At 38.2% G+C, this 62,867-nt stretch overlaps 6 protein-coding genes, 2 long non-coding RNA genes, 5 other non-coding genes and 3 pseudogenes across 14 annotated transcripts in view; 5 read left to right on the forward strand and 11 right to left on the reverse strand.

Annotated features, from left to right (window-relative positions):
• LOC106385352 (inositol hexakisphosphate and diphosphoinositol-pentakisphosphate kinase VIP2-like) overlaps positions 1-2,222 on the reverse strand; it is a 7,910-nt gene extending 5,688 nt beyond the window's left edge. The window contains exons 1-10 of one of the 2 annotated variants that reach the window (XM_022712494.2): positions 1,913-2,222; positions 1,713-1,772; positions 1,556-1,602; positions 1,264-1,347; positions 1,106-1,169; positions 849-1,002; positions 599-669; positions 340-444; positions 124-216; positions 1-2 (exon numbers count right to left, since the gene is read on the reverse strand). The exon at positions 1-2 is cut by the window's left edge and continues 73 nt beyond it. In XM_022712494.2, coding sequence (XP_022568215.1) covers positions 1-2; positions 124-216; positions 340-444; positions 599-669; positions 849-1,002; positions 1,106-1,169; positions 1,264-1,347; positions 1,556-1,602; positions 1,713-1,772; positions 1,913-2,008 — 776 coding nt within the window. In that variant the 5' untranslated portion in view covers positions 2,009-2,222. The remainder of the gene's footprint in view (positions 3-123; positions 217-339; positions 445-598; positions 670-848; positions 1,003-1,105; positions 1,170-1,263; positions 1,348-1,555; positions 1,603-1,712; positions 1,773-1,912) is intronic. The other variant, XM_013825284.3, reaches the window with a different exon arrangement.
• A 1,509-nt stretch (positions 2,223-3,731) lies between these two features.
• On the reverse strand, positions 3,732-4,124 carry LOC111211424. Its single transcript, XM_022712498.2, has one exon. It carries the CDS (start codon positions 4,122-4,124, stop codon positions 3,732-3,734), a length of 393 nt encoding a protein of 130 aa, XP_022568219.2.
• Positions 4,125-8,117: 3,993 nt separating this feature from the next.
• LOC106449674 lies at positions 8,118-18,410 on the reverse strand (annotated as a pseudogene).
• On the reverse strand, positions 17,566-17,646 carry LOC125593723. The gene has a single exon (XR_007329621.1). It is a non-coding gene; the product is annotated as a small nucleolar RNA Z199 (small nucleolar RNA).
• LOC125593733 lies at positions 17,763-17,860 on the reverse strand. The gene has a single exon (XR_007329627.1). It is a non-coding gene; the product is annotated as a small nucleolar RNA R64/Z200 family (small nucleolar RNA).
• On the reverse strand, positions 17,928-18,011 carry LOC125593729. Its single transcript, XR_007329624.1, has one exon. It is a non-coding gene; the product is annotated as a small nucleolar RNA U54 (small nucleolar RNA).
• LOC125593724 lies at positions 18,199-18,269 on the reverse strand (annotated as a pseudogene).
• A 3,435-nt stretch (positions 18,411-21,845) lies between the features above and the next one.
• On the forward strand, positions 21,846-24,934 carry LOC106386078 (protein NRT1/ PTR FAMILY 5.8-like). The gene is made up of 3 exons (XM_013825972.3): positions 21,846-22,231; positions 23,123-23,655; positions 24,051-24,934. The coding sequence occupies exons 1-3, from the start codon at positions 21,959-21,961 to the stop codon at positions 24,928-24,930; spliced, it is 1,686 nt and encodes a 561-aa protein (XP_013681426.2). The 5' UTR covers positions 21,846-21,958; the 3' UTR covers positions 24,931-24,934.
• Positions 24,935-33,645: 8,711 nt separating this feature from the next.
• On the forward strand, positions 33,646-36,215 carry LOC106383428. The gene is made up of 6 exons (XM_048768164.1): positions 33,646-33,906; positions 33,952-34,146; positions 34,245-34,690; positions 34,778-35,735; positions 35,792-36,040; positions 36,111-36,215. The coding sequence occupies exons 1-6, from the start codon at positions 33,646-33,648 to the stop codon at positions 36,213-36,215; spliced, it is 2,214 nt and encodes a 737-aa protein (XP_048624121.1).
• Positions 36,216-36,386: 171 nt separating this feature from the next.
• On the reverse strand, positions 36,387-39,335 carry LOC125593114. The gene is made up of 2 exons (XR_007329040.1): positions 36,792-39,335; positions 36,387-36,714 (listed from the first exon to the last, which is right to left on the reverse strand). It is a non-coding gene; the product is annotated as an uncharacterized LOC125593114 (long non-coding RNA).
• Positions 37,549-37,647, reverse strand: LOC125593734. The gene has a single exon (XR_007329628.1). It is a non-coding gene; the product is annotated as a small nucleolar RNA R64/Z200 family (small nucleolar RNA).
• Positions 37,715-37,798, reverse strand: LOC125593730. The gene has a single exon (XR_007329625.1). It is a non-coding gene; the product is annotated as a small nucleolar RNA U54 (small nucleolar RNA).
• Positions 37,987-38,057, reverse strand: LOC125593725 (annotated as a pseudogene).
• Positions 39,336-39,872: 537 nt separating the features above from the next.
• On the forward strand, positions 39,873-49,783 carry LOC106386081 (retrovirus-related Pol polyprotein from transposon TNT 1-94). The gene is made up of 6 exons (XM_048769164.1): positions 39,873-40,485; positions 40,569-40,605; positions 41,026-48,604; positions 48,680-48,834; positions 48,908-49,038; positions 49,126-49,783. Exon 3 carries the CDS (start codon positions 45,490-45,492, stop codon positions 48,040-48,042), a length of 2,553 nt encoding a protein of 850 aa, XP_048625121.1. The 5' UTR covers positions 39,873-40,485; positions 40,569-40,605; positions 41,026-45,489; the 3' UTR covers positions 48,043-48,604; positions 48,680-48,834; positions 48,908-49,038; positions 49,126-49,783.
• A 7,391-nt stretch (positions 49,784-57,174) lies between these two features.
• Positions 57,175-58,251, forward strand: LOC125592768 (uncharacterized mitochondrial protein AtMg00810-like). Its single transcript, XM_048768165.1, has one exon. The coding sequence runs from the start codon at positions 57,175-57,177 to the stop codon at positions 58,249-58,251; it is 1,077 nt and encodes a 358-aa protein (XP_048624122.1).
• Positions 58,252-58,292: 41 nt separating this feature from the next.
• LOC125593115 lies at positions 58,293-59,515 on the forward strand. Its single transcript, XR_007329041.1, has 3 exons — positions 58,293-58,812; positions 58,888-59,246; positions 59,334-59,515. It is a non-coding gene; the product is annotated as an uncharacterized LOC125593115 (long non-coding RNA).
• Positions 59,516-62,867: the final 3,352 nt, after the last annotated feature.

Raw genomic sequence — 62,867 nt, forward strand, 5'->3', positions numbered from 1 at the left:
ACCTGTTCATTAAATAACAGTAACTCATCAAAGTCTGAACATCGGCATTATATACCTTCATGAAACATAAGCTCCACTAAGGTTTCATATGTGGAACGGTTTGGTAACGACTGGAAAACTTACTTCCTTCCCATCCGGATTTCTCATAACTACACCATCAACAACAGGTGACTTTCTTGCTTCAGCGTGTGCGTATTCAGGACCCACAGTGTAGACCTGCATATAGAGTCGAAAACTTGTTAAAGCCCAGACTGAACCATTGCAATGTACTAAAAATGTTGTTGCCTCAAACATGGACTAGAATATAATAAGCTTATCTAGAAGCATCAGAAACAGAACCTTGACATCAGTTCCCCCAGTAGGCATAAACTCCTCATATATATAAGAACCTTCTCTCCTTACTCTTCTGACGTCAGGATGAAATTCACTTGAACGATTCCCAACCTAAAAAAAAAAAACTAGGATCAGAAAGATAGCCAAGTTCTGCAGAAAGACAAGTAGTTGATGACCAAATTAAGGTTATAACAACAAACATATACAATACAAGGATCAAAGTCAGTCCACGGAGAGCCAAGTTATGCACAAAAATATGCAGTACCTTACGGAACAATTCTTTCATGCCTCCACCTGCTGAGCTAGGATAGTATATCATGATGCTATGGTCATCACCTTTTCAAGTACAAAAGTATGATTAGTAGACAATAAAAGAACTGCAATTCAGAAATAAAAAAAACGTTGGGATCAAGGCTGATAGATAAAAACTATTTAGTTTAACCTTATAGTACCCGCAAAACAAGCACTCAACCAATAGAGATTGAGATCAAAGATTCGAGAAGAGGAGAGCTCACCATTAACGGGCTTTTCCACAAATGGCTTCCAGAATACTTCACCATTAACCTCAATAAAGTCTTCTTCCTCGACGAAATAATCAAGGTCTTGGTTGGGTTCTGTTCTATTGACACAAGCATATCTAGGAACTGGGATACCATACATCTCTAGATGCTACAGGTGCGCACAAATGGAACAAATAAATTTATTAGTTAAGAAGAAAGCATGTAAGTATTCTTTTTTCATGAACAAAATAATGCAGTCTGAAAATGAATACCTCATACACTTTCCGGCGGTCATGGAGAAGATATTGAGGATCCAGTTCATTCACTAAAAAGGGCCTGAATCATACAAGTTTGAAAAGGCCATCTCAATGTACAAAGTAAGCAGTTTACTGAACTATACCAACAAAAGTTTAAAAGGCACTGAACTCACTTTCTTAAAGAAGAATATGCTTGAACTTTCTCAAGAGGATATCCAGAGGAATGGAAAGCAATCAAACAATCACAAATCGGCCAACTGAAACAGAAAATTCCCAGGTGAAGTAACTACTAGTGGTCCCAGAATATAGTTGTACTTAAAAATAATCTTTAACACCAGTTTCTCCCAATAAACTAATCAAGAAAATGTGTTACAAAATCACATGCATCACGTCAGTTAAAGATGATACAACATAAGCACAAAACCAAAAGAAAAAACGTTACTAATACATTTGGTCCACACATACCTTTCTACTGGATCATCGAGTATAACCTTGTCCCCAAAATGTATGATCTAGTTAAAAAAAAAAAAAGTGGTAACAAAAGTAACCATGAGATCCGCAAAGACATTAAAAACATTATCTGTAATCACAAATTAGGGTTAACTCTATAATCAATCATTACCTCAAATTCGCCAAACGCTTGCAGTCTATCCATAATCTGACCCATGGGAGCCGAGAAAACCTGCAAAAGTCCAAGCGAACAATCTCTGAAACGAGGAGACGGATTCAAAACAACGCAAAAACTCACCTGAATATCAGATTTGTTTTCAAAAGCGAAATCATCATCTCATCTAAAATACGAGAACGATAAGGAAAGAAAACCTCGGGGCTGCACTTCACCTTCTTTTCCATGACGCAGACTCCGATCGTTATCTTCCTATCAACCACACCTGCTCCTCCTTCTTCCACCATCCCCATTCTCTCACTCCACAACGACGTTTCTCTCTCTTTCTCGAGTTAATCGCGATGAAATGATCGTTGAAGAAAATGTACAAACATCGACTAAATCGCTTGGGTATCGTACAATCCCTGGTGACTAAGATAGGATCGATCGAGAGAGACCATAAGATGACCAGCGTAAACGATGATCGCAAGCAGAGCAATAGTGCGGAAAAGGAACGAGGAAATTGAGGCGTCAGGGACGTTGCATTGCATTGAATTCTTTTAACATTACTCAAGGTGATTTGGCTTTTAATTAAATACTATCAGGATAAGTAATCATTTAATTAAGTTTAACAAACCAAATCACATACAGTCAATGATAGAATTAAAAGAGCAAATGTGGCATAATGAGGCTAATAAGTACTCCTGTTCCTTAATATTACATATTCTAGGAAAAAAAATTGTTTTAAAAAGATCTATTTTTTACATTTTCAAGACATGTTTTATTAACTAATTGCAAATTTCAAAAAACTTAATTGCACTTACTGAATTGTTATTGGCTTAAAATTATGAAACAAAGATAAACACAAAAAAAAATATGCAAATTTAATGTGTTTTATTATAATGTGTGAAAAATCTAGAATATGTAACATTAAAAACAGAGGAAGTATTTAAATTGGCTTCTTAGAGCTAACACCATTGGAATCCTTAACAATAGATAATTAATTTTTTTTTTTTTTGGAATAGTTAAGGACTCTGATCACAAATGTTGCTCCAATGATGTTATCTGTTATGGAATCCTTAGAAAAAAAGATTAATAAATTTGTAAAACATTTAAATTTAAAATTTTTATTTATTGAATGACTAAATGTAAACATACAATAATTAAACATCTCCATCATTACCAAACTTGTTCCAAATATTTTGAATCAAATCATATTTCAATTGTTCATGTATATGCGGGTCACGAACTTGACATCGTATGTCAAGCATAGTACGGAGATTTGAAGGCTTGGGAGTATATGACATATCCACCTGTGAACTTCTACTCGAGTCTCCTTCTTCAAACTCTGATGTATCATACTGAGTGTATCCATTGCGTTCATTTTCTACTATCATATTGTGCAGTATGATACATGTTCGCATAATCATCCCTATTTGTCTCTTGTCTCACAAAATAGCCGGGTTTTTCACTATTGCAAACCGAGCTTGCAATACTCCAAAAGCACGCTCCACATCTTTTCGGGTTGATTCTTGAACTTTAGCAAATAACTCTGCTTCAGGACTTTGAGGGTTTGAGATAGATTGGATAAATGTTGACCATTTTGGATAAATGCCGTCTGTGAGGTAGTACGACAAATCATACTGGTGTTCGTTGACCACGTATTGTACCCTTGGAGCTCGACCTTGTAAAACGTCATCAAAAACAGGAGACCGATCGAGGACGTTAATATCGTTTAAGGTACCTGGAGGACCAAAAAAAGTGTGTCATATCCAAAGATCTTGTGAAGATACAGCCTCCAAGAAAATTGTTGGCTTTCCTGATCCACGTGTGTACTGTCCTTTCCAAGCGGTTGGGCAATTTTTCTACTCCCAATGCATACAGTCGATGCTTCCTATCATCCCAGGAAAGCTGCGTATCTCTCCAATATCGAGTAGTCGTTGAAGATCCTCTGGAGTGGGTCTTCGTAGATACTCATCTCCAAATAATTGTATTACGCCTTCTGTGAAATTGGTTAAACACGAAAGTGATGTGCTTTCACCAAGTCGGAGATACGTCAACGGCGTCAGCTGCACAGCCATAAGCAAGCATACGAAGAGCTGCCGTACACTTTTGTAGTGGAGATAGACCTAACCTTCCGACATCATCTCTCCTTTGTTGAAAGAATGGAACATTTTCTAAGAGGCGATCGACAATACGCATGAATACTGCCTTGTTCATGCGGAAACGCTGTCTGAATAAATGAGCCGAAAATATCGGATCTTCACTGAAGTAGTCATTCCATAGACGGGTATAGCCCTCTTCGCGGTTTCGTTCGACATATGCACGTTTGCTTTGTTTCTTTGTTCGGTTCTCCACGATGTTGTTGTATGTATCTTCAAAACATTCATCGAAAGCCGCTTCGAATCTTTGATCGAATGCATCTCCCATATTCGGCTATAATTCCTTCAAAATTGATTTATCAAGAAAAATGTTTTAGAACTATAACAAATACACCCTCCATCTTTTATGTTCTGATAAATACAAAGAACAAAGAATATTTTGATGCATGTCTTCTCTTGTATTTATTCCATAAGAAGAAAATACTTTGTGCTTATTATTGCTGAATGTATTATTACATACGAATTACGATAAATAAATGCTATCTGAGTTTATCATTTCATGGCGATATTCAGTACAAATGTTGTATGAGTGGTCTAGCTAGATGCAGCGGCTAGATATTTTGTGTAGCGGCCAAGCGTGATGACTATGAAAAGTGAAAACACGAGTTTGATTATAATGCTAGAAGAAACAAAAGCTGCTTCAAGTTCAAGTTCAAGCAAATCTCATACAAGTCCAAGATTACCAAAGTAAAGAAGAAACAGAAAGCTTACAGTAGTAGAGTTACACGTTCCAGAGGTACTAGAGATACAAGTTTTGAAGGTAGTAGAAGAAGAGCAGTAGAGTTACAAAGCCGAGACAACAAACATAGTTATAAAGCCAAGAAAGGGCAACAGAGAACCCGTGACTTGGTTCACATGAAAACAGTAGCAGAAACAAACAAAGCACAAAGAAACAAACCAAAATACAGCAGCTTTCGTCTTCAGTACCCACATGGTCTTGTACTTCACCTGAAACAGGGAAAATGAGATTCGTAAGCAAAGTAAAAAGATAAGTAAACATCACTAAAGTTAGCATTAACAAACCATCAATTATCACAACATCTCAGACATTAATTTCATTTTCAGAGCTATTTCCATCTCAGAGAGTGGCTCGGTCTATGCAACCTATCATTTCACTATCGAATTCACACCAGAAAGTTAACTAGTTCAAAGGACATAAGTTATTGTTCTCAAACTACAAACTTACGTTTAGAAAGTTTTAAAGTTCAAACAAGGAAGAGATTTAGTGATAAATGATGGTTTACTGTTATTGTTTTCAAACTACAAACTTAAGTTAACGGGTAAGTTTAGACACTAACCTCCTTTGGCCTGTCTCAAGTTCAGTCAGACGCATATGCAGCATCCTCACCTGCTCCTGAACATATATCAGACAAACCAATCATTATGTTACAAAGGTTGTACAAACAACTATCAATTTCATGTTACAATTTAGATTTGAACTCACCTTAAGCGCATGGCACTCTCTCAGAAGCTTCTCCTGCTCGTAGACTTTTATTTTGAGCCTCTCAACCTCTTGTTGCATACCCATAACCCATGGTTTCCTGAAATGCAGCCCGTCATTCTGCCAAAACATAATAACCATTGTCAAACTGCAAATTCATTTCGAAGTAGAAGAATGTTAATAACATAGAACACTATATACCTCGTAGTCTTTGCAGATGAAGTATCTTTTCCCAGGGAGGTAGTCATATGTGTCCTCTTCATCAACGACTTCCTTCGTGATTGATCCACAGGGGCAGAGCTTAGGAATACCTTGTTGCGCATCTGCAACGAATAAAGCATGTTGTAGTAATCTTTGTGTGCTTTCATATCTCTTAATTCTTCCTCCATTTCAACACCTGCAAGAACAAAAACTAATCGATTTAGAACCCTATACACGAACCCTAAATCGATTTAGAACTCAATCCCGAACCCTATAAGGATTTATAACTCAATCCCGAACCTTAATAACGACGAAAACAACAAAGAAGCGAATTGAGATGAAGAAAATAGCAAACCCATACGAAAACCCTAATTCGATAAAAATCTCCAACTCGATTTGAAACCCTAAATCCATTTAAACCCTCGATAGAATCCTAAAAACAGATGAAAACAACATGCAACAACTTCAAATGCAAAAATATTGACGTGAAAGCTCAGATTTACCTTCACCCTTCTCCTATCGCCGAATCGCCTTTGATATCGCGAGAGCTCTTTTTTTTCGTGATGGAGAAAGAAAATGATTCTTTTTTTTCCCACACGCGAAAGACACCCCCACCCCTCGCCTATCAGCTGTTGCCACGCACGTAAGGATTAAGTCCTTAAACACTTTGTTTAAGGACCCTTTCTTAGCTAAAGAAAAAATAAAACTATTATTATACTCGGATTTGCCTAGGATTCCGCGCTAAGTTCCACTTACGTTCCCGCGTTGCGGGTGGTCTTATAATTTACTCCATTAATTATATTTTAGTTCTTGTAACAGTATCAAATTAAAAAACAGTGGAAATTGAATGAAGACAAATAAACTGAGGAGATAACAAATATGAATATTCATTCAAAAAGAGAATTCTATATATCACAGCCTTACTTTTCTTATTTCAAAAGGCTGCTACATAAAGTATATCACCAACCTTATAGATTGTTCATACTTTGTGATAACAATAATAGCTTTGCAAGTTCTGATCTCAATCACATTCCCGCGTGTTCAGTCAACAACATACAAAGCATGAAACCAAAGTAAATGACTTAGTCTTTTTCATACACTATTCTCCCAACTTCAACGGCAGACATACAGTCTTATTCCCAAAGAAGATGGAGTCTTTATTTTCTTGTGAACCATGGATGCAGATTCACTTGATAAACCGATCGACATGAGCATAGCCAATGAAAAGAGTGTGAAGCAACTGTAGCAAACCCGTACATATATTTTTCTATAAATTTAGGCTCTTCCTTTCGTAACTCTTGTCGTCTTCTTACAGAGAAAAAAAATAAAAGAGCCTCGAAAAATTCACAGACTTGTCTCCCTCTCTTTTCTCTTTCTCACTCTTTCAGATTTGAGTAGCTTCTGAAAATTTCACAGCCCAAAACAAACAAAAATGAGCAAGTTCTGGACTTTCCTCATTGCTCTCCACTCAGGCGCTGGGTGTTTCATTTCTTCGTCATCTCAACATGTTCTTTTATGTTATGTGAGTCCTGTTGTTTTAAAACCTCTTTCTTAAAGACTATGTGTTTTGCTTGGGGACAAACAAAACGGTAAATCGGGGAGAGTAAATATACATTAGATTTTACCAATTTATATAAGTGTTTTAGAGTTTATATATTATGTATTGGAGTCTTCTTAGAATATTTACAGGTTCAGAAATATTTGGAGCAATGCGGTGATTTTGAAGCATTTTGGAGATAAAAATAAAAGAAACTCGTAGTTATTCATCGAACCAATTAGAAGTTGACATCAGAGCCAATCGTCGATCGACAAACACCTTCTATCGTTGATCGACAACGAAGCGCACAAGGCCGACTTGGTTCCCAGCCGACTTAAACCCAAGTCTCACATAATTACAAGATTACCCATAACCGAGTTTTAACCTAATATTTATGTATCCTGTCATTGTCTTAGGCAACACACACTTTCTTTACTTTTCATACTTTTCACACAAACAGTTTAGGGTTTTCAGTAGTTTGGAGAGAAGATCCAAGACTTATCCAGAGCTTGTATTGGAACTTAGTTTTTCTACCTTGCAGCTATTCAGATTATTGATATGCTTTGCTTTGCTATGCTTAAGTAATTCACTTATTAGATTTAGGGGTTGATTAGGGTTATGAAGGATTAACCAAAACTATATAATTGCTAACATATTAGAGATATCCATCAATTAAATTGCTCTTATTGCTTGTTTTCTAGAGTAGCTAACGAGAAAGAGAGAGAGAGAGATCGAACAACTAATTAAATTTGTATTATTCTGCCCTATACTAAAAACAGTACAGAATACTGTTGTTCACCATATATACGGCCATACCAGCCGTGTGTTTAGAACACTTTTTTTTTTGACATCAACTTAAAACAGATTCATACTGACTCTGAATACCAAATTGGGGGCTTTGCATCCATGTGGACGACGAAAGACGGCTGTTTACTGACACTGCGTGCTAGGGTATCCGCCTTTATATTTTGCGTCATTGATACATGAATAATTTCTGAGCTAAGGAAACTTTCTTTCAGGTTTAGAACACTTCTTAAATGCAAATTATATAATTAACTTAACCTAATAAATATATTTTCTAAAAACATAGTTTATTTTTACAAAAGATCAAATAATCTTATCAACATAGATGATTAAATCACATCTACAAAATTAATCAATATATAAAACTACTAGCTTACAATAAAAAGAAGTTCAGCAAGCGAAGAAATAACGAAACAATATTCCAAACGATCTAATATTCCAAACTATCGCACTGAGCTGAGTATTAAATAAGAGTAAGCTAATATATAAAGGGCAAAACACAAGAAACCAACACAAAGTTCTGTTGCCGGATCTCGAGGGGAACAAACACACCTATGGTTTCCACATGCTTAGCAGAACGAGAATCCACATCTATCCATCAAACATTAGATTAAAAATTAGTTGGACGATGAGATTACAAATAAATAAATAATAGGTAGAGATTGTGATTGTTTGACAAAAAAAAAAGGTAGAGATTGTGACTAGAGAATTATTATACCTGCAAGTTACACGGTAGCATCCTCCCGATGGTTCGATCAAATGTTTGCAGTTATTACACTGACGCCACTTTTTCTGATTTGCTACATTTTCTGTAAGATTTGGACACAATCTCTTTAATCCTCGCAGGACAAGTTTTTATGCCAAGGAACTTTGCAATCGATGCAGAAAGGTTCCCAGCATTTAAGCAGCATCTCATAGATCCATCTTCTTGTTTGGAGAGTCGGGTTTTTGACATTAAAGTCGAGCGCTTGGGCAATAAACTCTCTCTATTGCAGGAAGAGATTCTTCTTCGAGGCTTTGTTTCCATATTGCTCTTAGCTTAGGTGTCAAAAGGTGGACACAACTTTCAAAAGTCAGGTTCGAGTTGCAGTAATAATAACAAGGACATCTTATGTGTACGTCTCCCTCAAATACCCGCACTTTCTATGTGCCGTTTCACGCACTCCACACAGAATTCATGACCACAAGAAGCAACACAAAACATCTGCTCAGCTTTAAAATCAGTATCGAAACAGATACCACAAGTCTTCTCCTCAGCAGGCATATGAATCCGGATTTCAGAAACTAGTGTTCCCTCCATTGCAAGTTTATTTTAGTGGCAGAAACTAGCTTCTCTTCTCTAAGAGTGCCTAATTCAATGAGAAGAACGTGCAATCAAACAAGAGTATGCGAGTCTTTAAATAGAGAGAGAGAGAGAGATAGAACAACTAATAAAGGGAAAAAGAAAGTAATAACGACGGCCTTTGGCTTTTTATGGAAAACCATAACGTTTAGAAAACCTCTTTCCAATCTCTCGCTAATCACCTTCTTCTTTTACTTTTTAATTAAAAAAAAAACAAAGCAAAAAAAGTAAATTAAAATAAAGGAAAACTACTGGAAGAGAAACGATAGATAAATGGAAACTAGTCATAAAGGGAAATATAATCACTTCATACTTCTTTTTTTTTGGGTAAATATAATAACTTCATACTATAGTTAGAAAAACCATATGAATCGATTTTCGGATATACAGAAATTTAAGCACGGAAAGTAGAAATGTTGCACTCTAAGCTGAAAATAGCACTAGATTTAACCAGAGAACAGGAAAGAATAACTAACACTATTGATGGTGATTGGGTTGTCCCGTCCAGCCGCAGATTTGTTGTCAAGTGGATCTTGGCGGGACAGCGGGCCGCGGTCTCTAGAAAAGCTGACCAAACCTGCCCCGCAAAATGTATGGATTTTAGCGGGTCGGTCCGTGGGACGGGGTTCTTCCATTGCATGCACTAAACGATCATATTATTATATGACTCATGCCCGTGGGACGGGGTTTTTAATTAAATATCAGGATAAGTAATCATTTAATTAAGGTCAACAAACCAAATCAAATTAAGTATATTCTAATCCAGTCAATGATAGAATTAAAAGAGCAAATGTGGCATAACGAGTCTAATATTTAAATTGGCTTCTAATAATTTAGTCCACTAATTATATCTTAGTTCTTGTAACAGTATCAAATTAAAAAACAGTGGAAATTGAATGAAGACAAATAAACTGAGGAGATAACAAATATGAATATTCAATCAAAAAGAGAATTTTATATATCACAACCCTTGTAGCATCTCCGATCCTAGATAGGATCGTCGGGACGAGCCATGGTGCGAGGAGACGCACCAGTCAGGTCATTAGACTAAGGACAAGCGTATCATGGCTCAAGTGTAGCGTTAAGGGTATCAAAGGGTTGAGACTTAACCTGAAGGAAGTAAGGATAGGTTTTATGGAGCTGGACGAGTAATGTGGGAGCTGGGCGAAGCAATGGTCGAGCTCGGGGAAGTTCACTAGGAGCTCAGTCAGTGTGCATCAGCTCACGGAGCTGGAAGGACTAGCTCACTCAGCTGGGGCCAGCTAGCAATCAGCTCAACTCAGCTGGGCTGAGTGTTCATGTCCGGGACGGTTGAGCAGTTACACTACAAAAAAATTAACATATTGTGACAAAAAAATTGGTCACAATAAAAGTATTTTAATCACAATAATGATATTGTGACAAATTAGTGACCAAATGTTAATGGTTACAATACCGTCGTCACAAATTTTTTTAAGTAACAAAAATGTCACAAGTTTTGTGACAAATATATTCGGTAACCAATTTGTTACATTTAGTGACAGAACGACAGCGTCGTAATAGTGTCATGATTACTTACTAACCAAATTGTCTCAAACAGTCGTAATTTGTAACAAACACAGCATACCAATTTTGTATCTCACTGTTACAAAAAATATGTAACAAAACGCTACTTTGTGACCATACATTTTAATGCTTTTTATATGCCGTAATTTAATTATAAAATATACAATTAAAAAATAAAATCAAATGTACATATAAATTAAATTTAAAAATAATAACAAAATCTATTTATTTTTCGAATAATATTTTGTAATACAAATAAATAAAATTAATTAAATAATTAAAATTAAAGATAAAAAGAAAACAATAAATCAATACATCTAATTCTGTCGTCTCGGCCGTACCGGCCAACACCACCGCTGTTGCAGATCATTGATGCTGTGTTTTCCACCACCATCACATTCGAAGGTAGAACACTTGATCAGCTGTGGCAGACCAATATATCATCCCAAACAATCTGAACTTTCTTGCCGAGCAGGGCGGTCATCTTAGAATAGTAATAATGTGCAAATTGTGTCTCAGCAAAAGATCGTAGTTTTTATGGATCCTGATCAAACAGTGAGAGATGTGCTTCCAGCGTTCGTATTGTAGTCTCAGATCAATTCTCATCTTGGTATTTGACTGTTGAAAGGCTTACCAGAATTGCGTCTGCAACAATTTAAAAAATTATATTAAATTTTCTCAGTCTGCAATATTCAAACCTAATCATTCTCGCAGCATAACTACGTTATCACAATAGAACTACTTTTAAAGATAAATAAATCTTCTCACCAGGAAATTCAAGCGTGGTGAAACTGAGATAAAGTAACGACAATAGAACATGAACTTGTGTTTCCACTGGTTTAGATTCTTCATCTCGCTGAATTGACCTGGTATGAAAGGTCCATATATCTAAATAAACAAAACAATTTAAAGAGCAAAAATGTAGAAAATCAAAGTATCAAACTATGCTCGGCTGAGAAGAATCAAAAACTGGAATCGATTCACTTTTCTCATCTCAAAATTCAAAGTAAACTGAAATTGGCAGGAAAATCTCTAATATTACGTAAAACAAAAGGATCTAACTGCTATCAAAGTAAGCTGAGTCGACATGCAAATGTCTGCATCGAACACAACAAAACGAAGATTAACATTGGATGCGAAGATCTCTTACCACTGCTGGAGAGATTGAAGAAACACATCTCCTCTTCTAACCACTGCCGGAAATTCTTATATGCAACTGAACAAGACTGAAAAATTAAGAAACGAGATACGATCTAAGAACGAAACCGAAGGAAAAGAGAGAGAGATAATGGAGGCGAATTAAACAAGAAAAATAAGAAGTTATTGTAAGTGTAATTAGGGTTTTAGGATATATTTGTGGCGGCGGGTTACACACTTAAATCGGGGGAACAAAAAAAAAATCAGTCAAAATTTTATGGCCATACTTTTATTTTAGCAATTGTGATATATAATAAAAGTGACAAATTGTATTACCCATTCACTATTTGAATAAACTCTATCTTTGTTGTCAAAAAAGGGTGACAAATTGTGATTAGTTGTGAATTGTGATATTTAGACATATAACATGAATAAATTTTAAACCAAATAATATTTATTTATTTTTCCTTAAAATTTTCAAATTTCTATTATTTATATTTAAAAACTGGTGTAAATTTTAGATTTTGAAGTTTTTATATAATCAGGGTTACATTTTAGTATATTTAAAATTTATTGTTTATAACTTAGGGTTAGATTTGAGTTTAGATAGTTCAAGATCTATATATTGGTTTTATTTATGTACAAGTAATAGGCATATTTTATTTTATGGTTTATGATTTAAATCTAATGCCTAAGAATTTAAAGTTAAAGGTTTAGAATTTTTAATTTAGAAATTGGAATACAGAGTTTGGGTTTTGATTAAGGTTTGAAGATTAAAGTAAAATTTTGAAAATAACATATGAAAAATTAGAATTCTTTTGTAAACGTTGAATCTTAGCTTTGGATCAATGTATTAAAGTAATTACTTTTTCTGTTTATAGCTTAGGGTTTCAAAACTTTTATTTGGGGTTTAGAGTTTTGATTAAACAATTAGTTAGTAACGATAAGTCTTTCTATTGTCACAAATTGAAACTCGGGAGTCTGCCACAAATTCGTTACGGATGCAACAATAACTACAGTCACAAGTTTGTCACACTTATTACGTCTCCTATTTTTGTCACACTTTTGTAATTATTTGTGACCAAAATTGGTTACGCCATAATCCGTCAAAACATTGTGACAAACAAGCTACTAATTTGTGATATAAAAAAGTAGTCACAAAATTGTCTCTAATACATCACAAATTTGTTACGGATAGTTATAGTCTTAAAATTTCGTCACAATAAGCTAATTTTCTTGTAGTGATATACATGGGCGGTTATGGTGGTTCGGTTAGATGGTGAGGCCGTGGCATGGACGGTTAGGTTAGCCTTTGAACCAGGATTGAAACCGACAGGAACAGGAGCAGTTGGAGGCAGTTGGGGACCGGTTGAGGCAGTTTATGCCGAACGGTTACAAGGGAGAGAGAGAGACACCTTTTCGGTTACAACTCCCACCCCTTCGGCCCCAAGGCAGTTCCGACCCCCTCTCTCTATAAATACAGAGCCTTGGGAGCAGATTTTGACACACAATTCCCCTGGGGAACCCCTGCCAAAATCGTGAGAGAATTATCCAAAGAAAAAGAGAGAGATCCGACGATCTAAGGAGAGAACCGGCGTGAGTCTTGGCTGTTCCGGTGAAGGCTTGATCGTGGAAGGCAAGGTCTGAAGAGATGGATACCAGACAGAGAGAGAAGGAGAAATACAAGGAGAAGGAGATGGCGCCTGGGGAGAGAACGCCTAAGGTCAGTGGTGTAGACAGCAAGCAATCGACCTTAGCCGGCGGATGATCCGATCAGGCTCGTGGCCGGTTTGCTATGCGCCTACATCCTTTCTCCCTATCCCTTCTATTGCGCCTGTTTTATATGTTTATTGTGTTGGATTGACTTGATCGGACAGGGAACACTGAACCCAGGCCTTGGCCGGTTCAGCAACCACGCCCAAGGCCTTTGGCCGGGTTGTTCATGATCGGATTTGACATTTCTAGAGTGATTTGTTGGGTTCTGATTATGGGAATCTCTTAGTTGGGATTTATCAGGGATTATCATGAATTTAATTAGTTTTTGGGAATTTATTTGAGTATGTTGATTTTGGACAGCACCTAGATTCTAAGTATCCGAACCATGCTAATCTAGACTTGATGTTAGGATATCGGCCTTATGAGTATGTAATATGATTTGTGTGGTTTCAGGATCGGACATGGACCGTGGTAAAGGAAAAGCACCGTGAAGACTTTGGCCATGGGAAGATGTGTGGTGAATGGGTTATTGTAGATAGATGTGAAGTATTGATAGCCTATTGTACAACTTGTGAACTTAAGATAGACTAAGTGGGTAACTTATTAGTATGAACCTATGAATGATGTATGGATCTCATTTTATATATATATACAATCGATTTGCCCTTATATTCTTTTGTTTAGATTGATTGTCTTGAACCTCAATTGAATTGAATGGAACTTAGAAATTATAAGATTTAGAATCGGAATCAATTGGATTTAGAATGAGTATTAAGGCCGCGGATCAGTTTGGGCTTTAAGAGCCGGGATCGGGTCTTACAACCCTACTTTTCTTATTTCAAAAGGCTGCTACATAAAGTATATCACCAACCTTATAGATTGTTCATACTTTGTGATAACAATTAGGAATGGGCACAGATTGGATATTACCATATTTTTCAGTATTTGTGTTTTGCTTTGTACAATTATAGATATTTGCAAATATTCACGGATATTTACGGATATTTTATTTACTTTATACAATACAAGTAAATCTACAAATTTGTTTTTCTCTTAAAATAAACTTTACATAACATAAAAGATAAACTAAAAATTAATGAAACAATGTGTTTTATGAATTTTTAAAATTAATATTTTTTTTTATAAAACAAATATTTTTAGAAAAATTGTAGTTTACGTTAAAGATTTTTTTTAAAATTTTATATTTTATAATTAATTATATATATAAAATTATATGTTAAAATAATAATTGTATAAGATTATTCATTTAAAATTCTATTTTTAGTCATAGATATACACCTATCTATATATAAGGCGGAGTGGATCGGATATCCGCCTCTAAATCTTTTAATATTTGTGATTTGCTTCGCTTCTAACGGATATTGATTTTTAATATTTGCTTTGCTTCGGAGACTTATGGATATCTTTAATTAAAACGAATAACAAATCAAATCAAATTTAACGGATAAAATGTCCACCCCTAATAACAATGATAGCTTTGCAAGTTCTGATCTTAATCACATTCCCGCGTGTTTAGTCTTTTTCTTACACTATTCTCCCAACTTCAATGGCAAACATACAGTCTCATTCCCAAAGAAGATGGAGTCTTTATTTCCTTGTTCACCATGGATGCCACATTATGCAGATTCACTTGCTCTCTACTAACTTTTCTCATCCTCTTTTTCGTATGTCGATTAGCATTGGTGACGCTTACAGGATGATGATGTCTAGACCTTTTGTGATATTTTTCATATGGTGATGAACTATCTTCCTGGCATGTACTAATGTACTAGGCGATGGATTGAGATATTACATAGATGTAATGTAAATATACAGAGTTAATTAGTATACACCAGGTTAAACAAATAAGGGAGGATGCATATGGTCATAATGAGAAAATCGTATTGTATCCTTTAAAAAATCATCAATATCTCACACTGCTTGTCATAGAATGGTGGACACCAACGGTTCTTTAACCAAAAAAATTAAAAAAATTCTTTAACCAGAATGTGCGGTTATCGATAATCACTTCTGGTGGTTGGTGAATCGGAACCAGAGAAAACAGAGCGACCAGTGTGCATACATACAATGATGATTGTTTATTAAAGCTTGGTTCTGGAGCTTAACGGGTTGAAAAACCCGTAAGGTCTGAGAAGTTCTGATCACAACGATGCAGATGATAAAAAATGATATTTTCTTAACATGCAGTTTAGCTTAAAAAAGCTATAGTTAATGTGTTGATGCGACCAATGATTGTACAGCAAGTTTTGAATTTTTTCAGGAAAAAAGTTTTTCAGCTACATAAAGTATTGTGTATTATGGTGGTTAACATCTCAATTATCTAAATATGTCATTAACATCACCATCTCTATGTTAATTCATACTATATGTACGAAGTAAAAATTAATATGGTAAAAACTACACAATCAGGTTTAATTGATTTTAGTACAGATATGTGGGGTCAATCCATAATTTTTAAAACTTAAATCACATTTTATAAAATCAGATCTAATCTGAGACTTCTAACACGACCCGAGCTATATTACCTTGTCTTTCCCCATATTATTTCCCAGACATTGTTAGGGTTCTTAGAGGAAATAAATTTGGGATAAGAGACACACAAGAGAGAAGAGTATAAACGATTTTCATATATACAGAGCCACACTCTTCATTTGATGATCAATGACTCAAAATCAATTCACATTCGTTATAGCTTTACAAACATTAATCGATTTGTATCTATAATAACGGAACGGAATAAAAGTCAAAACAAAAAACAAAGAGAGTATAGAAAGAGTATAGAGAGTAATCACAGGAGAGAGCAAGCCCAATTCCAAAAAAAAATCACTTGATTTAATCTATTTAAACCTTAGAAAACTCTCCACTACAGAGAATCAAAACAAACAGTAAGACAAAACCAGAGCCGTAAGGTTGTATTTTTCTTAGAACATGTATTTTTCATAAGAAACTTTTATGTTATTGACTTATTTCTCTTGGTTATCTTACACTCATGAGCTGATTTAAATTAAATGTTGATTTGAGATTGAACGCATCTGTAGTCGTAATTTCATGTTATTTGCTTGTCTTTTGTTCACTTACTAGTAGCTTTACTCTGCCTTTTGAAGTTGTATCAACATGATTTTACTGTCCAATGAAAGTGAAGATGCACAAGGTAAAAACTCTCACTCTGTTTCTCTAAGCCTTAATCTTTCAACGTATCTGGCCAAGTTCTTATGAAAAATTGTTTCTAAGAGAGTATGTCTCTCTGTTGCCCCAAATTTATTTTCTCTACGAATCCTAACAGTGTCGGTAAATAATTTGGGGAAAGACGAGGCTTGGGTCGGGTTAGAAGTCTTGGGTTAGATCTGATTTTATAAAATATGGTTTTAAGTTTTAATAATTACGGGTTGACCCTAATTATTTGTACTAAAATCAATTGAACCTCACTATGTAGTTTTTAGCATATTAATTTTCACTTGATACATAAAGCATGTATTTAGATACTTGGAATGTTTACCACCATATTACTTAATAGTTGGTGTAGCTCACAAACTTTTTTACTTTTTTTTTTTATTTGATAGTTGGTAATTGCCGAAAAGCCGTTAATTTTTTTTCATTAAACTTGTTTGTTTATAAATTCCCGCTTTTATCATATCTAATAGGTTTGTCAAACATGGACACGTAAAAAGAGTTGGGGTTCCAATGATAAACTAATGGTTAATCTTGCTATGCAATAGTAGTCTAGCCAGTTCGTGCGAATAGGGCAAACACAATGTTATAAAACAATCTTACAGAGCTGGGACTTAACTAAAAAGTAAATTAAGATCAGAGTTTGGTGTAAAATTCTCAGTCATGGTTAATCTGAAACACGGACCAATTTGTTACTCATCATGTCTCTTATTTACAATCAAAATTTAGTAAAAACCCAAGGACAAACAAAAAATTAGTAATGAGTTATATTCTGTGAAAAATGAAAAAGCAAATTTGATCATCAGAGACTTAAATACTAAGAATCATGAGGATTTTAATCCATCATATTGTTGCAGTATTTGCTCATCATCTGATCCTATAACGATTCAGCATATGCAAACAAGAAATTATCATAAGGTAACGAACCAAAGAATCTAAACTAATCAATTGCCAAAATAATAAATATTAAAAAAAAAAAAAAAAAAAGAGATTGAAATTGCTCAGAGTTATGAATATTTATTCTCACTGATTCTTAACGAATCTCTGAAGTCTGACATGTGAATTTTATTCAAAAGATCATCACAGCAGAAGTTTTTGTTTTAAAAAAAATGAAAAACATAATATAGATTAGCAAAAAATACCATATAGTAGATAATAAGGCTCTCATATATTAAAATATGTATCTTTCATATTGTATTCAGAATAGCGTATACTGCCAATTTGGCAAAGTAATCACAGAGCCAAACACCAAAACTTGTTCATGTTTTCAGTAGGAGAAAACAAATAAATAACTGAAACATAGGCTACAGAGATCAGAGGTTGGTTAAAAAGTCTCGGTCACGGTTAATCTGAAACACGGACCAATTAAGTTACTCATCACATCTCTTGCTCCTAATCCAACAAACCGAAAAAGAGAAAAACAAAAAGTAGATCATCAGAGAAATAAAATACTAATAATCATATAGTTCATATTGTTGCAGTATTTGCTCATCAACTGATCTTAGAACGATTCAGAATCCAAAACACAAAAAAAAAAAAAACTAAAGATCCTGTGAAGAAGAAGATAACAGTAGATCTATCTCTGCGGTATCCGCCTCTCCTTTTAAATATCGTCTTCAACGAGTTATAAGAAGCAAACCCTAATGAGTAGTAATTTATAAAAGGATTTATACTTGGGCCCATTGGGCCAAAGAAGATTCGTTTATATTGTCATGGGCCTTGATTCAGCCCATCAAAAAAAAATACGAAAAATATTTGCTGCCGCTGAAACAGAGTCGAAGGAGGCAATTTTCCGACGTAGCAGCAGCTTCGCTTATTAGTTATTTCACTCTCTGGTCATCGCAATTCTTGTTCATGTGAATAGTGGTGTGTGGGTAAATCGAAGTGTTTCTACTCGGTTCGAGCAGCAATGAAGCGGATAAGGGATGATGATATTTACGCACCTGGCCCTCAACTGAAACGTCCTCTGGCCTCCTCTCGTGGCAAACCGTGAGTTTCTCCTTTTCGGAAATCTAAAAATCCCAAATCACTTATAACTAAGTGTATAGAGAGACTTTATGGGGACCATGGTGTTGACGTGAAAGAGACAATAGGTAAGGATCCAGCGGCTGCACTTCCTGTAATTCTAACTCGTTTGAAGCAGAAACAAGATGAATGGACAAAATGCCGTGAAGATCTTAATTTGGTTTGGGCAGATGTGTATGAGAAATACCATTACAAATCACTTGATCACCGCAGCTTCTCTTTCAAGCAGCAAGATTCTAAGTACTTGAGTGCCAAAAGGTAAAGCAAACACTATTACAACACGTTCAGATCTTTTGTTATATAAAAGGAACCCATGACAATTCTTCCTCACCCTTTATTGCATACATTTGTTTCATTTTTATATTTAATCCTTTTGCTTGAATACCAGCGCTGGTGTCTGAAATGAAGGACCTGAAAAAGAAGTCTCAGAAATAATCTAATATTCATGAAGATGTGTTCAAACTAGTCCAGTTCTCGTGTGAGGAGATATGGTCTAACAAAGAGAAGATGGGTAAAGTTCTGAGACTCTGGAACAGTTTCCTGGAGCTGATGCTTGGTGTTCCGGCTAGTAAAGATGTTACCACCACCTGCTGTGCTGTACAACCACCCCAGAAAGATGAAGAAATTGGAAATGGAGCTGCTGATAAAAGATCAGGAGATGTTGATGAAAGAGTATTCTACGGGAATGAGGACTTTTATGTTCTATTCAGGCTTCATCGAGTGGGTTCTCTCACTCATTTCTTATAATTTGCGTTTCTCAGATTACAAAGCCCTGAACACTCATAGTTGTAACGATTTTTAGTTTTGAAATTTCCAGATCCTTTACGAGAGAATTTCGTTAGCAAAAACATATTGCACAGGTGGTGGTGAAATGAATGGGCCGGGAGAAATACAAAAGATTCTGCTGGTTCACCACATCCTTATGCAAGGTAGGTAGGTACATTCCCTAAGCCTAATCGGTGTAATATATTACAATTTGGTCCATTGTTTTTCTTTATATATATAGACACCATCCAGATTCTTATACAACTCGTTTTTCTTGTGCAGGTTTATGAGTGCTGTGTTTAGTCTGCTAAATGGCTCAGTTGAAAATTACGAGTTTGAGGATGAATGTCGAGCTATTATTGGAAACCAGTCTTATGTTTTATTCACCTTGGACAAACTGTTATACAGATTGGTTAAACAGGTTAGCTAACTTCTCGTCACCAGCTTTCTTTTTGGTTTTAGATTTTTGATCAGACATTACATCATTTTATCTTTTGCAGCTTCAAGCTGTTGTAGCGGACGATGTGGACAATAAGCTTCTTCAGTTGTATGAGTCTGAGAAATCAAGGAACACAGTGTATTATGAAAACGCCAGGATCCTCCTTCACGATGAAAATATTTACCGGATGGAATGTGTAAGAACCCTAATCCAATCCCCACATTATGTCTCTCCATTGAGGAATTTACTATTGTTCATTGACCCTGAAAACTTGTTTCAGTCGTCCTCTCCTCCTCGTTTGTCAATCCAGCTTATGGATTAGTATAAACAAAAAGCCCGGAACTTATGCAGTTCCCATGGATCCCTTGTTTGCAAGTAGTTATCCTCCGGAAAAGAAGTTTCTTTCCATCTCATCACTAGTGCCACCACAGGCCATTATGTTACAAAGGTATGTGTATATCTGAGTCTCAGTACCTTTTACATGTCTCTAACTCTAATCACTTATATATAAAGTCCCATCTCTTGCTGTATAATTTGGTTATTGTTTTAAAACTTTTGTTATTGTTTTAAAAGATGAACAGTCTTGTCTGTGGTAAACTTGAATACTTGTATGAAACAAAAAGATATCTAATAATTATTACAATACTATTCATAACGATAATATGATAGTTGACCGTCTCGAGACCACGAATATTTATAGTTTTTTGCTAGAAAAGAAGATTAATGCATAACCACAAAAACCATAGTTAGAACTCGATACAACTTTTGTTTGGTTTTAAACTCTCTATGACTTTGATGCTCCAGAATTCTATATTTACATCAAAGTAACCAAGACACAGTACACACGCTCCCATGTCCTTAAGGACACCCAGCCACCAAACCTATTTGGCCTAAATTTTACAAAATACAAATCCAATATACTCCCTCTGTTTTCTTTTAATTATTACTCTTAAAACATATGCTCACTATTAATTATGACGGTAAAAGAGCCACAAATCCTAAATCAGCATTACAGAATGCATATATACAATTTAATTTATATACAGTTTATGATGTTTGTGACAAAAAAAAAAAAAAATACAGTTTATGATGAGTTGTACCGACGATGATGTAACCGAAAAACGTAAGCTACTCGATGTTTACGTTGGTGCAAGTCGACATATTGCCACTCACTACATCTTTCTCCAAAGCCAAGCCCTAAAGTGGACTTTATTTTATCTTCCTTTTTTTCTGCTTTAAAAATGACGCGAACTTGTTAGTGTCCCCCTACATGGACATAGGACTCTAATACATAATAGATTATTCATTTTATCACTATATACATATATATACATTTCTCATTTTCTAATAAATGAATAGATGGATAATCAAAATGGGTTACTATATAGGCCAATATTAGTTAGTGCCTATAATGTTCTGTTGTACGTACCTACACAAACTCCTCTTTTTGCAATTTGCTTGTCTCAATCTCTTTTCAAGTAAAAGGAGTAATTAAGAAACAAATTCCTAAAAAGAGAGAGAGAAAAAGTAGGTTGTTAGTTTCTACATGCAAGGTATTACTATAATGTCATATTCATAATATTGAATATATCCCATACAAAAATAAAGTCTAGATAAAAAGTAGTTGATGAGTTACATGATATTTTCCTCTTGAGTTGGAAGAAACGTATATGGAATGAATTCTACCAAGACAGGGCAAAAAAATAAAAATAAAAATATGTTCTTGAAAGATAGTTCCTTTTTAGATTAGACACAAAATAAATAAAAATGTCTTGTACTCTTATGCATTTAGGCGTGTGCACTGCACCCACCCAAATGTATGGCCTAAAGCTCTATAAATATATTTCTACACACAAAGCATAACCGTAGTTCTCTTTCACACACACAAAACATAACCTTACTTATTTTTCTCTCCCTTAAAAAAACGTTCACAAAATCACAAGCTTAAATATTCTCGCTTCATGGCTGGAGGAGGTAAAAGAAGAGGACTTAGCAAATCTTGTGCCCTTCTCATAGTGATTGCCGGGATAGAGAGATATGCATTTAAAGGAGTTGCATCAAACTTAGTGACTTATTTAACTGATGTGGTAAAGATGAGCAATTCAAGAGCAGCCACGACTGTTAACACTTGGAGTGGCTTCACCTTCATGTTGCCTCTCTTCTCTGCTCCTTTCGCCGATTCTTACGGGGACAGATTTTTCACCATCCTCGCTTCTTCTTCTCTATACTTTGTTGTAAGTATTACTAAACCAACCTTCAGAAAGAGTCGATTCAAATTTTTTCGCTTAACTATATCTTCCATATTGAAATATATATGTCTCATATGATCTCTTATCAAGTGGTCCCTTTCCTTTTTCATAACATCTTCTCCTTTTTACCTTTACGTTTATTTTTGTAAATCCATAAATTTTCTACGAATTAGTTTAAAGTTCTTTCTCAATTTTTTTTTGTTTATGATGTGTTATTGATCATGTGACCCTCTTCTTTGCGTATTTTTATTAGGTCTATTTGCTTGACAACTGGAACTTTTAGGAATTGTTACGAAACGTTTCTTAAGATCTTTGTACTTTGTTTATGTGGTTTGGTACTAAGCATGTGAACATTTCGATGGATTTTCTGAGAAAATTATTTTCTCTAACTATTTCCTAATCAATCTTTCTTTTTAGAGTATGGAACGTACGTTACCAATTAAGCACATACTGTTGGTAAAGTTTGGTTCCATAATGTGATTTTTCTGGATCTGATCCAAAAAAGTTAAGCCTAGTGTACAATCAACTAAGATAATGGAACTCGTATCATTCCTCACTAATCATGCATTATATTCCATTACTAGATCTTACACCACAGAATATTTAGTATTAGTAAAAAGGAAATAAACCCACTATGTAAGTTTTAAGTTTTACCCTAATTTTTCTTCATAGGAAAAATAGTGTTATAAAATCTGAACTTAGATAGGAAATTGGACAGCATTTTATTGGAAACTTAATTAAAATCATTTATCGTGTATATTACTAAGTTCTTATTAAAAGTTTAAATATTTCTGACTACTATTATTTTAATTCATTTTGGAGATTCTATTCTTTAATTTGCTAATGTTTGGCATTTTGTTGGGTATATGTAAATAGGGACTAGTGGGATTGACATTGACGGCATTTGCCGGGTCACGTTCCACTACTACAACCATATCTATTTTCTTCCTGTACACTTCACTTAGCCTCGTCGCTCTCGGCCTAGGCGTCTTAAACCCATCTCTTCAAGCATTTGGTGCTGACCAGCTTGACCACGACCTTGGCCATGACCATGAACAAGACCAAGAGCCATCCTCAGAGAACAAAGAAGTCAAATCGGACCGCAAGTCTCAGTTTTTCCAATGGTGGTACTTTGGTGTCTGCGCCGGTAGTCTTCTAGGAGTCACCGTCATGGCTTATATCCAAGACACATTTGGTTGGGTTCTCGGTTTTGCAATCCCAACCGGTTCCATGTTACTATTGATCTTCTTGTTCCTATGCGGCTGCGGAGTTTATGTCTATGCTGATCAGGGTTCACACCTAAAATCTAGACCATTTCAAAGGATCTTTGATACGATCAAAGGAGTAGTGACGAGAAGAAGTAAGATCACTCTTGAGAACAACCACGATTTAAATGCCATGGAGCTAGAGTGAGTACTCATCATTATTCAATCCATAATAGACACAAAATTTTGATGTGCTTTTAGTTGCCGGTTTGGTTTAGTTTTTCGGTTTATGAAATATTGAAGCTGAATGGAAACCAAATAATCGGTGAGTCTGATTTTTGGTTTCAGTTTAGAACCGATTTTCTAGTAAATTAAGTTTCAGTTTCAGCATTGTTGGCATAAGACAGTATGTAAATTTTAAATGTGATTTTTAAACTATTAAATTTTTTACTAGGTTGCTTTTATAGTACAATTGGATTCTTGTTACGGTTTGTTGGAATACATATATTATTCCGTTTTTTTGTTTCCGGTTTGGTTTAAAGATCGGTTGACTCGCACTGAACACCCCTTTAATCTTGCTCTTATATTATTGTATATAGGCTGCAAGGGAAGCCTCTATGTAACTGTAGCAACACTGAAGCTACTACCACTACTACTAATACTAGTACAAAGAGCTTAGCTGGTGATGAAAGCAGCAAAACTGGTTTCTCCAGCCTCAAAACCATCAAGCTATTGCTTCGCTTATTACCCATATGGACGATGCTTCTAATGTTCGCCGTTATATTCCAACAACCAGCGACATTTTTCACAAAGCAAGGTATGGCTTTGAAGAGAAACATCGGCCCAAACTTCAAAATCCCACCCGCAACGCTACAAAGCACAATCACCTTGTCTATAATCCTTCTCATGCCGTTATACGACAAAGTCTTGATCCCTATGGCCAAGAAAATATCGAAAAACGAAAAGGGTATTACCGTCATGACAAGAATGGGAATCGGCATGTTCATATCCATCATTGCCATCGTTATAGCCGCGTTAGTCGAAAGAAAAAGACTAAAGATAAGCAAAGAGATGAAGACTTCACCAAATACTACAGAACCGTTGAGCATATTCTGGCTCTTACCTCAATATATTCTACTAGGAATCTCGGATATTTTCACGGTTGTAGGGATGCAAGAGTTCTTCTACAGCGAGGTTCCTGTTAGAATGAGAACGATGGGGTTTGCGTTGTACACGAGTGTTTTTGGTGTGGGGAGTTTCGTGAGCGCTGCGTTGATATCGGTGATAGAGAGTTACACGAAGTCAAGAGGTGGGAAACATAACTGGTTTGCAGATGATATGTCGGAAGCTAGACTTGATAACTATTATTGGCTTTTGGCGCTCACAAGCGCTATTAGCTTTTTGATGTATATTGTAATTTGCAAGTATTTTAAGAGTAGTAGTGATGAGGATGAGGATAAATGCGATGAAACTAGTTGATAAACTTAAAACAGCTCAAAAATAGCTGTTTGGTAACGCTATGCGAGTTGCATCTAATGAATGTCAAGTGTTCACAAAAAATCATAAATATATGGAGAACTATATTTGGTTTGACCAAAAAAAAATATGGAGAACTATATATATTCATACATATCTTACACGTATTATTTAATATTACATAACTGTATAACAAATTAAAATAACAAAAATCTTAAAACACTCCACACAATTTGACTTTTGATTTATTATATAGTATTTTTTTTTGGTAACACAAACATATTTCATTCATAATTTAGCCAGATACAAAGATAAAAGCAACATCAAAGACTGGATGTGCGATCCTAATGAAAACGTTCAATACAAGGCAGTAAAGAGATAGAGACACAAGCTTAGATAAACTTGATAACAAGTTGAAAGAGTGATCAAAGGTGCCACGTACGAGGAAACCTCTAGAGAGATTACACCGTCCTTTAAATTCTTCAACGGAAATAGTCACCGTATATCGTGACGTCGAGCGCTCCACAACCTCGATTCTCACTGTGATGGTTCAATGAGAGATCCTTTTCCACCTTCCTCCGCTTTGCAGGAGTGACAACTTCCATTAAAGTCTTCCTTCATGAGAAGGACCTCTGTCTTGGCTGCATAGCCAATGATCATTGTCGATTTTCTTACCGCTTGATACCCAAACGAACCATCACACAAGGTATCAAGCGGTAAGGAAATCGACAATGATCATTGGCTATGCAGCCAAGACAGGGGTCCTGCTCATTAAGGAAGACTTTGATGGAAGTTGTCACTCCTGCAAAGCGGAAGAAGGTGGAAAAGAATCTCTCATGGCCCTTGCATGAGGAAGTTTGGCTAGCCTTTCTAAGAGTGGAAAAAGCTAAAGGACTACAATCTTCGAGCTGCGATAGATTCCAACATAATAATAATAATATTGATGTGGTACTTGCTGTTGTCGGAGTTGGACGTTGATGGTGAGTTACACTTGAGACATTTGGGACAATTCCAAAGATTGCACCAAGGAGGAACGTATGTACTTCTGAGTCTATCACTCGTGGATGTTTCAACTTGTGTCGCCAAGCTAAGTGTTGAATCCCACGAACACATGCCGGTCGAACAGACATTGACAATGTAAAGTACGAACTCATGAAGCATGTATGATGTGCGCCTAAGACAATGGTATGAAGACATGAATGATACAAATTAGGCAACACTGATCTTTTTACCTTCACGTCAACGAACATAAGGATGAGCTTCTCAATAGATTCCAAAAGGGCAGGCAGTGAATCCAGGCATATACTTTCACTTCCAACATTACCGTGTTGGAGCCATAAAGATTTGCCAGAACCAAAGTCGAGCCTCTGGTCAATGAAGTCTGAAAAGCTTAAGGAGAGTAAGCTTTCGTTGTTGTGTACAGCTGCGAGGATTTGTGGTGAGAGCTTAGAGCCGTCATGGCTTGCGATTTTTGTCTGCAGTGAACAAAAAGGTTCAGGAAGATTGGTGAGACATGTCAGAGTAAGACATAACGCTGTCGGGATGGAGCTGGAGAATCGACATCGTGTTTTCAGCTTTGGTTGTCGCGATAGGAGTGGAACTCGAGCATCGAGAATAGACGTAGTGTCTGTTTTAAAGTGAAGTGCAGAGCTCTCGTTAATGGAGGTCCATCCGCCCCCTACCATACCAGCGGCTAGCCCGTGCACGAAGGTGATGGAGAGTAATCTTCAGAGGTTTTCCGAGAAGGGTTCAGATCCGGATCTCAGATCCAGAAGAGAAGGTTTGTGATTGAGCGGTGATTGAGCAACGTAAAAAAGCTCAGATGCTAGATCTAGGGCAGCGAAAGAGTGAGCATTGACATAGATGGTTGCCATCGAATCAGAAGCCAAAACACCAGTCGGAGTCACCCCCCTTGCGGACCAGTCCAACCCAAGAGAAAGAACAAGGAGAAACAAAAGGGTGAACAAAGAGGAAAGAAGCAACAAAACGAAACTACAAGTATGTGGAGGTCGACGCCGGCGAGCAGTGGCTCTACCGGCGTCGGAGAGCTGTCTATGATGTGGATCAGTGTCCAGGCCGAGGGACCTCACGACCATGGGACTGGACAGAGGATGACACTCAGCCATATTAAATCTCTTGAGTACCTTTTCTGTATATGACATTTGATGCACAAGGATTCCATCATTAATGTATTCAAGTTGTAATCCCAAATAGAATTTCGCTTTTCCAAGATCTTTCATCTCGAATTCTTTCTTTAGATATTCAACTGTTTGAGAAATCTCTCCAGAGGTTCCTAGGATATTCATATCATCAACATATACTGCTATGATCACGAATCCTTTATTTTCAAATTTCCTTATGAAGATACATGGACTGATTGGATAGTTATTATAGCCCTCTTTCACTAGGTACTCACTTAGTCTATTGTACCACATTCGACCTGATTGTTTCAGTTCATAAAGAGATTTATTCAACTTTATACAAAGTTGTTTTTGAGAACTCTCTTTGTTTTTCAATTCAATACCCTCTGGAACTTTCATGTAAATCTCATTATCCAGTGGACCATATAAATATACAGTTACTACATCCATTAACCGCAAGTCTAAGTTTTCTCTTATGGCCAGACTTATTAGGAATCTAAAAGTTGTAGCATCCACCACAGGGGAATATGTTTCCTCATAATTGATTTCTGGTCTCTGTGAGAATCTTTGTGCAACAAGCCGGACTTAATACCTCACGACTTCACCATGTTCATTTCTTTTCCTCACAAAGACCCATTTGTATCCAACTGGTTTTACATCATATGGTGTTCGGATGATAGGGCCGAAAACACCTCTCTTCTTTAAAGAGTTTAACTCCACGTTTATAGCTTCTTTCCATTTGATCCAATCTGATCGTTGAGTGCACTCATAAATGGACGTGGATTCATGATCCTCGTCTAAATCCATAAGTTCAAGTGCTACCTTGTATGCAAATATATCATCAATGTCGACATTCTTTCTGTTCCATTGTATCCCAGACAAGACATAGTTTATTGAGATCTCATTATTATCTGGAACTTCAGAACCATGAATCTTGGCGTCCCAGGAATCATTTTTGGTACATCAGAGCCGCCCACTTTAAGGGCATCAGGGTCGACCACGGCCATGTCCCGGGGTTTCGGATCAGCTGCGGCCGTGTCTCGGATATCATGTCCCTCGGTTTCTATTTCGACACCTTTCTTTGTTTTCCGAGGGTTCTTATCTTTGGAACCTATTGGTCTACCACATTTCAAACGTTGTTTAGACTCTGTAGCAACTTGATTGTGTCCTTCATGAACATCAATTCTTATTGGTGCATTAGCAGCTGGTATATATGACTTAGTCACTTTTTTCGGGTCAGCAAAGGAATCTGACAATTGATTAGCTAGCTTTTGTAAATGTATAATCTTTTGAACTTCTAGATCACATTCTTGAGTTCGAAGATCTTGCCAAGATATGGATGTTTGATTCCAAGTAATTTCTTTTACCATTTTACTGCTATTTCCCCCTAATGTTGGATGTTCAGATTCATTAAAATGACAATCCGCATATCTGGCCTTAAACAAATCACCCGTAGTTGGCTCGAGATACTTTAAAATCGTGGGAGAATCAAATCCAACATATATCCCCATCCTCCTTTGAGGTCTCATCTTTGTTCTCTGTGGTGGAGCAATTGGAACATAAACGGCACAGCCGAATGTCTTAAGATGGGATATGTCTGGCTCATGACCCGTAAGCAATTGTGATGGGGAATGCTTATGTTCGCTAGATGGCCTGATGCGTATGAGCTCGGCTACGTGTAGGATGGCATATCCCCATGCAGAATCCGGCAGCTTAGACTTCATCAGCAACGGTCTAGCAATGAGTTGTATGTGTTTTATAAATGATTCGGCTAAGCCGTTCTATGTATGCACATGTGCGACGGATTGTTCCACACTTACCCCCATGGACATACAGTAATCATTAAACGCTTTGGAAGTGAACTCACATGCATTATCAAGACGTATAGGCTTCAAAGGAAAATTTGGAAAATGAGCTCGTAATCGAATTATCTGAGCAAGCAATCTAGCAAATGCCAGGTTGCGGGTCGACAGAAGACATACATGCGACCATCTAGTGGACGCATCAATGAGGACCATGAAATATCAAAATGTCCCACAAGGTGGGTGTATTGGTCCACAGATGTCTCCTTGAATTCTTTCCAGAAAGTTTATCGTTTCCTTAGTGACTTTAACTGGTGATGGCCTATAAATGAGATTCCCATGGGAACAAGCAACACACGTTAGGTGCTTAGGGATAATCCATTTCTCTTTAAGGGAATGACCGTTTGTGTTCAGGATCAGTTTACGCATCATGGTCGAACCGGGATGGCCAAGCCGGCCGTGCCATAAAGTGAAGTTGTAGATTGCTTCTTTGTTAAAAGTGGCATTGGCCTCGATCATACTGACTTTAGTATGGTAAAGACCAGTAGATAGTGCGGGTATGGATTCTAAGACTTTCTTATGTCTTTGGGCGATTTCAATGATCTGAAGGAACTCTTTGTTTCCTTCGCCCTTGGTTTCAATATGAAAACCATTCATTCGAATGTCTTTAAAGCTTAATAGACTTCTCTTAGAGTTGAGTGAATACAAGGCATCTGATATTTCAAGATGTGTACCCATAGGCAACATGATGTTAGCCTGGCCGTGACCCTCTATGAGACTAGCTATACCTGCAATGGTGGATGTGTTGGCGTTTTTTAGTGTCAAGTTTATGGAGTATCTTTTGTCTTTTAAGATCGTGTGGCTCGACCCACTGTCCACAACGAGTACATCCTTGTTCTCGTTCATTTCTAAAACAAGATTCAAAGGATGTTACTTTAGAGACTTCATTTATAAAATCATACATTTATTATTAAGTTTTAATAAGTTAAGAGAAATGACAACATAGAAATGAAAAACACCAAAGCAAAGAACACATAATTTAGATTACAAATGTCAAAATCAATCTTCAGTCTTTTAGACAATCTGAAGTTTCATATTCCATAAGATCGTCTTTATCATGATTGAAGTCATGTTCATCATCTTGATAGGTCATATGGGCTTCAGGATTCTTCTCTTTCAAACTCTCTTGATAGAGGTCAACTAGATGTTTGGGAGTCCTACAAGTCTTAGCCCAATGATTGCCCATACCACATCTATGGCACACTGATTTACTTGAGTTGGTCGAGTGTTGAGGTTTGAATGAAAATCCACGGCCGCGACCATGACCTCTTCCAAATGAGCCACGGTCACGCCCATGGTCTCGACCATGTTGATTTCCTCGGCCACGGCCACGTCCGTTTCTATTTCCTCAACCACGGCTATGATGGTCGTTTCCTTGGACATGGTGGGACTCTTTATTGTCCTCAGTGGTGTGTGCTTCAGGTGGTGGTGCTGAGCCAGGAGGTCTCATCTCATTGTTCATCATCAATAATTCATTGTTCTGCTCAGCGAGCAAGAGACAAGAAATAAGATTAGCATAGGTTTTGAAACCTTTCTCACGGTACTGTTGTTGTAACAGCACATTGCTTGTGTGGAAAGTGGAAAATGTTTTCTCAAGCATATTCTGATCCGTAATACTTTCACCACACAGTTTCAATTTAGAAACAATCTTAAACAGTTCCGAGTTATACTAGTCCACAGATTTATAATCCTGGATTCTGAGATTCCTCCAATCAAAACGAGCATTTGGTAAGATCACCGTTCTCTGGTGATCATATCTCTTTCAATTTTGTCCAAAGATCTAATGGATTCTCAATGGTCAGATATTGATCTTTGAGACTCTCAGCTAGATGATGGCGAATGATCAAGATGGCTATGTATCGATCTTTTTCACTGGCATTATTGTCCTCGGTGATACGTACGTTCACCGAGTCCCTTGGATTTCAGGATGATCTTAGCATCAAGCGCCCATTGAAGGTAATTATCTCCAGAGAGATTTAGGGCAGCAAAATCCAAGTTATTGATTTTCGACATCTGAAAACATAGATAATTTTAGATCTTTTAGTAATTTTAATGTTTAAATAAGTTTTAGGTTTAAACCAATCAATAAGCCTTACGGCCAAGAAGAAAACAAGCCCTTACGGCCAAGAGAAGCCGCACGGCCATGGATTCAATTCAGTATTAATGCATTCAGTTTGTTGTGTAATTGCAATCCTAGAATAGATGATTTCTATCAGTTCATGATGCAATCAATACAAACAAACCTCTTGGCCAAGCAAAAGAACAATCATGCGGCTATTTGATTTCAATTCAATACCATCCTAGCATAAAGTTCTAAGTGTAATTGCAATCAATCAATGTGATCAAGTTAGGTATGAATGCAACAAGGCCGCACGGCCACGAGGTATGATCAAGTCTAGAACAATTAACCTAGCATGCAGTTTCAGAGTTGATATCAAAACAATCAAGACTAGGTTATAAGGAAACACTTATCAAACAGGTGGTTTCAATTAGGGTTTCAGTTTAAACAAGCAAAACAATTTCAATTCATTCAGATTTCGAGTTTAAACAATATTAGCAACAGTTCTATGTGATCAAGACAATCAATCAAGATTCAAATTCAAACAATCAAAACCGATTTTCAAATTAGGGTTTAGGGTTTTGATTTGATCTTAGATCAAAAGGGGTTTGATTTGAGATTCAAACCATCAAGGATTTTGATTTTAATTGATCAATAGATCAATCTCGATTTAGGGTTTGGGGTATCAAACTTATAGAGCTTCGATTTATTCATTAGGGTTTGATCTATTATCCTATGGCTTTTATCATAAAGATTAGGTTTTATGGTTTCATTCTTTATCAAACAATCCAAATTTGATTCATAGGTTCTTAGATTTCGAATTACCTTTTAGCTTAGTAGATTGTTGAAACCGGACCACCAAGAAGGATGAACGGCGAGCTGGACACGAACGGGAACGAACGTGAGCTATCCGCGAGCTGGACACGAGCTGATCGGGAACACCTTGATCGTCGGACGCGATCGGTCAGATGTTGTCGCGGACGGATTGAGGCTGAGGTCGCGCGCGCCAACTGCTATCGGGTCGCGGACGGTGTGCTTGCTGTCAGGAACGCGAGCTGTCCGGGCTGCGAGCTGATGCTGAAGTCGTCTGAGCTGAGATCGGACTGATCGTCTGAAGCTGAGACGGGAACGCGAGACACGATCAGGATTAGGTTTCTCGCCGGGATGATTAGAGTTCAAGCCGGATAGGGTTTTAGGGTTTTACGATTCAGGTATTAGCTTAGGGATTTAAAGTTTCGTGCTGATAACGTGTTTTAAACTTAAGGATTTAAAATCTGTAAGTTCTTGTTATTATTAATCAATCATAAGGTGCCCTTATATATAGAAGTTAGAAAGAGATAAAAGGAAATACATAAATATGGAAAATGTACAAATACAAGGAAAATAAACTAGTTTCTCCTTCTCTAAGCCATCTCTCTCTCTCTTGCGGCCGCCTCTCTCTTTCTCTCTAGCTATTGGGCCAGTTATGGACATCCACAATATGATTTATAACTATCATCATATTTGTCAAACATGGACACGTAAAAAGAGTTGGGGTTCCAATGATAAACTAATGATTAATCTTGCTATGCAATAGTAGTCTAGCCAGTTCCTGTGAATAGGGCAAACACAATGTTATCAAGCAATCTTACAGAGGTGGGTCTTCTGAGAAAACAAATCAAACTGAAAAGCAAATTAAGATCAGAGTTTGGTGTAAAATTCTCAGTCACGGTTAATCTGAAACACGGACCAATTTATTACTCATCATGTCTTTTATAGGTTTGTCAAACATGGACACGTAAAAAGAGTTGGGGTTCCAATGATAAACTAATGATTAATCTTGCTATGCAATAGTAGTCTAGCCAGTTCGTGTGAATACGGCAAACACAATGTTATCAAGCAATCCTACAGAGGTGGGACTTCTGAGAAAACAAATCAAACTGAAAAACAAATTAAGATCAAAGTTTGGTGTAAAATTCTTAGTCATGGTTAATCTGAAACACCGACCAATTTGTTACTCATCATGTCTCTTATAGGTTTTTCAAACATGGACACGTAAAACGAGTTGGGGTTCCAATGATAAACTAATGATTAAAGGAAAAAAGTTTCTCAGCTACACCATGTATACTATAATATGGTGCAAACCATCCAGAGTATATAAATGTGTCGATACCTACACAATGTATATGATAAATACATGCCACATATACGACGTTAATAAAAATATGGTGCCAACATCATAACGAGGTTTAATTGATTTTAGTTAAAATAATTGGGGTCAGAGCGTAATTAATTAAAGTTAAACTCCGACCCGAACCAAACGAAAAACCCGATCCAGACTTAACCATTTCCTCCCCCAATCGATTTCATTTGGAAATCTAGGGTTCATCGTTCAAAACAGAGAGAAAGAGACAGAGAGATTGCAGAGAGGGGTTTGGTGTTATCGATTCAATATCAGTGAATTGGAATCCGGATGAGCTAATCGAAGAAACAAGGCGACAATGAGGTAAGAACCCTTGCTTGTTTACTTCGATTATTAGAATCAATTGATGGCTTTACCATGTTCTAATGCTATTTTAATGGTAACTGCGATTCAATACCGGTGAAGATTAATTGCTTCCATTCCGGTGTGTTCAAATATGATGAAGATAGGAAGCTAAATTATGTCGATGGTTTTATGGATCAGTTTGAAGTCAATGGTGATGAAGTTTTTGAAGAATTCCTGAAGATCATTGTTCTAAAAGTTAGTGTGGGGAGAATGTGGTACAAGTTACCGTATGAGGATATCTCAGAGAAGAAGAAGTTGCTTGAGAATGGAGAGAAAAACAAAAAGAGGATGGCTTCTAATGGTCGTTATTATGGGGAGCTTGATGTCTTCATAGAGAAACCTGAAACTAGTGAAGACGACGAGGTTGATGCTAAGCTACAGAACGACGAGGTTAATGGTTGAGAGACTGCAAGGACTGAGCTACAAAATGACGAGGTTGATGGTAGAGAGGTTGATGCTGAGCTACAAAACGACGAGGTTGATGATGATGATGAAGCAGAAGAGAGTGAAGATGAGTATCAAGCGAGTGATAAATCTGATGATGAAGAGGATCTTGACATAAATTTTGAAGAGGATCTTGAGATGTTTAGGGATGAGAACTATGAGGATGAGATTGTAGACGATGATGAGGTATATCCTGACACGGAACAGTCATCTGATGATGAAGAGAACAAGCTGAGAGGATGGCTAATAGGGGTGAATTAGATGGCGTTTTTAGTCTTAGGCAGACCTTTTACAGTGGTGAAGAGTTCAAGAAGCAAGTGATCAAGTATATTCTGCAGTCAAGAAGAAATGTAGTCTATGACAGATGGGAGAAGACAAAGATTGGTGCTAAATGCAGTGGTAGAGGTTGTGTGTGGCGTATACACTGCTCAGTAGAGAGATCCATTCAGAAATGGATGGTGAAAGTGTACGTTAACACACATACTTGCCATCCCACAGGTAAGTGTAAACTCATCAAAAGCCCTGCCATTGCTGAAGTTATGTTGGAGAAAATCAGGAAGGAACCTGAAATGAGTGCTCCAATGATTAGAGAAGAGTTTAGGGAGAAGTACAACATCATTATCTCCCCCGAGCAGGCAAAGATTGCTAGGCGTATTGTTCTTGATAAGCTACAGGCCGAATGCAATGAACATTTTGCAAGGCTAAAAGACTATGAGATGGAACTATTACGGTAACATTTTTTAATTTAAAACTTTCTTAATATTGTTTATGGTTAAGTGTTCTTATGACTAAATGGTTTAATTTTTTTTAAATGCAGTTCAAATCCTGATAGCAAAATAGAGATCAATACAATAACGAAACCAAATGGAGCGAAAGCATTCCACTCCATGTATATCTGTTTTGACAAAATCCGCGTGGCATGGAAGGAGTATTGCAGGCCAGTTATTGGATTAGATGGGACATTCCTCAAGCACAGCTCTCTGCAAGGACTGATTCTTACTGCGATAGGAAGGGATCCTAATAACCAGATATACCCAATAGCATGGGCTGTGGTCGACTCTGAGAGCAATGATAATTGGCAATGGTTCATTCACAGGTTGAAGATTGATTTGGGTTTAGGCGAGGGTGATCTTGTGACAATCATATCAGATCAGCATAGGGGATTGATTCATGGAGTTACTGTCGAGTTGCCAAGAGCTGAACATAGAGCTTGTGCTAGGCACATCTACTTTAATCTGAAGAAGAATCATAAGTCTGATACACTGAAGCCTCTCTTCTGGCGCATTGCAAGTAGCTACAACGAGGGTGACTATGAGAGGAGTTTGGACGTTTTCAAAAAGTTTGATCCGCTAGCAGCTGAAGAACTTATGAAGAAGGATCGTTCTATTTGGTGCAAGGCATTTTTCCGGATAGGTTCGTGTTGTTCTGATACACACAACAACTTCACAGAGTCTTTCAATAGAACCTTGAAGATAGCAAGAAAGAAGCACTTTATTCAGATGCTTGAGTTGATTAGAAGAGATGCAATGCAGAGGATAGCTACTAGATATAAGACAGCGAAAAATGAGACGGGTCTCGTTACAAAGAAGGCGAGAAAGGAGGTTGAAAAGTCTTGTGATGAAGCTAAGCATTGCTATTCTTATCCTAGCACAGGTGGTGCTTATGAGTGTGTTGAATTTTCAAATGGTTACACGGTGAATTTGCCTTCTCGTAGCTGCGCTTGTAGGAAATGGGACTTGTCTGGAATCCCATGTCGCATTATGTATCTGTTATCCGTGAGAATGGTTTCGAGGTTGAAGATTATATTTAAGATTATTATTTGACATCGAAGTGGCGATGTTTGTACATGGATGGGTTGGGGCCTGTAAATGGTCCAAGGTTTTGGAAGCTATCTGGTGAAGACCGTATTGAAGCACCACCATACAAGAGACCGCCTGGAAGACCAAAGGGGAAGGCAAGGATTAAAGGAGTGCGTGAATCCCCTAAGAAAAATCAGACCAAAGTTGATAGAAAAGGAAGAATAGGTCATTGTGGTCTTTGTGGTGGTGAAGGCCACAACTCAAGGAAGTGTCCTCGTGAGGTACATTGTCGTCGTCGCAATTGTCTACTTTTTTTCTTTCTCGTGTTTGATTCTCTTTATTATGTTGCAGTCTGATGAAAGCAGAAAGCTTAGGCGTCTCAACATGGAACAACAGTCACATGAGCTAGCAATCGATGACGTTTCCTCAACTGCACCACCTGCTACACAACCTTGACTTCTCTAGAATGTCTTTTTCTTCTCTCAGATGTCTTTTTTTCCTCTTTCGATGTTGTCTTTGGTCTTTGGATATGACCTTTCTCTGTTCGGATATGTCTGTTTTGGATGTTAAACTAGTGTTGATGTCTCTCTTGTTATGTATGATCACCTATTTTAGATGTTAAAGTAATGAGTTCAAACTCTTTTTTTTATTGCTAACTGAAGTTGATTTCCAAACATTGTCAAACCATTACATAGTTAAGCATTACAACAACATTACAAAGGTTTTTAAAGATAATGAGCATGTCTTTAGAGCTGGAGAAAGGCGTTAATGATGTCTTCTTCCACTTCGACATTTTTTTCAATTCACATTGAAGCATCGAAATGGTCTTCTTCAATCCCATAATAGTCTTTTTCTTTTGGCGAATTTCGTTTCTAGCTTCAATCAAAGCTTTCTTTTGCCATCCAAAAGCTTTTCCCTCATCGAACCATTGAAAAAACCCGCAATCACCTCCCCTCTAACACAAACACAAAATTAAAAACTTCCCAAAGAACTCTATAACTATACCATACAGGATTCACAATTAATTTATACCTTGAATTTTTCACATCCATAGAACCTTCGATCCGGATTTTTGTCTATCCAAGCTTGAGATATCTTCGCCACCATCCCACAGTAACAAAGGACATTGATTTCATTTGCCTTGCCCTTTTCCTTATTGCTCCATCTTCCACCAAATTCTATGTCTCTTTCTCTTTTTCTCTGTTTTGAACGATGAACCCTAGTTTTGCAAATGAAATCGATTTGGAGGAGGAAATGGTTAAATCTGGGTCAGGTTTTTCGTTTGGTTCAGATCAGAGTTTAATTTTAATTAATTACGCTCTCACCCCAATTATTTTAACTAAAATCAATCGAACTTCACCATGATGTTGACACCATATTTTTATTAACATCATATACATGGCATGTATTTATCTATGTAGCATGTATTTATCATATACATTGTGTAGTTATCGACACATTTATATACTCTAAGATTTGCACCATATTATAGTATCATGGTCTAGCTGAGAAACTTTTGAGAAAACAAATCAAACTGAAAATCAAATTAAGATCAGAGTTTGGTGTAAAATTTTCAGTCATGGTTAATCTGAAACACGGACCAATTTGTTACTCATCATGTCTCTTATTTACAGTCAAAATTTAGTAAAAACCCAAGAACAAACAAAAATTTAGTAATGAGTTATATTCTGTGAAAAATGAAAAAGCAAATTTGATCATACGGTAACGAACCAAAGAATCTAAACTAATCAATTGCTAAAATAATAAATATTAATAAAAAAAGAGATTGAAACTGCTCAAGAGTTATGAATATTTGTTCTCACTGATTCTTGATGAATCTCTGAAGCCTGACATGTGAATTTTATTCAAAAGATCATCACAGCAGCAGTTTTTGTTTTGAAAAAAATGAAAAACATAATATAGATTAGCAAAAAATACCATATAGTAGATAATAAGGCTCTCATATATTAAAATATGTATCTTTCTTATTGTATTCAGAATAGCGTATACTGCCACTTTGGCAAAGTAATCACAGAGCCAAACACCAAAACTTGTTCATGTTTTCAGTAGCAGAAAACAAATAAATAACTGAAACATAGGCCACAGAGATCAGAGGTTGGTTAAAAAGTCTCGGTCACGGTAAATCTGAAACACGGACCAATTAAGTTACTCATCACATCTCTTGTTCCTAATCCAACAAACCGAAAAATAGAAAAAACAAAAAGAAGATCATCAGAGAAATAAAATACTAATAATCATATAGTTCATATTGTTGCAGTATTTGCTCATCAACTGATCTTAGAACGATTCAGAATCCAAAACACAAAAAAAAAAACTAAAGATCCTGTGAAGAAGAAGATAACAGTAGATCTATCTCTGAGGCATCCGCCTCTCCTTTTAAATATCGTCTTCAACGAGTTATAAGAAGCAAACCCTAATGAGTAGTAATTTATAAAAGGATTTATATTTGGGTCCATTGGCCCAAAGAAGATTCGTAAGTGGCGGTTGGTTTATATCGTCATGGGCCTTGACTCAGCCCATCCAAAAAAAATACTAAAAATATTTGCCGCCGCTGAAACAGAGTCGAAGGAGGTAATTTTCCGACGCAAGCAGCTTGGCTTATTAGTTAAGTGTGTAGTGATTTCACTCTCTGGTCATCGCAATTCTTGTTTATGTGAATAGTGGTGTGTGGGTAAATCGAAGTGTTTCAAGCAGCAATGAAGCGGAGCAGGGATGTGTTGGATTAAGCTCGAAGAAAAAAGGAAATTTGAGAAATAACTTGGGATGCAAGTTAACTAATTCTATTGAATTATGGAATAGGAAATTATCTATTTGTGTGATTCCTAATGAGTTTAGGAGCTATTGAGTTATATATAAGGAGATGCATATGATGTTGCATAACTTATGAGTTTGAGATTGTGAGATTGTGAGATTGAGAGCTTGAGGTTTTGAGTAGTTTTCTCAAAAGATTAATAAGATGAGTTTCTTATTTTGAGTTATTATCTTGTGTGTTCTTGAGATCGACGTTCTAGATTTGTTATGTATTTTGGTCTTCTTGCAGATTTCTCGTCAACCGCTCTCATACCAATTGTTGGGATTAAATCCATGTCGAACTCTTTATTATCCGATTAGTACGATATTGTCAACTTTGGGCCTAATTGACAAGCCCGCAAGGATTTACTTTTGGTTTCCTTCCCAAAAGGCCTCGTAGAGTTAGACATCTCTTTATATATTAGACTCTTCTTGTCTAATTCTCCAATATATTACACTTAGTTTGTTATATCACAGGATGATGATATTTACGCCTCTGCCCCTCAACTTAAACGTCCTCTGGCCTCCTCTCGTGGCAAATCCTAAGAGTTCTCCATTTGGGAAATCTAAACTTGTAGCAATGAGGTTCAGGGTTTAGGGTTTATGTTTTTTCCTTATAAGTTGGTTTAGATTTAGGGTTTAAAATAAAAATTTTAACTAAGTGAGAAGAGCTTGTTGTTGTATGGCACTAACAGATATATGGGAATCGATGATGCGTTGTCCTACATGAAGGATGTTGAGCAGATGTTTAAAGTTCAAAGAGACAAAATTGATACGTTCGGTGTGATTCTGAAAGACTTTGATGCAAAAAGGTAAGACCTTTTTTAATTTCCTATTTGATTTTTCTGCTCTTCATCTTCTTGCACTTTATAGGACCGATATACATGGCGTGATTGCACGAGTTAAGGTGTTGTTCAAAGGGCATAACAATCTCATCTTCGGGTTTAACACCTTTTTGCCTAAAGGATTAGAAATAGCCCTTGATGATGAAGTAGTAGAAGAAGCTCCACCACCAAAGAAAGCTGATCGAGCCTTAGCTTTGGTAAATAACATCAAGGTACAACAACAAAAAAGAAAGAAGTTTGTTTTCTTTTCAAGTACCTTTTTCACCTTGTGTCTCATTTGTATCTGTCTCTTCTTTCTTTCTTTTTTTAACACTGCCGAAACGGTTCCAGCACGACAAAGATGTCTTTAAGTCTTTTATTGAGATCTTAAAGATGTATCGGAATGATGATAAGGACATCACTGAAACTTACAGTGAGTGGCTATATATATCTCTCCTACACTGTTACAGTTTGAAATTTTCTCCATCTCCTTTAGTCCTAGTAATATCTGTTCGTTTCTTAGGTATCGAATCTCTTTGAGGGCCACCCGGATTTGCTTGAAGAATTTATTAGGTATTTGCCAGAGTTCTTGGCGCCTCATTCAGCAGCCCTGTTAATCCAGAGTCAGGCCCAACGCTATGATGACCCAGGATCAGCCCCTCCTCCTGTTGTGCCTCAAGTGTTGATAGACAATGTATGGTATTGGTTACATTTTTTCCTCATCTACTGTTGTTGTCACGTCCCTGGTTTCATTGTCAATAGAACTGTCAATTGGTTGGGCAGCCCATGGGCAAACCCATTCAAAATAAATATGGGCGGGCCGCAGTTACACCCAAATACTATAAGGGCTAATTGGGTTAAAAACCAACTTTGCCCATGGGTAAACTGGTCTAAACCAATGGGTGTTGGGTTGGCCCAAAACAATTACTTTCTAGGGTTACGATGATTTTGGGGGAAAGTTCAGAAACTTCAGATTCCAGACGATTTCTTCTGCGATAGTCTTCTTCCTTCCCTGATCTCTCTTTTTCTTTCCCAGATTCTCGTACACACGAATCAGTCCTTACGCCTTGTCTTTAGTTATATGAATCAAGGTAAGTTTCGATTCATTCATTTTCTGATCAAAAACGACGATTTCACCGAGACCCTTAAAACTAAATCTCGTTTTTGATCGAAGGTTTCTCTTCTGGATAAAGACGTCATCTTCTTCTAAGGTTTAGCTCTGTCTCCATTTGATTCTCTTGAGATTTGGGTTTGAGGGTGACTGAATCTCGTTTTATATTTTGTGGTTTATTTTTAAAAATTCATAAGTCTCTCATTTCATGTTTTTATGGTTCGCTGTTTCAGTGTTCTTACGAATTGTTGAGACTCATTTTGTGATACTTTGTTTTCAAGAGTAAGATTTAAGGGTTTGAGGGGAACGTGAGATTCGCTGCTGAGATTCGTTGTTGATGATGTCAATGTGAACTTTTTTTTTGTTCGTGTGGAACTTTATGAAATAGTTTTTAATTATTATATTAGATAGATTCTGTAATGTGCTTGCTTACTTGGGTTTCCTGAGTTACTTCATAGGTATCGTTTTCAGTTTTGTTGTGGGTTTAGCTTCGTTCTCATTTAAATATTTTTTGTTTCAGAAAATGGAAGCTATAGACTTGAACAATGATGGTCAGAATGATGTGATGGATGAAGATATAGAGGATCATGAAGTTTTAGAGGATTCAGAGGCTAACAGAGGCACACAACCGAGACAAGTTCAGTTACGCCGTAGAGTCTCTAGGTGCTGGAAGAAGTTTACTATACTTGGAGGAAGGCTGTCTGATGGTACAACTAAGATCAGATGCAACCTTTGTAGAAGGTTTTACTTCTTGAATCTTCGTAGGAATGGAACCTCAACTCTGACTCGTCATATGAAGGTATGTCCAAAAGCTGTTGGAACACCTAGAAGTAGTGCTAGGAAGGTGGATATGATGGTGTTTCGTGAGATGATAGCTATGGCCATTATAGAGCATGATCTTCCTTACAAGTTTGTAGAGTATAAGAGGATTAGAATGGCTTTTACTTATGCTAATTCTAGTATTGAGTATTGGAGTAGAAACACAGCAGCTTCTGATGTGTTGAAGATTTATGAAAGTGAGAAGCAGAAACTTAGGAAAATCTTAAATGATTTTCCTGGAAGGGTTTCTTTGACAACAGATCTCTGGAGGGCTATTACTATCGAAGGATATCTCTGCTTGACTGCGCATTACATAGATGTTGATTGGAATTTGCAAGCTAAAATATTGGCTTTCACCGCTTTTCCTCCGCCTCATTCTGGAATAGCCATTGCTATGAAGCTGGTTGAGCTGCTGAAGGAGTGGGGACTGGAAAAGAAGGTCTTCTGTCTCACTGTAGACAACGCTTCTTCGAATGATAGCATGCAGAGTATCATGAAGAGACAGATGCAGAAAGATCTGGTCTGCGGTGGAGAGTTCTTCCATGTACGATGTTCAGCACACATCCTTAATCTTATTGTTCAAGACGGCTTAGCAGTGATTGGAGGAGCTTTGCAGAAAATCAGGGAGAGTGTCAAGTTTGTTAGAGGATCAGAAAGCAGGGAAAGAATGTTTCAAAACTGTGTTGAAACAGTGGGAACCGAGGTCGAGGGTGATGAAGGTCTGGTCTTAGATGTAAGCACACGCTGGAATTCTACTTTCCTTATGCTTTCTAGAGCTATCAAGTTCAAAGCTGCACTAGGTAACTTGGCGGATGTAGAACCGAGTTATGTGAGCTGTCCCTCTTATTCTGAGTGGAGGAGAGTAGAAGTGATATGCGAGTTGTTGAAGCCATTTTCTGAGATTACAAATTTGATTTCGGGTTCCTCATACCCAACATCAAATTTGTATTTCAATGAAATTTGGAAGATTGAGTGTTGGTTGAGAGCTCATGCAAATTATTCTGATCCTGTTATATCTGCAAAGGTTGAATCTTCTTTTTTTGTTTGTTGTTGCAGGCTGCAAATAAGAGAGACAAAGTTACAAAGCTAGAACAAAGTGAATTCATAAACAGTGTTAAAAACTTAAGTCTTTAGAGATTGTTTCAGATTTTTCAATGTTGTTTAAAGTTTCAAAATTTTACTACTCAATTTTGGATATTTCTATCATATTTCAATGTTGTTTAATATTTAAAGTGGGCTTAAATTGAATTTAAACAGATTTGGACCAATACTTAAATTGCTTATAAATGGGCGGGCTTGGGTTGTCCAGCTGGGTAATGGGTGTTATTGGGTGTGGGTGTTGTTGGGTGTGGGCTAAATATGGGTGTGGGTGTTTTGAGCCCAGAAAAAAAAACACCCAGTTGGACATACCCATTTGGGTGCGGTCCAACCCAACTGACAGGCCTAATTGTCAATACGTGTTTCATCATCAGGATCGCCAAGCAGATACGGCTGTTGCTTCTCCAGGTGACCGTGATCATAGTGTTGACTGTTCTGACCTTATTGTCGATAAAGTGATGCACATAGAGCTGAAGGAACGAGTGGAGAAGGAGAAGCGTGATATGGGAATAAACAATCAGGAACCGACGATCGATGATGGGTTGTCCTACGTGAAGGATGTTGAGCAGATGTTTCAAGATCAAAGAGACAAAATTGATACGTTGTTGTGATTATGAAAGACTTTGATGCAAAAAGGTAAGACCGTTTTTGCTTTCCTATCTGATTGTTTTTTAGCCTGAACTGATGGCATTCGGAAACGCTCTTCATCTTGCATTTATTTACATGACCGATCTACGTGGCATGATTGCACGAGTGAAGGAGTTGTTCAAATGGCATAACAATCTCATTTTCGGGTTTAACACCTTTTGCCTAAGCAATTTGAAATAACCCTTGATGATGATGAAGATGAAGAAGAAGCTGTACCACCAGAGAAGAAATTTGAGCAAGCCTCCTTAGCTTTAGTAAATAACATCAAGGTAAGGTAGTCTTTGGTTACATTTTTCCTCACTCTACTATTGTTGTCACGTCATGTCAATACGTTTTTCATCATCAGGATCGCCAACCAGATAGGGATGTTGCTTCCCCGGGTGACCATGATCATAGTGTTGACCGTTCTGACTTTTAATGTCGATAAAGAGAAACGAGTGGAGAAGGAAGATAGAGAAAGGATAAACCATGCTTTGGGCGATGGAGAAGCAGAAGAGCAAGGTAATTTGCACCATTTTCCAAAGAAATCTGAGAGTTTTGAAGCTTTCTCTGGTCCTGCTTGTTGGAGATAAACTTGAAGTTTGAAGATAACTTAGAGAATAAGTTATCATAATCCTATTCGAGTTATGTTTAGGATAAAATAGGTTTTACTAACATATTTAGGATAAATATATCTCTATATAAGAAGATGGTGAGTTGTGCCATGAACTTGTGAGATTAGAGATTATTTGTGAGAGCTTAGGTTTTGAGTGATTTTCCTAAGTTAATAAAAAGAGAGTTCTTATATAATCTTGAGTGTTCATAAGCTAAGCTAATATTTGGTATCAGAGCCATTACGACAATGGGAGATATCACGACAGTTTCTGGTTCGATGGTGAAAGCACGAGAAGGAGGAACCTCTTCGATCAACTGTCCAATGCTGAGCGCTACTAACTACACGGTGTGGGCTATCCGGATGAAAACCCTGTTGAAAGTACACAAAACATGGGACGTGATCGAGCTAGGAACAGAGGAAATCGAGAAGAATGACATGGCGATTGCATTGATTTTTCAGTCGATACCTGAAGCTCTGGTGTTACAAGTTGGAGACATAGACAATGCTAAGAAGGTGTGGGAGGCAATCAAAGCGAAACATATGGGAGCGGATAGAGTCAAAGAAGCTAGACTTCAAAACCTAATGGCCGAATTTGATCGTTTAAAGATGAAAGACAATGACACTATTGATAACTTTGTTGGGAAGCTATCAGAGATTGCATCAAAATCCAGCGCGTTAGGAGAAATTATCGAAGAAACAAAATTGGTAAAGAAATTTCTTTCTTTCCTCCCACGAAAGAAGTATATCCACATAGTTGCTTCATTTGAACAAGTCTTGGACCTCAAAACAACGAGTTTCGAGGATATTATTGGTCGTCTGAAAGCATACGAGGAGCGAGTGTGTGCAGAAGAAGAAGAAGATGCTCCCGGTAGTCAAAACAAACTGATGTATACATCGAATGAGGCATCACAATCACAACCTGCGAGAGAATATCAAGATTATCAAGGAGATTATAGAAACAGAGGTCGAGGAGGACGTTATTATAACAGAGGAGGACGAGGCCGTGGCAGAACGTATAGAGATTTTGATATCTCGAAGATCACATGTTTTCGATGCGATAAAAAGGGCCACTTTGCATCGAGCTGCCCGGACAGATTGCTTAAGCTACAAGAGGCCTATGAGACTAAAGAAGACGACACACATGAAGCGGATGCATTGATGATGCACGAAGTGGTATATCTGAACGAAAGAAACGTGAAGCCAAATGAGTTTGAAACATATACGAGTAGAGACAACATATGGTACTTTGACAATGGCGCGAGTAATCATATGACAGGTAATCGACATTACTTCAAAGCTCTCGATGAAACCATTACAGGAAAAGTTAGGTTCGGCGATGACTCAAGGATTGACATCAAAGGAAAGGGATCAATTCTATTTTGTACCAAGAACGGTGATCGAAAGACTTTGGCAGATGTATACTTCATTCCCGAGTTTAAAAGTAACATTATCAGCCTAGGACAGGCTACTGAGTCAGGCTGCGATGTCCATATGAAAGAGGAATATCTTACTCTGCATGACAAGGATGGTAACTTGATCACTAAGGCAAAACGATCACAGAATCGTCTGTACAAAGTTATGATGGAAATCGTCGAGAGTAAGTGCCTCCAAGCCATTGGACAATATGATACTACAACTTGGCATGCACGGCTTGGTCACATCGGAGCTGACTCATTGAAAACTATGGTCAGAAAGGAGCTTGTCGTCTGATTACCTAAGTTAACCGTTGAAAAGGAAACATGTAAATCATGCTTACTTGGCAAGCAGGCAAGACACCCGTTTCCGCGGACAACTTCATATCGAGCTAAAGGAATCTTGGAACTTATGCACGGCGACCTTTGTGGACCATTCTCCCCGTCAACAGCATCAAGAAGCAGATACATCTTTGTGATTATAGATGATCATTCCAGATACATGTGGTCTATTCTCTTAAAAGAAAAAGGAGAAGCGTTTGAGAAATTTCGAAAATTCAAAGCGAGTGTGGAGCTTGAGACTAAAGCTAAGATTAAGTGTTTCAGAACTGATAAGGGCGGTGAGTTCACATCTACAGCGTTCAATGGTTTCTGTGAGGAATCAGGAATAGTGCGACAATTAATTGCTCCGTACTCTCCACAGCAGAACGGGGTCGTCGAGAGAAGAAACAGAACTCTCATGGAGATGACAAGAAGCCTGCTGAAGCATATGTCATTACCGAATCATCTGTGGGGTGAGGCTGTGCGTCATGCTACGTACCTCATCAACCGAGTTGGTACGAAGTCTCTGACTGATCAGACGCCGTACGAGGCTCTAAAGGGGAGAAAACCTAATATTGAGCACTTGCGAATCTTTGGATGCATAGGCTATGCGAAGGTCGACACTTCGTTCCCAAAGAAACTCGATGACAGATCAAGGAGTTTGGTTCATCTAGGCACAAAGCCTGGCTTTAAAGCTTACAGATTATATGATCCATCTCGTAAACGAGTAGTAGTAAGCCGCGATGTGTGCTTTGATGAGAAGAAGACGTGGGAAGGGACATCATCAAGCTCTGAAGAAGACAAACCAGGAACGTTAGTGATCTCGTTTGGCCAATATGGAAACAGAGGAGTAAGAAAAGATGAAGATAAAGAAGAAACAGAGGAAGGCAATGATGAGACAGTCGAAATAGAGCACAACCTACCCGATAACAGTAACGATGATGTAACTGAGACAAGTGAGTTGAGAAGATCTACAAGAGTAAGTAAGAAACCAGGGTACCTTGACGATTACGTTTGTCTAGCAGAGGAGGAAGGAGAACGTCTGTTGCTGTTGATAAACGAGGAGCCATGGGAGTTTAGAACAGCCGTAGAAGAGAAAGTGTGGAGAGATGCATGTGAGGAAGAGATATCATCAATCGTCCGGAACAAGACATGGGATTTAGTCGAGTTACCACCTGGAGCTAAGGCCATTGGACTCAAGTGGATATTCAAGATAAAACGGAACTCGGATGGGAGTATAAACAAATATAAATCCAGGCTTGTTGCAAAGGGATATATCCAAAGGCATGGGATTGATTTCGAAGAAGTATTTGCTCCAGTAGCTCAAATTGAAACCGTTTGCTTCCTCATTGCTCTGACTGCACCTCACGGATGGCAGATACATCACTTAGATGTTAAAACTGCTTTCCGCAATGGAGACATAAAAGAAGACGTTTATGTCACGCAACCAGAAGGGTTTGTAGTTGAAGGCAGTGAACACAAGGTCTACAAGTTACACAAGGCGCTTTACGGTTTGAAGCAGGCTCCAAGAGCTTGGAATGAGAAGTTAAACAAGGTGCTTGGTGAGATGAAGGTTATCAAGTGTTCGAAAGAACCATCATTGTATCGAAAGCAGGAGAAAAATCATCTCCTACTCGTTGCTGTCTACGTAGATGATCTCTTGGTCACAGGATCAAGTATTGACATGATAGAGGAGTTCAAAGCGGGAATGTCAGCATGTTTTGAGATGAGTGATCTCGGGCTGTTAACCTATTACCTAGGTATTGAGGTCATTCAATACGATGGAGGGATTAAGATTGTGCAAGAAAGATATGCAAAGAAGATATTGGAGGAGTCAGGTATGAGTGAGTGCAACGCTGTACAAGCTCCAATGGACTCGGGACTGAAGCTCTCTATGGCCAAAGACGAGAGATCAGTAGACGAGAAGGAGTACAGAAGGCAAATAGGGTGCTTACGATATCTGATTCATATACGGCCAAACTTGTCTTATGCTGTGGGTGTATTGAACAGATACATGCATGAACCAAAAGTATCTCACGCAGGAGCCCTCAAGCAGGTACTTGGGTATCTAAAGGGATCAATTTCTTATGGTCTTTCGTACAAGAAAGTGGGTAGGAGAGAACTAGAAGGTTTTGTGGACAGTGGACACAATATCGACGAGGATGATGGAAGAAGTACCACATGTCAGATTTTCTATCTAGATGACTGTCCAATTTCGTGGTACTCAACGAAACAAGAGACCGTAGCTCTCTCATCCTGCGAGGCTGAATTCATGGCCGCCACCGAAGCTGCCAAACAGGTGATTTGGTTGCAGGAGTTACTAGAAGAGGTCAGCAAGGAGACGTGCAAGAGAACCACCATCTACATTGACAACAAATCAGCGATAGCATTGACAAAGAATCCTGTTTTCCACGGACGAAGCAAACACATACACAAGCGCTATCACTTCATAAGGGAATGCGTCGAGAACGAGCAGATAGAGGTCCTTCACGTGCCTGGCAACAAGCAGAAAGCGGACATACTAACCAAGGCACTTGGAAAGATTAAGTTCAAAGAAATGCGAGACCTTATCGGACTTGAAGAAGTGAAGAAAGTAGACTTCAAGTTTAAGGGGGTGATTGTTGGAGATAAACTTGAAGTTTGAAGATAACTTAGAAAATAAGTTATCATAATCCTATTCGAGTTATGTTTAGGATAAAATAGGTTTTACTAATATGTTTAGGATAAATATATCTCTATATAAGAAGATGGTGAGTTGTGCCATGAACTTGTGAGATTAGAGATTATTTGTGAGAGCTTAGGTTTTGAGTGATTTTCCTAAGATAATAAGAAGAGAGTTTTTATATAATCTTGAGTGTTCATGAGCTAAGCTAATACTGCTGCTTCACATTATGAGAAAAACAATCTAAAAGGTAAGCGGTGAACATCTTTTATGAGCATTTTTCTTACCTTCTTTTTGTCTCTGAATATGGTTTTTGTCTACGTCATTTGAATAATTACTAACACTGTTGGGTTGTACACTTGCCGTAGACTCACTTAGCAATGAAGGACATTTATCTAGGCCAAGGAAGGCGGATGAAAAAGAAACAGAGGCTGCCAAAGAAAAGGAGCGATCCAAGGACAAGTACATGGGGAAATCTATTCAGGAGCTTGATCTCTCTGATTGCGTGCGTTGCACTCCTAGCTACCTCCTCCTCCCTTGGGATGTAATAAATAAGATTTTTCAGAGTTCTATATATGGGCATTTTAACTCTACTCACTCTCATATCTTTTATTTGCAGTATCCACTGCCTTCTGTGCGCCACAGAGAGACATCAGAAGCTGTTGTTTTGAATGATCACTGGGTTTCTGTCAATTCAGCAAGTGAAGACTACTCTTCTAAGCACATGCGCAGAAACAGATATGAGGAAAGCTTGTTTAAATGTGAAGATGACAGGTGCCGTTTTACAATAAAATAGATAATAGTTTTTGTACGTTGTTAGTTGGTTACATGCTTCTTCTTGCTACAGATTTGAGTTGGATATGCTGTTGGAATCTGCCGAATCTGCAGCGAAAAGGGGAGAAGAGTTGCTGAATAGTATCATTGAGAAGAAAATAAGTTTAGAAGAGGGCTCCTTCTTGGTTGAAGACCATTTCACAGGTCTTTAGGTCCTTTAGTGATTGCAGCTCTCTCTCTCTCTCTCATTTTTCATCTCTTGTCTTAACATTTTTTATTTTGTTATTACAGCCCTAAATTTAAGGTGTATAGAGCGACTTTATGGGGACCATGGTGTTGACGTGAAAGAGACAATACGTAAGAGCATCTCCAATGTAAAACTCCATTTTTTCCTTTAAAATGGAGTAAAAGTGAAAATTGAGGAAAATTGCTCCAACCCCACTCCATTTCCAACTCCATTATGAAGTGATGAACAAACAAAAAATAAACTACTCCATTTATGGGGTAAATTTCATCATGGAGTGAGATATGGAGTTGGGTTGGAGCATTCCTTACTCCATATCCACTTTTACTCCATTTTAGAGGAAAAGATGGAGTTGGGATGGAGATGCCCTAAGGATCAAGCGGCTGCACTTCCTGTAATTCTAACTCGTTTGAAGCAGAAACAAGATGAATGGACAAAATGTTGACATGAAGCAGAATTAAACAGCTAGACTTGAGAATTAAGCTGTCAGACTTGAGAATTAAGCTGCCAGACTTATAAGGTTTTATAAAGCTTTTATAAGGCTTTATAAGGTTTTATCAGGCTTTATAAGAGTTTTATAAACTCGATTTTATCGAAGAGAAGAAGAAGTGAGAAGAAGATATTTTATTATATTGTGTACTGAGGTCACTTGTCTTTAAATACTTGTACCCAGATCCACAATTAAATTAAGGAAACTATTCTCTCCTTCTTTCTCTTACATCTTGAGATCTACTTTTTCTCTCTCTCTATGTTCTTCATGTTCTTCATTCTCCATAAATAAACTCTCAATAATTCTCTCATTCTAACATGGTATCAGAGCATTAAGCTCCTGAAACTCACAAAAGCTTCCGCAAATTTCTTTCTTTCTTTCTCAGATTATCTTCAAAATCTGTTGGATACATCCTTTTATCCACTGGTCCAAAGGTCTTTCAAAAGGGAAGAACCTCACCAGAACTTAAGATAGAGGAGTACCCTATTCTCTGGAACTCAAGAAAGCTTCAACCATATTAGGAAAAGCTTCTTCAAAGTCCAGTTTATCTCAAAATCAGTAGGAACAATCTATTGTCCACTGGTCCATATCTCTCCATGAGGGAGAACTCCAACATAGTGTTGTTTCCAGAGTACAAGAAGGCTAAGGAACAACATAAGAACCACAATATGCCAAGAAGAAGTGACTTGAATCAAGCCAGGAATGTAATCAAAGAGTTTGAGCATCCATCAATTCAAGGTCAAACCATGTATTCATCTGTCATTGGTGGTTCAAATGAAGAAGGAACATGGAGAAGTACTGATAGTGCAGCCAACACTGATGGTCCAGCAACCATGAGTGACCTACATTCCCTTATCCAAGCCTTTATCTCATTCAAGAAGGCTGGTACACGCTCTCTTGACCCTAAACCTATCATTATAGATTCAAGAGATAGCCATCACATGATTAGTGATAGAAAATTGATGAGTGATGTCCAGCCTGCCTCATGGTATGTTCAAATAGCAAATGGTGATAAGATTAAGATAGAAGGGATAGGGAACCAGAGGTTGTTTGATAGGGAATCTACTGCCTTGTATATGCCTCAGTTTACATCAAACTTGCTATCTGTGAGAAAGGCTACTGTTGATCTGAGTTGTCAGGTTGTCTTCAGACCAGATGAGATTGAATTTCAAGACTTAAAGACAGGCCAAGTGATTGAAAAGGGGCACGTTCACAATGAACTATATCATCTTCAGAAGACGGAGATGTCTAGACCATCCACTTCTCAGTGTTTGGCTAGTACATCCAACGGGGTTGATAGCACACTATGGCATGCTAGGTTGGGACATCCTCATACAAGAGCCCTAAACTTGATGCTTCCAGGTGTGGTCTTCAAGAATGATGATTGTGAAGCTTGCATATTGGGGAAGCATGGTAGAACAGTCTTCTCACAGTCTAGCACCATCTATGAAAGATGTTTTGACCTAGTTCACTCTGATGTATGGACTGCTCCATGTGTGTCCAGAGAGAACCACAAATACTTTGTCACCTTCATTGATGAGAAATCCAAATACACTTGGGTGACACTGATTCAGTCTAAGGACAGGGTGTTGGATGCTTTCAAGAATTTCCAGACCCATATCTGCAACCATTTCAATGCCAAGATGAAAATTCTAAGGTCATATAATGGTGGAGAGTATACAAGTCATGCATTTAAGCAATATCTTGCTCTAACATGGGATTACTCACCAGACAAGCTGTCCTTACACTCCTCAACAGAATGGAGTTGCTGAGAGAAAGAACAGACATTTGATGGAGGTAGCAAGATCAATGATGTTCCACACCAATGTTCCAAAAAGATTCTGGAGTGATGCTGTGATGTCTGCTACTTATCTGATCAATAGAACTCCAACTAAAGTCCTCAACGACATGTCTCCTTTTGAGGTTCTAAATAAGACCAAACCATCTTTGGACCATTTTCGTGTGTTTGGATGCCTCTGTTTTGTGATGATACCTGGGGAGCTGAGGAACAAGCTTGATGCTAAAAGCTCAAAAGCTATGTTAATTGGTTACTCTCCAACTCAGAAGGGGTATAAGTGCTATGATCCAGAGTCAAGAAGGGTTCTTGTCTCGAGGGATGTGAAGTTTGCAGAATCTAGAGGCTATTATGATGGAAAGAGTTGGGATGAGCTCAAAGATCTTTCTCAATCAGCCTCAGATAGAGCAAATAACCTTAGGGGAGTAATGGAGAGCCTGAGAATCAATATGCCCTCTTTACCAAGTGTGGAACCTGTCCCTGAAAATTTATCATCTACTGCAGCTGATAGTGTTGAGAGCACTCATCCTAATCATGAGGGGGGCAGTAGAAATGTTGAGCAGTCTACACAAGCTCAACCTGAAGAGAGCTCTGTAGCTCATGATCAAGATGAGATGCCATCAGAATCAGATGTTGAGACTCAAGTAGAGGCGTCAAGTGAAGGAAATGAAGCAGAACCTGAGCAGATACAACTTTTGAGAAGGAGTACAAGGATCAGGAAACCCTCACAGTGGATCAACACAGAAGTTTACTTTAATGCTGAAGCTGTAGCTCACCCAATAAGTGCAGTATGCTCCCTTGCTCAATATCCAGAAGATCATCAAGTCTTCATCAGTGAATTGGATCAGGAATACATTCCAAGAACATATGAAGAAGCTATGCAACACAAGGAGTGGAGAGAATCTGTTGTAGATGAGATGGGAGCCATGATCAAGAATGATACATGGTTTGAGACTGAACTTCCAAAAGAAAAGAAGGCAGTGACAAGCCGGCTTCACTACACTATCAAGTATGGAGCCAATGGAAAACCAGAAAGAAAGAAGACAAGACTGGTTGCAAGGGGATATACTCAAGTGTATGGTGAAGATTATCTAGACACTTTTGCACCAGTGGCCAAGCTTCACACTATAAGGATTCTCTTATCTCTTGCTGTCAATCTTGAGTGGGATTTATGGCAGATGGATGTGAAGAATGCCTTTCTTCAAGGAGAATTGGAGGATGAAGTCTACATGAGACCACCTCCTGGTCTTGAGAACATGGTGAAGCCAGGAAATGTTCTCAGATTAAAGAAGGCAATTTATGGCTTGAAGCAATCTCCAAGGGCTTGGTACCATAAGTTGAGCACCACGCTCAATGGAAGAGGCTTTGTCAAGTCTGAAGCTGGTCATACCCTATTCACCCTCACTAGCCAGCAAGGAATCATTGTCATTTTCATCTATGTTGATGACATTATCATCACAGGCAGTGACAAAGAAGGGATCATCTCGACCAAAGTGTTCCTTAAGGCTTCATTTGATATCAAGGACTTGGGAGAGCTCAAATACTTCCTAGGTATCGAGATGTGTAGGTCTAAGGAAGGGTTGTTTCTATCTCAAAGGAAATACACCCTTGACATACTAAATGAGGCTGGAGATCTTGGTGGAAGAGCTGCCAAAACACCTCTAGAGGAAGGATACAAAGTGATGCGTGAGGGGGAGATTGAAGACAAGTCATATGAAGATGTAAAGCATTATAGGAGAATGGTGGGAAAACTCATTTATCTTACCATTACCCGACCAGATGTATGTTTTGCAGTAAACCAAGTAAGCCAACACATGCAAGCTCCCAAGGTACACCACTGGAACATGGTTGAGAGGATTCTCAGGTACCTAAGAGAGGACCAGGCCAAGGAGTATGGATGGGATGCAATAGAAGCACTGAGATTGTTGGGTACTGTGATGCGCATTGGGCAGGAGATCGAGTTGATAGGAGATCAACTACTGGATATTGTACCTTCATTGGAGGCAATTTGGTAACATGGAAGAGCAAGAAGCAGAAGGTGGTGTCTTTTTCAAGTGCTGAGGCAGAATATAGAGCTATGAGGAAGCTCACAAGTGAGTTGATTTGGATCAAGGGACTTCTTAAGGACTTGGGAATTTAAGTTACAACGCCAATCACGATGCATTGTGATAACCAGGCTGCTATACACATTGCTAGCAACTCAGTCTTCCATGAAAGGACCAAACATATAGAGGTAGATTGCCACAAAGTGAGACAAGCCGTGGAGCAGAAGATCATATTGTCGTGCTACACAAGGAGTGAAGATCAGCTAGCTGATATCTTCACCAAGGCAGAAAGCACTAAGGTATGTGAGTTCATTCATCCAAAATTGGGACTCATAGACCTATCATGTCAATGATCTCTCCTTCATGAAGTGTTCTACTCTTTTTCCTTGACTTGGGTTTTCTCCCAAAGGGTTTTACCTAGTTGAAGTTTTAATGAGGGAATATTTTATGGCTTACAAGCTTGACTTGTTTCACATGGTCAAGCTTGAGGGGGAGTGTTGACATGAAGTAGAATTAAGCAGCTTGACTTGAGAATTAAACTGCCAGACTTGAGAATTAAGCTGCCAGACTTGAGAATTAAGCTGCCAGACTTATAAGGTTTTATAAAGCTTTTGTGAGAGCTTAGGTTTTGAGTGATTTTCTTAAGTTAATAAGAAGAGAGTTCTTATATAATCTTGAGTGTTCATAAGCTAAGCTAATATTTGGTATCAGAGACATTACGACAATGGGAGATATCACGACAGTTTCTGGTTCGACGGTGAAAGCACGAGAAGGAGGAACCTCTTCGATCAACGTCCAATGCTGAGCGCTACTAACTACACGGTGTGGGCTATCCGGATGAAAACCCTGTTGAAAGTACACAAAGCATGGGACGTGATCGAGCAAGGAACAGAGGAAATCGAGAAGAATGACATGGCGATTGCATTGATTTTTCAGTCGATACCTGAAGCTCTGGTGTTACAAGTTGGAGACATAAACAATGCTAAGAAGGTGTGGGAGGCAATCAAAGCGAGACATATGGGAGCGGATAGAGTCAAAGAAGCTAGACTTCAAACCCTAATGGCCGAATTTGATCTTTTAAAGATGAATGACAATGACACAATTGATAATTTAGTTGGGAAGCTATCAGAGATTGCATCAAAATCCAGCGCGTTAGGAGAAATTATCGAAGAAACAATATTGGTAAAGAAATTTCTTTCTTCCCTCCCACGAAAGAAGTATATCCACATAGTTGCTTCACTTGAACAAGTCTTGGACCTCAAAACAACGAGTTTCGAGGATATTATTGGTCGTCTGAGAGCATACGAGGAGCGAGTGTGTGCAGAAGAAGAAGAAGATGCTCCCGATAGTCAAAACAAACTGATGTATACATCGAATGAGGCATCACAATCACAACCTGCGAGAGAATATCAAGGAGATTATAGAAACAGAGGTCGAGGAGGACATTATTATAACTGAGGAGGACGAGGCCGTGGCAGAACGTATAGAGATTTTGATATCTCGAAGATCACATGTTTTCGATGCGATAAAAAGGGACACTTTGCATTGAGCTGCCCGGACAGATTGCTTAAGCTACAAGAGGCATATGAGACTAAAGAAGACGACACACATGAAGCGGATGCATTGATGATGCACGAAGTGGTATATCTGAACGAAAGAAACGTGAAGCCAAATGAGTTTGAAACATATACGAGTAGAGACAACATATGGTACTTTGACAATGGCGCGAGTAATCATATGACGGGTAATCGACATTACTTCAAATCTCTCGATGAAACCATTACAGGAAAAGTTAGGTTCGGCGATGACTCAAGGATTGACATCAAAGGAAAGGGATCAATTCTATTTTGTACGAAGAACGGTGATCGAAAGACTTTGGCAGATGTATACTTCATTCCCGAGCTTAAAAGTAACATTATCAGCCTAGGACAGGCTACTGAGTCAGGCTTCGATGTCCATATAAAAGAGGAATATCTTACTCTGCATGACTAGGATGGTAACTTGATCGCTAAGGTAAAACGATCACAGAATCGCCTGTACAAAGTTATGATGGAAATCGTCGAGAGTGAGTGCCTCCAAGCCATTGGACAAGATGATACTACAACTTGGCACGCACGGCTTGGTCACATCGGAGCTGAATCATTGCAAACTATGGTCAGAAAGGAGCTTGTCATCGGATTACCTAAGTTAACCGTTGAAAAGGAAACATGTCAATCATGCTTACTAGGCAAGCAGGCAAGACACACGTTTCCGCAGACAACTTCATATCGAGCTAAAGCAATCTTGGAACTTATGCACAGCGACTTTTGTGGACCAATCTCCCCGTCAACAGCATCAAGAAGCAGATACATCTTTGTGATTATAGATGATCATTCCAGATACATGTGGTCTATTCTCTTAAAAGAAAAAGGAGAAGCGTTTGAGAAATTTCGAAAATTCAAAGCGAGTGTGGAGCTTGAGACTAAAGCTAAGATTAAGTGTTTCAGAACTGATAGGGGCGGTGAGTTCACATCTACAGCGTTCAATGGTTTCTGTGAGGAATCAGGAATAGTGCGACAATTAATTGCTCCGTACTCTCCGCAGCAGAACGGGGTCGTCGAGAGAAGAAACAGAACTCTCATGGAGATGACAAGAAGCCTGCTGAAGCATATGTCATTACCGAATCATCTGTGGGGTGAGGCTGTGCGTCATGCTATGTACCTCATCAACCGAGTTGGTACGAAGTCTCTGACTGATCAGACGCCGTACGAGGCTCTAAAGGGGAGAAAACCTAATATTGAGCACTTGCGAATCTTTGGATGCATAGGCTATGCGAAGGTCGACACTTCGTTCCCAAAGAAACTTGATGACAGATCAAGGACTTTGGTTCATCTAGGCACAGAGCCGGGCTCTAAAGCTTACAGATTATATGATCCATCTCGTAAACGAGTAGTAGTAAGCCGCGATGTGTGCTTTGATGAGAAGAAGACGTGGGAATGGACATCATCAAGCTCTGAAGAAGACAAACCAGGAACGTTAGTGATCTCGTTTGGCCAATATGGAAACAGAGGAGTAAGAAAAGATGAAGATAAAGAAGAAATAGAGGAAGGCAATGATGAGACAGTCGAAATAGAGCACAACCTACCCGATAACAGTAACGATGATGTAACTGAGACAAGTGAGTTGAGAAGATCTACAAGAGTAAGTAAGAAACCAGGGTACCTTGACGATTACGTTTGCCTAGCAGAGGAGGAAGGAGAACGTCTGTTGCTGTTGATAAACGAGGAGCCATGGGAGTTTAGAACAGCCGTAGAAGAGAAAGTGTGGAGAGATGCAGTGAGGAAGAGATATCATCGATCGTCCGGAACAAGACATGGGATTTAGTCGAGTTACCACCTGGAGCTAAGGCCATTGGACTCAAGTGGATATTCAAGATAAAACGGAACTCGGATGGGAGTATAAACAAATATAAATCCAGGCTTGTTGCAAAGGGATATATCCAAAGGCATGAGATTGATTTCGAAGAAGTATTTGCTCCAGTGGCTCGAATTGAAACCGTTCGCTTCCTCATTGCTCTGGCTGCATCTCACGGATGGCAGATACATCACTTAGATGTTAAAACTTCTTTCCTCAATGGAGACTTAAAAGAAGACGTTTATGTCACGCAACAAGAAGGGTTTGTAGTTGAAGGCAGTGAACACAAGGTCTACAAGTTACACAGGTGCTTTACGGTTTAAAGCAGGCTCCAAGAGCTTGGAATGAGAAGTTAAACAAGGTGCTTGGTGAGATGAAGTTTATCAAGTGTTCAAAAGAACCATCATTGTATCGAAAGCAGGAGAAAAAGCATCTCCTACTCGTTGCTGTCTACGTAGATGATCTCTTGGTCACAGGATCAAGTATTGACATGATAGAGGAGTTCAAAGCGGGAATGTCAGCATGTTTTGAGATGAGTGATCTCGGGCTGTTAACCTATTACCTAGGTATTGAGGTCATTCAATACGATGGAGGGATTAAGATTGTGCAAGAAAGATATGCAAAGAAGATATTGGAGGAGTCAGGTATGAGTGAGTGCAACGCTGTACAAGCTCCAATGGACTCGGGACTGAAGCTCTCTATGGCCAAAGACGAGAGATCAGTAGACGAGAAGGAGTACAGAAGGCAAATAGGGTGCTTACGATATCTGATTCATACACGGCCAGACTTGTCTTATGCTGTGGGTGTATTGAACAGATACATGCATGAACCAAAAGTATCTCACGCAGGAGCCCTCAAGCAGGTACTTCGGTATCTAAAGGGATCAATTTCTTATGGTCTTTCGTACAAGAAAGTGGGTAGGAGAGAACTAGAAGGTTTTGTGGACAGTGGACACAATATCGACGAGGATGATGGAAGAAGTACCACATGTCACATTTTCTATCTCGATGACTGTCCAATTTCGTGGTACTCAACGAAACAAGAGACCGTAGCTCTCTCATCCTGCGAGGCTGAATTCATGGCCGCCACCGAAGCTGCCAAACAGGTGATTTGGTTGCAGGAGTTACTAGAAGAGGTCAGCAAGGAGACGTGCAAGAGAACCACCATCTACATTGACAACAAATCAGCGATAGTATTGACAAAGAATCCTGTTTTCCACGGACGAAGCAAACACATACACAAGCGCTATCACTTCATAAGGGAATGCGTCGAGAACGAGCAGATAGAGGTCCTTCACGTGCCTGGCAACAAGCAGAAAGCGGACATACTAACCAAGGCACTTGGAAAGATTAAGTTCAAAGAAATGCGAGACCTTATCGGACTTGAAGAAGTGAAGAAAGTAGACTTCAAGTTTAAGGGGGTGATTGTTGGAGATAAACTTGAAGTTTGAAGATAACTTAGAAATAAGTTATCATAATCCTATTCGAGCTATGTTTAGGATAAAATAGGTTTTACTAATATGTTTAGGATAAATATATCTCTATATAAGAAGATGGTGAGTTGTGCCATGAACTTGTGAGATTAGAGATTATTTGTGAGAGCTTAGGTTTTGAGTGATTTTCCTAAGATAATAAGAAGAGAGTTTTTATATAATCTTGAGTGTTCATGAGCTAAGCTAATACTGCTGCTTCACATTATGAGAAAAACAATCTAAAAGGTAAGCGGTGAACATCTTTTATGAGCATTTTTCTTACCTTCTTCTTGTCTCTGAATATGGTTTTTGTCTACGTCATTTGAATAATTACTAACACTGTTGGGTTGTACACTTGCCGTAGACTCACTTAGCAATGAAGGACATTTATCTAGGCCAAGGAAGGGGGATGAAAAAGAAACAGAGGCTGCCAAAGAAAAGGAGCGATCCAAGGACAAGTACATGGGGAAATCTATTCAGGAGCTTGATCTCTCTGATTGCGTGCGTTGCACTCCTAGCTACCTCCTCCTCCCTTGGGATGTAATAAATAAGATTTTTCAGAGTTCTATATATGGGCATTTTAACTCTACTCACTCTCATATCTTTTATTTGCAGTATCCACTGCCTTCTGTGCGCCACAGAGAGACATCAGAAGCTGTTGTCTTGAATGATCACTGGGTTTCTGTCAATTCAGCAAGTGAAGACTACTCTTCTAAGCACATGCGCAGAAACAGATATAAGGAAAGCTTGTTTAAATGTGAAGATGACAGGTGCCGTTTTACAATAAAATAGATAATAGTTTTTGTACGTTGTTAGTTGGTTACCTGCTTCTTCATGCTACAGATTTGAGTTGAATATGCTGTTGGAATCTGCCGAATCTGCAGCGAAAAGGGGAGAAGAGTTGCTGAATAGTATCATTGAGAAGAAAATAAGTTTAGAAGAGGGCTCCTTCTTGGTTGAAGACCATTTCACAGGTCTTTAGGTCCTTTAGTGATTGCAGCTCTCTCTCTCTCTCTCATTCTTCATCTCTTGTCTTAACATTTTTTATTTTGTTATTACAGCCCTAAATTTAAGGTGTATAGAGCGACTTTATGGGGACCATGGTGTTGACGTGAAAGAGACAATACGTAAGAGCATCTCCAATGTAAAACTCCATTTTTTCCTTCAAAATGGAGTAAAAGTGAAAATTGAGGAAAATTGCTCCAACCCCACTCCATTTCCAACTCCATTATGAAGTGATGAACAAACAAAAAAATAAACTACTCCATTTATGGAGTAAATTTCATCATGGAGTGAGATATGGAGTTGGGTTGGAGCATTCCTTACTCCATATCCACTTTTACTCCATTTTAGAGGAAAAAATGGAGTTGGGATGGAGATGCCCTAAGGATCCAGCGGCTGCACTTCCTGTAATTCTAACTCGTTTGAAGCAGAAACAAGATGAATGGACAAAATGTTGACATGAAGCAGAATTAAACAGCTAGACTTGAGAATTAAGCTGTCAGACTTGAGAATTAAGCTGCCAGACTTATAAGGTTTTATAAAGCTTTTATAAGGCTTTATAAGGTTTTATCAGGCTTTATAAGAGTTTTATAAACTCGATTTTATCGAAGAGAAGAAGAAGTGAGAAGAAGATATTTTATTATATTGTGTACTGAGGTCACTTGTCTTTAAATACTTGTACCCAGATCCACAATTAAATTAAGGAAACTATTCTCTCCTTCTTTCTCTTACATCTTGAGATCTACTTTTTCTCTCTCTCTCTATGTTCTTCATGTTCTTCATTCTCCATAAATAAACTCTCAATAATTCTCTCATTCTAACATGGTATCAGAGCATTAAGCTCCTGAAACTCACAAAAGCTTCCGCAAATTTCTTTCTTTCTTTCTCAGATTATCTTCAAAATCTGTTGGATACATCCTTTTATCCACTGGTCCAAAGGTCTTTCAAAAGGGAAGAACCTCACCAGAACTTAAGATAGAGGAGTACCCTATTCTCTGGAACTCAAGAAAGCTTCAACCATATTAGGAAAAGCTTCTTCAAAGTCCAGTTTATCTGAAAATCAGTAGGAACAATCTATTGTCCACTGGTTCATATCTCTCCATGAGGGAGAACTCCAACATAGTGTTGTTTCCAGAGTACAAGAAGGCTAAGGAACAACATAAGAACCACAATATGCCAAGAAGAAGTGACTTGAATCAAGCCAGGAATGTAATCAAAGAGTTTGAGCATCCATCAATTCAAGGTCAAACCATGTATTCATCTGTCATTGGTGGTTCAAATGAAGAAGGAACATGGAGAAGTACTGATAGTGCAGCCAACACTGATGGTCCAGCAACCATGAGTGACCTACATTCCCTTATCCAAGCCTTTATCTCATTCAAGAAGGCTGGTACACACGCTCTCTTGACCCTAAACCTATCATTATAGATTCAAAGATAGCCATCACATGATTAGTGATAGAAAATTGATGAGTGATGTCCAGCCTGCCTCATGGTATGTTCAATAGCAAATGGTGATAAGATTAAGATAGAAGGGATAGGGAACCAGAGGTTGTTTGATAGGGAAATCTACTGCCTTGTATATGCCTCAGTTTACATCAAACTTGCTATCTGTGAGAAAGGCTACTGTTGATCTGAGTTGTCAGGTTGTCTTCAGACCAGATGAGATTGAATTTCAAGACTTAAAGACAGGCCAAGTGATTGAAAAGGGGCACGTTCACAATGAACTATATCATCTTCAGAAGACGGAGATGTCTAGACCATCCACTTCTCAGTGTTTGGCTAGTACATCCAACGGGTTGATAGCACACTATGGCATGCTAGGTTGGGACATCCTCATACAAGAGCCCTAAACTTGATGCTTCCAGGTGTGGTCTTCAAGAATGATGATTGTGAAGCTTGCATATTGGGGAAGCATGGTAGAACAGTCTTCTCACAGTCTAGCACCATCTATGAAAGATGTTTTGACCTAGTTCACTCTGATGTATGGACTGCTCCATGTGTGTCCAGAGAGAACCACAAATACTTTGTCACCTTCATTGATGAGAAATCCAAATACACTTGGGTGACACTGATTCAGTCTAAGGACAGGGTGTTGGATGCTTTCAAGAATTTCCAGACCCATATCTGCAACCATTTCAATGCCAAGATGAAAATTCTAAGGTCATATAATGGTGGAGAGTATACAAGTCATGCATTTAAGCAATATCTTGCTCTAACATGGGATTACTCACCAGACAAGCTGTCCTACACTCCTCAACAGAATGGAGTTGCTGAGAGAAGAACAGACATTTGATGGAGGTAGCAAGATCAATGATGTTCCACACCAATGTTCCAAAAAGATTCTGGAGTGATGCTGTGATGTCTGCTACTTATCTGATCAATAGAACTCCAACTAAAGTCCTCAACGACATGTCTCCTTTTGAGGTTCTAAATAAGACCAAACCATCTTTGGACCATTTTCGTGTGTTTGGATGCCTCTGTTTTGTGATGATACCTGGGGAGCTGAGGAACAAGCTTGATGCTAAAAGCTCAAAAGCTATGTTAATTGGTTACTCTCCAACTCAGAGGGGTATAAGTGCTATGATCCAGAGTCAAGAAGGGTTCTTGTCTCGAGGGATGTGAAGTTTGCAGAATCTAGAGGCTATTATGATGGAAAGAGTTGGGATGAGCTCAAAGATCTTTCTCAATCAGCCTCAGATAGAGCAAATAACCTTAGGGGAGTAATGGAAGAGCCTGAGAATCAATATGCCCTCTTTACCAAGTGTGGAACCTGTCCCTGAAAATTTATCATCTACTGCAGCTGATAGTGTTGAGAGCACTCATCCTAATCATGAGGGGGGCAAGTAGAAATGTTGAGCAGTCTACACAAGCTCAACCTGAAGAGAGCTCTGTAGCTCATGATCAAGATGAGATGCCATCAGAATCAGATGTTGAGACTCAAGTAGAGGCGTCAAGTGAAGGAAATGAAGCAGAACCTGAGCAGATACAACTTTTGAGAAGGAGTACAAGGATCAGGAAACCCTCACAGTGGATCAACACAGAAGTTTACTTTAATGCTGAAGCTGTAGCTCACCCAATAAGTGCAGTATGCTCCCTTGCTCAATATCCAGAAGATCATCAAGTCTTCATCAGTGAATTGGATCAGGAATACATTCCAAGAACATATGAAGAAGCTATGCAACACAAGGAGTGAGAGAATCTGTTGTAGATGAGATGGGAGCCATGATCAGAATGATACATGGTTTGAGACTGAACTTCCAAAAGAAAAGAAGGCAGTGACAAGCCGGCTTCACTACACTACTATCAAGTATGGAGCCAATGGAAAACCAGAAAGAAAGAAGACAAGACTGGTTGCAAGGGGATATACTCAAGTGTATGGTGAAGATTATCTAGACACTTTTGCACCAGTGGCCAGCTTCACACTATAAGATTCTCTTATCTCTTGCTGTCAATCTTGAGTGGGATTTATGGCAGATGGATGTGAAGAAGGCCTTTCTTCAAGGAGAATTGGGAGGATGAAGTCTACATGAGACCACCTCCTGGTCTTGAGAACATGGTGAAGCCAGGAAATGTTCTCAGATTAAAGAAGGC

This window comes from Brassica napus, chromosome C9 (genome assembly GCF_020379485.1).
Source record: "Brassica napus cultivar Da-Ae chromosome C9, Da-Ae, whole genome shotgun sequence".
Taxonomy (NCBI): domain Eukaryota; kingdom Viridiplantae; phylum Streptophyta; class Magnoliopsida; order Brassicales; family Brassicaceae; genus Brassica; species Brassica napus.

Bases quoted from the DNA above. Each gene is read 5' to 3' on its own strand.
- LOC111211424 (XM_022712498.2), bottom strand. From the start codon at position 4,124: ATGGGAGATGCATTCGATCAAAGATTCGAAGCGGCTTTCGATGAATGT.
- LOC125592768 (XM_048768165.1), top strand. From the start codon at position 57,175: ATGAAGTTTATCAAGTGTTCAAAAGAACCATCATTGTATCGAAAGCAG.
- LOC106386078 (XM_013825972.3), top strand. From the start codon at position 21,959: ATGGCTGGAGGAGGTAAAAGAAGAGGACTTAGCAAATCTTGTGCCCTT. The intron at 22,232-23,122 runs GTAAGTATTACT...ATATGTAAATAG, and splicing joins CTTCTTCTCTATACTTTGTT to GGACTAGTGGGATTGACATT. The intron at 23,656-24,050 runs GTGAGTACTCAT...TATTGTATATAG, and splicing joins TTAAATGCCATGGAGCTAGA to GCTGCAAGGGAAGCCTCTAT.
- LOC106386081 (XM_048769164.1), top strand. From the start codon at position 45,490: ATGCACGGCGACCTTTGTGGACCATTCTCCCCGTCAACAGCATCAAGA.
- LOC106383428 (XM_048768164.1), top strand. From the start codon at position 33,646: ATGGATCAGTTTGAAGTCAATGGTGATGAAGTTTTTGAAGAATTCCTG. The intron at 35,736-35,791 runs GTGAGAATGGTT...TTGACATCGAAG, and splicing joins GCATTATGTATCTGTTATCC to TGGCGATGTTTGTACATGGA. The intron at 36,041-36,110 runs GTACATTGTCGT...ATTATGTTGCAG, and splicing joins CAAGGAAGTGTCCTCGTGAG to TCTGATGAAAGCAGAAAGCT.